This window comes from Rhinolophus sinicus, chromosome 14 (assembly GCF_057876585.1).
Source record: "Rhinolophus sinicus isolate RSI-liver-muscle chromosome 14, RSI-T2T, whole genome shotgun sequence".
NCBI lineage: Eukaryota > Metazoa > Chordata > Mammalia > Chiroptera > Rhinolophidae > Rhinolophus > Rhinolophus sinicus.
Window position 1 is genome coordinate 156,697,811 of NC_142514.1, and position 72,089 is coordinate 156,769,899.

Consider the following 72,089-nt stretch of genomic DNA (forward strand, 5'->3'; position numbering starts at 1 on the left):
AATAAAATACATGATTTAATTGGTACAAACATGAGGTGCTTCCTTCTGTTGGATAGATAATAAAATTCTTTTATTTAAGGCCAATCCTATGAGATGGGTATGGCAAATATTACATCCATTTTATTAAAAAGAAGACTAAAAGTCAGAAAGGTTAGATGACTTAGAAGATTACACAGATGAAAAATGGTGACTCTAGAAAATAGTAGATCCAGAACCCACATTTCCAGCCAAGCGTTTTCTCCATTTTTGTCATCGGACTCTATATTTGGAGGTGTACCAACTCCTAACAATAACCACATTCTAAATATGCATCCCTAATATCTAAATATTTGTTCACTTAGTATATATTCCTATAAAATCACATATACATTTTAAAATAAGAAGAAAACAATTTTAAATGAGATATATAAATAGAAGTTTTCCTCTTTTCTTCCCAAACCAAGTAGGCCTTGTCCTATACACTCTCAGAAAAATGTGCTAGACATTAATTTGCCATTTATAATTGGTATTAGCTCCTATCTGAGACCTTTGAGCATAAAACCAGTGTCGGGTCCCCAAAATCAAGGGAGATATGAAGAACCTAAAGAAAAATGAATGCTCTTTTTGGCCCTATCTCCTCTATAGTTACCATCTCAGAACTATAGGTTGTTGTTTTTTTCTTTCATCCAGAGGTCTAGGGTCCAACACAATTATCTTCCTCTCCCTTGGTTGATGTGCACAAAAGGACATAGATCCCCACATGCCCGTGTACACTGCCTCTGGAGAAGGCGCTTCGTAAAGCTAAAGGCTCCATAGTGTGCTCTGGCTGTGCTGGGACAACTGGTGCTCACACCATCACCAAAGACCTGACTGTGAAAACGAGTTACCCCTTCTTCTGAACTGAACGTGTTTATGTCTGATATTTATCTCCAAGAACTCCCTGAGACATAGGCAAATCAGACAATATTTTCCATTTAACAGACAAGAAAGCTAAGTCGCAAAGTTAAGTGTTATTTGCCTGGTACAGTTTACATATTAGGCGAGTAACACAATTTAATGAATGAATGAGTAAGTCTAAGTGGATAGAAAAGAATTATTTGTAACGTCTACATCTCCTAACTCCTGGTGCTGGCTTTTTGTTTGTTTTTTTTATGTGTGTTTTTTTTTTTTTTAAATATAGTTGCCCCACACAGGTGGATGACAGGGAGGAAAGGCAAGACTAAATTTGGAATAGGAAGACCTGGATCAGGTTCTAAGCTATTTTCCTCACTATCTGACTTGAAAGGGGCACTCAATCTGAGCCACAGATTCCTAAGATTCTGTAAAACTGCTTAGCCCATTTCAGAAAGTTATTCACAGGATCAAAGTGAACAATCCATACATAATTGTCTAAAGCTATTATTATCATTTAACTCCTCGATGATTGAGAGATAGAACTTTCCCCAAAATATCTGGATCAAGAAAGCTACAGATGTGGGACGTATTTATCAGCGATGCTGATAAACATATTTATGAGAACTGACATCTTCATTCTCCATCCAGTTACAAGATGAAATCATAATGAAACTACCTATTTAAGATATAATATTAGCTTAGCACCAGAAATATAACGAAGTACAAGAGTCTGGTGTTCCCTTCGAGGAAATTACACTCCAATTCTAAAGGAAAGTACATTAGTTTGCTAGGCTTGCCATAACAAAGTACCACAGACTGGATGATGGAATAGTTTTGGAGGCTAGCAGTCCAAGATCAAGGTTTGGTTTCTTCTGAGGCCTTTCTCCTTGGCTGCCTTCTCACTTTGTCCTCAATAGTATCTTTCCTCTGCCCATCTGCACCCCGATAGTTCTGTGTGGGTCCCAATTTCCTCTTCTTATAAGGACACCAGTCAGATTGGATTAGAGTTCACCATAATGACCTCATTTCAACTTAATCATCCCTTTAAAGTGCCCATCTCCAAATATAGTCAAATTCTGAAGCACTAGGCATTAAGACTTCCACATACATAGTTTAGGAAGATACCATTTAACCCATAGCAGGAAGAGACTCTAAAAATGTATATAACAAGTAGATGGCAGAACATTATGTTGTATAGATTCTGAGAACATTCACCAAAGCCTGGGAGGTCTATGAAAACCTTGGAGGAAATGCGATTTATGGTGAGCTTTGAAGTGGAAAATAAGTAGGAAGATCGATGTGGGTATTTGATAGGAGATAAGTGACATTCTGGCATTCCACAGTGTATCTGCCCCCCATTGCACCTCACGATCATAATGGCATTCACTACTCTAAGTGATACTCCAGCTTGTAAAATATTTTAATTTACATTCTCTCATTTGATCAGTGTCAACCTCCTAAAACCTATGATACATAGGTATTGCAATGCAGGTGTACTGACTCCAAAGAATATAGTTCCCACTATATGGCTTTGCTCTAGCATTATAACTTTTAAAAGACCACACACTCTCACATTTTCTACTCTTGGGCTATTTGGAGAAGAGATCGGATAATAGAGGTCAGGAAGGAAAGGAACCAGGACAAACCCAAAGAGTGTTAGAGTGGAAGATGCTGTACTCTTCAGATAAATCCTTTTTACTTAGTTGAAAACACAATGGGCCTCCAAATTATTATTGTATGTGTTAAGCTGTAATTAAGGGATTTTTTTTTCTTCATGTTTTTTCCTCTATATATTTAAATCTAGAGAATCCGAGTGATTCCAAAAGTAGTCACTCCTGTCAGCTGCCAGCTGTTCTGGATAATATTTAATCAACTGATTGAGTTGGGTGCATATCTTAAGATATAAAGTCATTTTGTCTGATTTGAGGTTCCATATATTATCTGCGTGCTACATACTGCATTTGTATTCTGCACCATAAAATGCACTTATAAATTCCTTCCTCAGCAACAGCTATGATTCTTCACAAACTCAACATTTAAAATATTTAACTAGCATAAAAAGATGGGGCATGATCAGAGAGCTGGAATAAAATGTTACTTACGGCAATATTAAAAATGTCATAGTGTCAGAATGTCGCATGAGTCTGTAGGCAGGAAAAGCTGCAAAGATGAAATTATACAGAATAACTTCATCAAAGAGTTCATTTGAAAATTCTTGCCAATTTGAGAATATATGCTAAAATGCATACTAAAATGTGTACCTTTGAAAAACCAATTATACTTCCTGTAATATGTCCAAAAATAAATAAATAAAATAACCAGCAGCATAGACAAATATTTATCTATACATAAGTTCATTAGAATGATATTTACAAAAGCCAAAGGGTGCATTTCCAACAATGTGGAATTTATTAACAGAATGATGGCACATTCACAGAATAAAACATTAAGCCTCTGTGGCTAGTTGGCCGTCAGCTATAACCAGTGAGCCATTGGCCACTAATATAACTGCTATGGCTACGCTAGCAGCAAATGGGGGCTAGCAAGAAGATGGTGGCTAGGCTGGCAAGCGCGGATTACAGTTAGGATGGCGGGTTGCGGACAGTGTGGGTCCAGCCTCCAGTGAGACTATAGTAGTATGACTCCCCTACCTATGGCTCCGTGGGTGTGCCTTTTTGGCCTAGCCATATCCTGCGTTCTTGTGTGGGGAGCGGGAACTGAGACCCTGCATGACAGCCTCTATTAAAAATCAGAGGTGTGCACAAGCTGTTAGCTTCAATCTGGATGTCTTTCACCCAGTATGGATCTGGAGCCTTGTTACTCAAAGTGTGATCCATGGACCACCTGAACCAGCATCAGCTGGAAGCTTGTTGGAAGTGGAGAACCTTGGGCCCCACCCAGATCTGCTACTAGGTGGGAATCTGCCGTCTGCATTTGAACCAGCTTCCCAGGTGATTTCCATGCACATGAAAGGTCACGGAGTCATGTCCTAGGAGATATATGAGTGTCACACATCCCTGCTTTGCCAACAATGGCACTGAGGCACAATTTATCCAGGATGAGACAGAAGCTGAGGTGGGGCTACATTCATTCATGTTTTTACGATGATGATTTGACTGAAATTATGCAAAGACATGTGGTGTTTTTGTTTCTGGTAGACTCCTCCTAGGGGTCAGACAATAATTCACCTGCTAAAATAATAAAGTACTCAGTAAAAAACTATTGGTGAAAGCCTTTATCAACTACGCTGTCCTGAGAACAGGCTTTGACCTCCTGTCTCACCCCCCTTTAGAAGGTATTTGAGGTGCCACGAGGAAGTCATGTATAACTCCTTTAGCCATAGCGCAACACTGCAGACAAAAACAAAGAAAGCCAGGTCTGAACACTTGTCAGGTAGAAAAGAAGGTTTCTAGAGATAAGGCTGAGTTTCGAGTTGATGGATCTTGTAACTACACAGAACTCTGAAACACAAAGCCGTTGATTATAAAAGTTAATCCAGAGGCCACTTGAGCACCACACTCCTCTGGATTTTCAAAAAGGTTTCGCAATGCCTCACCTGAGACCTATGTGCATTTACTTTCAAATGTTTAACAACCAGAGGATCAACACCAATATTGTCTCACAGGAAACCTCTAAAAGTATTTTATTTATGTCAGCCACACAATTATTCATTCACTCATTTTTGAGGCCCAACTATGTGCCAGGTACTGTGGATTTATGATTGGACGTTAAATGATCTCCATTCCCCCTGAAAGGCTCACAATCTAGGCAGACAAATGGCAAAGTGACTAAATAAATTAAGTTCAGTGTGGAATGTGCTGTAAACGGGACATGATCCAAATACTTAGTAGGAATATTTACTTCTTTCTGAGATGGGGAGAAGTATAAGGGATCTTAGAGACAGGAACATTCTAATCTGACTTCCACTTTCACCCCCTTGTTAGTACGCTCCTTGTCAAGAATACCAGAGCCATATGATTTACTTTATAATCCACATCAAACATAAAAGGATTACTAGCTACCATTCATTGAATGACTGACATATTTTCCAGATATTCTTCTAGGTGACTTTTTTCTTTCTGTGCCTTTCATCCAGTCTTTTGCATATCAAATGCTGGTTCCAATATCATAGTTGATCAAGCCAAAAATTCAGGAGCCATTCTTGAAACTCCCCCCCACCCAGCACCCCTACAATGAATCCATTAGCAAGTCCTCTCAGTTTAACCCCCAACACATATCCGCAATCCCCACTTCTTCCCTTTCTACTACCTGTTTCTTAGTCTACACCTCCATCATCACTCACTTAACCATTACAGTGGTCTCCTATATGGCTTGTCCATTTCCTCTCTTGCTCTTCACCCAACAATTTTCCCCCTCACAGTAGCCAGAAAGATTGGTGCATTAATACAGATTAAATTAGGCTACTCCCTCACTTGAAACCAATTGATCTCTTCCCACTCACCCTTGGAATAAACAGAAAACTTATCACCACAGCTTATAAGAGCACCCATGATCTGCTTCTGTATCCCTAAAAACTTTACCCCCCAAAATCCTCTCCCCTCATTCCACATTGGCCACATTTCTAATCCTTTGCACATCTTCATCTCAGAGCTTTTGCATGTCTGGGGCTCTCTTCCTTCATCTTGCAACTTGGGTCCCTCATTCCTATCCTTTTTGACTCAGATTAAAAAGTACCATCTCAGGGAGGCTTTTGTACAATTATATCCCCCATAAGCCCCACCGTATACTGATCATACCATCTTGTCTTGATTATTCCTTTTATATAACTTATCATAAAGATATCAAATGCGATGGCTAAGGGAAGAGAATTTATGGCTCCCTATAATCTCCATCAACGCTTTCAAAGCCAAGTCAAGTAACATAAAATCTATGCTATAAATAATATGACTGTCACACAAACACAATTTCAGGATAACATCCCCAGTTACCCCACCATCTTCCAAAAAGTTTGCAGTACTGTCATGTAGGGTCTCTGGTCCCACTCCCCGCATAAGAACACAGGACATGGTGAGGCCAAAAAGGAACACCCACAGAGCCATAGATAGGGGAGTCATACCACTATATTCTCGCTGGAGGCTGGGTTGGAGACACAGGAAACAGGAGCCACACGATCCACAGCCTGCCGTCTGCTTCTCTGCCAACAAACCAACCAACGTAGCCACGGCAGTTATATCAGTGGCTAATGGCTAACTGGTAACAGCTGATGGACAGCTAGTCACAGCTGATGACCATCTACTACCCGAGCCAGCACCTTTCCATGTGAGGCCGAGAGCCTGGAAACTGCTCTCTGGGACTCTGTCCCCACAAGTACTTAACACCTATGTAAAATTTTAGAGAAGTCTCTGATTATCTTCAAATATTATTCTTAACCTCATTTGCTTATTGTCTGTCTGGCACATGAGATGTAAGCTTCCTGGGGTTCCCAACACATAACAGTGCATGGCTCAATAAATATCAGTTTAATAAATATATGAATCAATTCTACAGGCACAGCTAGAACTATAATATCAATAGGATGTCAAGTCCATGATCCTTCCATTGCCTTTTGTCTCCTTACACTTCATCTTATTCATTAATTCCTTGACTCATTTACTCAAGAAATATTTAATGAAGGATTGCATTTCTAAGATCGGGGATACAAAAGTGAACAAAACAAACAAAAAACCCCCTGCCCTCAAGGACCTTATATTTTAGTTGGAGTAGACAAGACAATAAGTATAACAAAGAAGTAATCTCTGGGCTACATTAAATGTGTCATGGGAAGAAATTAAATCAGGGAGAGGGAATAGGGAATACCAAGGGAAGGATGATAAATTGAAACAGGGCCATCATCCTAGGTGACACCTGAACACTGAACACAGGGATGTAAATTCCAAATGCAATTTGTCAGGATAGGGTTTTACTAAAATCGGTAGTTTGCTTGGAACTTAGACTTAGAATGGTGGACCAGTGAGGACTCTTAGAGATCCCTGTGTAGTGGGGGCTCCCAAGTGGAAATCAAGCCACAACTTTCCCAAGGGATTCAAATATAACCGAGAGTCTGGGTGAATCTGAATGTGCCGGAGGTCAATTCACCTGTACTCTGTTTTGTTTTATTAATTTGCTTGATGCACGTTTTACTTCATTTCTATGTGTTTTATTTTGTGTGTGAACATGATACATGGAAACTAGAGGGAAAAGGAGCTATGTTAAAAGAGTAATTTCTTGATCCAAACCCACAAATATGTGTCTTAGTCTCATTAAATGAACTTACACTGTCCCGTCACACATTGATATTTAGAAGTTGTTAATTTTCAATGTCCTTAGTATTACTGTTATCATCATCATCTCATTTAATCCTCACAGCATCATTTTGAGGGAGGTCCTATTATTACTTCTGTTTAACAGATGAGAGAACTGAGGGTGGAGAGATTGGAGCCAGCTAACCTCTCAAGGGAATCTAAACTAAACCAATGTTCAATTAAATATACTGACCCAATCAGTTGCCACTTGAGAGAATCAGAGCTTGGAGAAGACAATGAACTTTATGCTCTATCTCCTCTACCCTCAATTCACATTCTCAACAAGGAGAAACCAACAAATCTACCATCCCCTGCCTCCAGACTTCTTTATAAAGACGGTAAGGTTTTCTCTGTTGCAGTCTATTGTTTCCTCACCTCAGGCAAAGAATCAGAATGGTTTAGAAACGCTTTGCACGTGGCTCAAGTACCTACAAGATATGTGAGTTATTTAAAAGAAACTCCAGAAATTTTGGAAATATTAAAACATTTTAAACAAAGACAAATCAAATTCAAGGATGCAAAGTTACCTCTTTGCTTCCTTGCTTTCAGAACAATATTCAACTGCTGAATTAAATAATAACAGAAGGCTCAGGAGATGATGCTCTAGCAAGCTAAAAGGCAGCCAGCAAATGCACTACATGTACCAATTTGGAATTTCCTACTCTGTCTTCCCCGAAGAGAACTTTAAACATTTACATGTTTTAAAATTCCTAATCTGACTTACCTCAATAATTCTATCCTTCTTATGCTTTTTTGATTTGTAATCATTAGAAGTCAATTTCTTTCCCAAAGGAAAAAATCTGCAGATATGTGTGTGTATATGTGTGTGTGTATATATATGTATATATATATACATATATATTTATATATATACACATATATAAATATATATATAAATATATATACATATATATTAATATATAATATATATATATATATATATATATATATATATATATATATATATTTCATGGCAGCTTACAGCTGGTGTGGTTTTTCTCTATTTTTATATTGCAGAGGGAAAAGCTGCAAATCAGTGTACTGTCTCTTTGCCACCTGTGGGAAAATTAATTTTGCTATTTCTTCCCCATCTCTTATTTTTCGAGACATAATGGAAGTCTGTGGAAACCAAAGCAGAGAAGGAGAAGGCTATGTCTATGCTTTTAGTATAGAATATCAGAAATACAATGAAAGTTCCAAAGACAAGGCTTGTCATTGGTTGGAAGTGCAGGAGTGGTAGTCTCTAAGTGTATTCTGAAGTCTGACATTCTTTGATATCATTATCCTATTATTTTTTCTACATTCATCTTTTAGATTGCATTTTATCAGATTAATACTGTACATAGAATCTTATTCTGAAGAGTATAGCCCTATTAAATTAGTCACATCCAGGGTCGGCCAGATGGCTCAGGTGGTTAGAGCGCGAGCTCCCAACAAGGTTTCTGGTTCAATTCCTGCATGGGATGTTGGGCTGCGACCTCCACAGACACATTGAAGGACAATGACTTGGAGCTCATGGGCCCTGGAGAAACATACTGTTCCTCAATATTCCCCAATAAAAAAATTAAAAAACATCAGTCACATCCAAATTCAGTGTGCCTGTGGACTTCAAAGTTTCTTGAAAGAGAGAAATAAAGGCCTAAGGCTAAAATGTCCAGCTGTTAAAAATTTACATCAGTAATAACAAGCATTTCAATTTAATAAGAGCTTTGATACACAGGATGCAATATGATAATGTATGTGAAATGCTAAGCATGGTAGCTGTCACGTAGTGGGGACCCAATAAATAGCAGTTATTTGGTGCCAAACACTGTATTTATTACCTCACATTTACTACCCTGTTTTATCTTCAGTTATGCCTTCAAAAGAATAATTATTTTTCCCCATTTTGCATATGAGAAATTGAGACTCAAAGTTGCACTGGTAAATGGGGAAGCCAGAATTATGACTCGTGTGTGTCTGGAACTAAAATCTACTTAATTAACTGTACTCTTATTGTCCAAATTAATAAACAAAATAAGAAACCACTTTTTTCTTTTTTTTTTTAGATAATTTTTATTGGGGAATATTGTGTTTCTCCAGAGCCCATCAGGTCCAAGTCATTGTCCTTCAATTTAGCTGTGGAGGGCACAGCTCAGCTCCAAGTCCAGTCTCCATTTTCAATCTTTAGTTGCAGAGGGCACAGCCCACCATCCCAAGTGGGGTTTCAACCAGCATCCTTGTTGTTGAGAGCTCACACTCTAACCAACTGAGCCATCCAGCCACCGCTCAGTGGCAGCTCGTTGTTTTCAATCTAGTTGTGGAGGGAGCAGCTCACTGGCACATGTGGGAATTGAACCAGCAACCCTGTTGTTCAGAGCTCGTGCCCTAACCAACTGAGCCATCTGGCCACCCCAGAAACCCCTTTTAAGTGACAGTTATCCTAAGATATGATTCCATAACTATATATTACCTGCCTTTGACACAGTAATATGTCTTTCTATTTCTATGGGTGCTTGTATATATAAGACCAAGGAGCAATAACACTTATCCTTAAGTGCCAAGGGCTGTGAATGGATCAATAAAGATCTTAATGGTACCCAGTGACCTATAACAGAAATCTCTATTGTTTCAGAGAAACTGCTGATTGACTTGTTACTATTCAAAACAGTGGGTTATCACCATGGTGATCCGGCCACAACGTATAGATGGGTGAAATGTCAACACAGTGGAGGGTAAGTATAGTTTCTTGGCAGGTGAGAGTCCATGTAGAATGGTAATTATGAGCACAGATTATGAAGCCAGACAGCCTCGGTTTGATGATGGCTCTGCTATTTACTAAATCTGTGACTTTATGCAAGCTTCTTAACCCCTATCTATTTCAATTTTTTTCATCTTTAAAAGTAAAGACAAAAACTCATAGACATAGACAATAGGTTAGTGGTTACCAGAGGGTAAAGGTGGGGGGCTGGTAGATGAGGGTAAGGGGGATCAAATATATGGTGATGGAAGGAGAACTGACTCTGGGTGGTGAACACACAATGTGATATATAGATGATGTATTACAGAATTATACACCTGAAATATATGTAACTTTACTAAAAATTGTCACCCCAATAAACTTTAATTTTAAAATAAATAAATAATAAAAAATAAAAATACTACTACTTACCCCATTGGGTTATTGAGAGACTAAATGAATAACTAAACTAAAACCCTCAGAATGATGCCGAGAACATAGTTAAGTGTCAATAAGTCATTAACATCATAATCAATAAGCCTTTTTTTCTGCTCTGTGACTGCTCATATGCAATCTGTTTTCCAATCCCTATGGGAAAACAGCGATAGCTTGCTAGACTCAAAAGGAACTATACCAGTAATGATATGGAGAAAGTTTTAGTTGTAAGAGTTTCTCTCAGGGAGAAAGTTCCATCTTAACCATAAAAATGGGTTGATAGGTGCGTGGTATGAAATTTAGGCCTTTTGGATTCTGAGCCCAATCTATATGGTCAAAGTGTTGGCTGCCACAAGATTGATTCAGAAAAGAGGTAAAATTACTCCGCATAATTGAAGAAGAATGTGAAATTCTCATGGGTAAGGAGCTGTGCATTTGAAGCAGGAAAGAGAGAGGAATCCAAAAGGTACAAGAATGTTGAGAAAAGGGTGAGAGAAACAGGACTCCTTGGAAGTAGCAGCATCAAAGAAAGTTTTATAGAACAAATTGCTTAAGAGGGGTTTTTTACGCTCCCTTAAAAATATCTAAAGTAAATTCTACATTACTCACTAATATTTTTGTGTGAAGATATTCTTTTGGGAAATACAAAGAGGTGTTTATTACTGGGTTCAGGTGGATGCCAAGAAAACAAAATATGTACAAACAAACAACAACAAAAATGCACAAAGACTTGAACCAGAGAAAAGGAGGTTGTGAGAATAGAGGTCCCCAAGTATTAGTAAAAATTGTAAAAAAAATCTTCATACATTCAAAGACAGGGTATTTTTTTAAAGTCTCAGTCAATGGTGCTAAACTTTGCCTTAATTTCAATAGCCATAATGATATTTTCTAGATGGCAACTGATCAAGAAATCATTTATTTCTTATTATTGAATTGTTTTAACTGCAGGACTATAACCAGCATGACATACAGTGTTCTTTTGTAAGACATGTAGCAAAGATATCATATAATATAGGATTCAGATTATAGACAGAGAATATCTTTCAAAGGAGGAAAATAAGAGGCAGCAGTGCAGGCAAAGATTGATGTGACTCGTCATGGTAATGAAGCAAGTTAAAAAGCTGAGTGTATGTGAAAACTCATGTTGACTAATAATAAACATTTAAAAATTTCACAAACATTTTCCCATTTATTATTTCATTTAATCTTTATGGTCAGACTATTATTGGGATAAAGCAGGGAATAGTCTACCCATTCCTTTGAAGCAGACCCAACAACCTTTATAAATTACAGTCTTTGGCCTTCTGCTCAGAGGAGGCCACAGTGCAACTTGCTTCAGTTGACCTGAATCCAGGTTCGTCTCACACCGTGCCACCGAAGTTCCACCCCAACAAGATCAAAGGCATATACCTGAGGTGCATCAGTGGGGAAGTCAGTGCCATGTCTGCCTGGTCCCCAAGTTTGGCTCCTAAAATGCTTGGTGATGACATCGCTAAGGCAATCAGTGAATGGCAGAGGCTGAGGATTACAGTGAAACTGACCATTCAGAACAGGGAGGCCCAGATTGAGGTGGTACCTTCTGCCTCTGCTCTGATCATCAAGGCCCTCAAAGAACTGCCAAGAGAGAAAGAAGCAAAAAAACATTAAGCACAGTGGAAATGTCACTTTTGATGAGATTGTCAACATTGCCAAACCAACGCAGGCAACACTGATCTTTAGCTAGAAAACTCTCTGGAGCCATTGAAGAGATCTTGGGGATAGCCCACTTTGTGGACTGCAATATTGATGGCCAACACCCTCATGACATTATAGGTGACATCAATAGTGGTGCAGTGGAATGCCCAGCTAGTTAAGTACTACAAAGGAAAATATGTCAATTAAAGATCATTTGACGACCAAAAAAAATAAAAATAAATAAATAAATTACATCTTCAGCAGAAGAAAAAACTGGGATGGAAATTCAAGTTGTCTGTACACAGGCCTGGAGTTCATTTGTCCTTTCATTCAACAAGTTTGTATTGAGGGCTAACTAAGTGTCTTGCTTTGTGCTTGGAGTTATAACGAGAGATCTCTTGACTATAAACTCTGCCTTCTTGGGAATAATGGCGAGTAGGGCCAAGAGTTCACAAATACGCTATCTACCTGGGATAGGAAGTGAGTGAGTTATGTCTCTAGCGCTTCTTCCTACTCTGTGAACCTCTAAAGCAAATATATCCAGACAACAGAGGTAGCTTTGTGCCATGACACCTACCAGACTCAGGTCCTGAAGAACGTGCCAGGGGATGCTTGGATATTTGTGGTCAGATATACACTTTAGATACTTCATTATCCAAGCTGTTGTTTTTGTTTTTCTTTCCCACTGTCCCAGAGGCAGCTTGATCTCTAGCCACTGAATAATGCTGCTTAATTTCAAAGTATTGCTTTCTGGTTTAATCAAATACAATTTATGTGTTCCCTATGCAACATGGGACATTGTAAACCAGTTTCCATAGTACTTTCAACAACTCCAATGTAAATAAATCTATATATCTCATCTTCATTTCTATCATCGGTAAAATAGGAAGGATAATAATACTCAAGTCATAAAGGTATGGAACACTGAATAGGTTTTTGTAAAGAAGTACAACTTAAGTGCTTAATAAATGGATTTTTGTTACTATTACTACAATTAATATTCTATTATACAAAGTAGAAGAATTACTTAACCAAGATCACATAGATTGTAAGGAGTAGAGGCTGGCTCTGGAATCTGAGACAGCAATTTTAACCATTCATCTATCCCAAAGCAGAAGTGTAATTATGTCTGGCAACGAGACAGAAGCAGAGGGTCAATGAAAATGAAGTCAGAATGGTGAGCTTCAAAAAGGAAAAAGAAAAAATTGTAAAGACCTTTACAATAACCTGCCTTGATGAAAGCAATGACTAGATTCAGTAAAAAGAAATACAAGCTAAAGAGCCTCAGGGCAAAAAAAGAGTAAGAACAGGGATTACTATCTTAATGGCTCATTTGCTTCTAAGCATTAAACCAGTGAAGGGTGGAGAAGATATTGGGGGCTAATGCATACCAGAAACTGTCCATGCCTATAAGAAATCAGAGAACATTGAAAGGCAATATGGGGAGATATGATAAGCTGACCCAGAAAAAGAAACTTACGACAGATATTGTCACACAAAAGCTAGAAGGAAACTTCTAAATATACAAGAAATGAAGAAAATAAAAATGGTCTTGTAGATCAGGGTTCAGAAAAAAGAAAAAGAAATAATAACATAAAAACACTCCTGCTCAGCAAAACAAAGAAAAAAGAAAAAAAATGGAAGAAATTAAAAGGCAATCTATAGAATGGGAAAAAAATGCTTGCAAATTACATATTCAACAAGGGTTTGATATAAAAAATACACAAGGAACTCCTACAGCTCAATAGCAAAACAACCAAAGAATCCAACTAAAAAATGGACAAAGGACCTGAATAGGCTTTTTTCCCCAAAGAAGACAAACAAATGGCCAACAGGTATATAAAAAGGTACTGAATATTACTATTCATCAAGGAAATGAAAATCAAAACCACAATGAAATATCACCTCACACTTGTTAGGATGGCTATTATAAAGAAGATAAGAGATTACAAATGCCAGCAAGTATGTAAAGAAAAGGGAGCCCTTATAAACCGTTGGTGGAAATATAAGCTGGTGCAGCCACTGTGGAAAACAGTATGGATGTTCCTCAAGAAATTAAAAATAGAACTACCATATGATCCAGCAATCCCACTTCTGGGTATGTACCTATCAAAGGAAACAAAATTATTATCATGAAGAGATGTCTATATCCCCTTGTTTATTGCAGAATTATTCACAAGAGCCAAGATATTGAAAAAAACCTAAGTGGCTATCAATAATGGATAGATATGGATAAAGAAAATATTATACATATATTACTCGGCCATACAAAGGGAAATCCTGCCATTTGTGACATCATGGATGAACCTGGAGGGCATTATGCTAAATGCAATAAGCCAGTAAGCCAGACAGAGAAAGACAAGTACTACATGATATCACTTATACGTGGAAACTAAAAAAAAAAAGGCAGTCAAACTCATAGAAACAGAGTACAAAAGTGGTTGTCAAGGGTTAGGAGATGGGGGAAATAGGGAGAGGCTTGCAAAAGGCTACAAACTTTCAGTTATAAGATGAATTAGGTGTGAGGATCTAATTATAACATAGTGATTGTAGTTGATAACTCTATACTATATAATTGAAATTTGCTAAGAGAGTAGAACATAAATGTTCTCAAACCCCACCCCTCCAAAAAAAACCACAATGTAAATATGTGAGGCGATGGGTGTGTTGATTAACTCGATGGTGGGAATCCTTTCACATGTATATAGAAATCAAATAATCATGCTGTACACTTTAAGTGTGTTACAATATTATTTGTCAAGTATACCTCAATAAAGCTGAAAAAAAGAAAAAGAATGTAATAGAATGCCCTAATGCGTTCCATAAGATTTAGAATTATATGAGGTTTCGGTATCTCTTGGCAATGATTATTTTAATACACTTTTTCAAGTAACGTGATTATTCAGTCAAAAGATAGATCTATCAGAATATATCCATTACCTATTACGTCCCACTTGTAGGTAACAATATACCTTCCAGTTGTCTATATTTTAACTCAATACCCAATAGCTTTAAAGCAACAAGGATTTATTATTTCTCACGATTCTGTGAGTTAATTGAACAATTCTTCTGCTGTTTTGCCTGAGTTCACTTATGTGTTACATTCAGTTGGTGGCTAGAGTGGTGTCAGTTTGGGGATGGACTGAGCTGGTAAAGCGAGGATGGCTACACCTCTATTCCCATGGGACCTTTAATCCTTGGCTTTTCTTTTTTTTTTTTTTTTTTTTTTCATTTTCAGGGCAACTTCAAGACCATCTTTCAAGAGGTCAGAATTATAAGCTGCACTTCCACTTTTCCATTCTGCATGTGAGGAACTTGGAAACCACCACTCCATCCTAACAATAAGCAAAAAGCCAAACAAACTAGAAAATTCACAACTCTTCTAGGATTCATAAGAGAGGTGAGGACATGGCAAACTGCTACCCCCCAGTTTTATAGAGACTAACACGCAAATACAGAGAATAACAATTTACCAGAGCAGAGACTCATGAACAAAAACTGCCATGGGAGCAAATGCTATAGTAATTGATGTTTACTGGAGGCTTAGTGTAAATAAGTCTGAGAGTTATTAGGTTGGTGAAAAAGTAATTATGGTTTTTGCAATTGTTTTGTAACCTTTTAAACTGAAATTACTTTTGCATCAACCTAATAAAAACTCTAGGGGAAATCAGTAATATAAAAACCCCCAACAATTTTGTGAGATTTGCCTCCAGGAGCTAAACCAGGTTCCCACAGTAAACATGAGAGAAAAATCCTTTCATTCTTCTGGCAGAGGGAGGAAAAAGGAACCATTTTGAAAGATACCAGAATCCTCCGTTCCTCTTAACAAAGTCTGTCCTCAGTAGAAACTAATTAAGGAGAGCTTAATCTCTGGAGTATTACCAAGCCTAATGACCTGAGGAAAGAGAAAAACCCAACTGCAAGTCAACTCTAGCCTTCAACGTTGGAGAAAGGAAATACAGTGGTACCTCGGTTTTTGAACACAATCCATTCCGGATGACCGATTGAGTTCTGAAACATTCGAAAACCGAGGCACGGTTTCCCCATAGAAAGTAATGCAAAATGGATTAATCCGTTCCATACCTTTAAAATCAACCCCTAAAACTGCAAATTTAGCATGAATTTTACTATCTAATGATACCATAGATCCATAAAATTTGTGGTGTTCATAAACCAAAATGTTCGTCAATGAAGACTTTCAAAAACCGAGGTACCACTGTACTCAATCCAGCCCATGGCAGTGAAAACAATACTTAGAGAGGAAACATATAGCACTGAACACATACATTACAAAATAAGAAACATCTAAACCAGCAATCTAAGTTCCCATGTTAGGAGACTAGGAAAAAAAAAAAATTAACCCAAAGCAAGCAAAAATAGAGACACGATACGAATTAGAGCAAAAATAAATGAATATGAAAACTGGAAAGTAATACAGAAAATCAATGAAACCAAAAGATTGTTCTTTGAAAAGATCATTAAAATTGATAAGCCTCTGCCCAAGCTAACTGAAGAGTAAGAGAGAGAGAGAGAGAGAGAGAGAGAGAGAGAGAGAGAGCACAAATTCCTAGTATCAACAATGAAAGCAGGGAAATCATGACAGATACCATGAAAATTAAAAAGATAATAAAGGAATACTATGAATAACTTTATGCCCATAAATTTGATAACCTAGATTAAATGGGCCAATTCATTATAGTACACAATCTACCAAAATTCACACAAGAAAAATTAGACAATCTGAATAGGTTTCTATGTACTACAAAAATTAAATAAATAATTAATAACCTTCAAAAATAGAAAGAACCAGATCCAGATGGGTTTACTGGTGAATTCTACCAAACAGTTAAGGAAGACATTACAGTGATAAATCGGTTTTCAAACTTCTCCGTTTATGAACATTTTGGTTTACACACACTGTAAATGTTATGGATCTATGGTATCATTAGATAGTAAAATTCATGCTAACTTTGCAGTTTTAGCTGTTGATTTTAAAGGTCTGGAACTGATTAATCCATTTTGCATTACTTTCTGTGGGAAACTGTGCCTCAGTTTTTGAACATTTCAGAACTCGAACGGTCTTCTGGAATGGATTATTTTTGAAAACCGAGGTACCACTATATACTAATTCTGTACAGTCTTTTTTAGAGGATAGAAGCAGTGGTAATACTTCCTAACTCAGTCTAGGGGGCCAAAATTGCCCTAATACCAAAACCAGGCAAAGATATTCCAAGAAAAGGAAACTACAGATAAATATCTCTCATGAACATAGATGCAAAAATTCTTTACAATATTAGAAAATCAATGAAATTAGAAAATCAACAAAATTAGAAAATTGAATACAACAGTATATAAAAACTATACACCATGATCAAGTGGGCTATATCTCAGATATGCAAGGCTGGATCAACGTTTGAAAATCAATTCATGTAATCAATCACATCAACAGACTAAAAAATAAAAATCACATGATCATAAAAATAAATACAGAAAAAGCATTTGACAAACTCTAATACCATTCATCATAGAAACTATCAGTTAACTAGAAATAGAGGGGAATTTTTTCAATGTGATAAAAACTAGCTTCAAAAAAACTACAGCAAATGTCATACTTGGTGAGAAATTCAAGGCTTTCTCAGTAAGATACACTAAGGTAAACCTGTCAGGGCCTGGTTCTTTCTGTTTTGGAAGGTTATTATTATTAGGTTGGTGCAAAAGTAATTGCAGTTTTTGCAATTATTTTTAACTTTTTAAACTGCAATTACTTTTGCACCAACCTAATAATAATTATTGATTTAAATATTTTAATATATAGAAACCTTCAGTCCCACCCAGTTGGTAGGAATTCCCCACTGTTTTTTACAGCCAGATATTGTGGGGGCTCCTCTACCCACTACCAGTACTCCAGGTTAGGGAGCCTGGTGTGGGGCTGGGGTCCCTCACTCCTCTGGGGGGAACCTCTGTGGCCGAGATATCCCTGCTGATTCTGCACTGCCACATGAAGGTGTGGGGCTGGACTTTTTTGCCTCTCTGCACCTCCTACCAGTCTCAGCTTGGCTTCTTCTCTATATCCTTAGTTATAAAACCTGTTCAGCTAGACTTCAGATGGTTCTTCACCTTGATTGTTTTATAATCTAGTTGTAATTTGAATGTGTTCATGGAAGGAGGCAGGCACAGCATTTATCTACTCTGCCATCTTGGATCTCCCTCAGATTGTTTCCTTATTGTCAAGAGATTTTTTGTATATTATCAGCTATGTCTTTTGCAAATATTTACTCCTACTCTGTGGCTTGTCTTCTAATTTTCTCAACATTATATTTTGCAGAGAAAAAGTTTTTAACTTTAATAAAGTTTAGCTTATCAATTCTTTATTTTATGGATGTTGCTTTGGTGTTATATCTAAAAAAGTATTTATCATGCCCAAGGTCACCTAGATTTTCTCATATGTTATCTACTAGGAGTTTCATAGTTTCATTTGCATGTTACATCTAAATCTGTGATCCAGTTTGAGTTAATTTTTGTAAAGATTGTAAAGTTCTTGTCTAGGTTTATTTTTTTTGCATGTGGATGCTCAGTTGTTCCAGCATCATTTGTTGAAAAGGCTATCTGTGTTCCATTGTATTGCCTTTTCTCTTTTATCAAAAATCAGTTGACTATGTTTAGGTGGGCTCTCTATTTTGTTTTATATATGTATTTGTCTTTTTTTTTAACCAATATTACACCATAGTATTAATTAGTTGATTACTGTAGCTTTGTAGTAAGTCTTGAAGTTAGATAGCATGAGTCCTCCAACTTTAATCTTCTCCTTCATATTGTCTTGGCTATTCTGGGTCTTTTGACACTTCATATAAACATTAGAATCAGTTTGTTGACATCCACAAAATAACTTGCTAGCATTTTGATTGGCATTGCATTGAAAATATAGATGAGTAGAGAAGAACGGACATCTTGGCAATGTTGAGTCTTCCTGTCCATGAATATGGAATACCTCTCCATTTATTTAGTTCTTTTCAGATTTAATTTATTAGAGTTTTATAGTTCCTCATATAGATATTGTACATATTTTTTTGATTTATACCCAAGTATTTTTATTTTGGGGGAAGTAGACATCTCTCCTTAATGGACAGAGCTGCAAAATAATATGGCCAGGGTTTTTAATCTACCTCTGACAATGTCATAGGTTGAAAAATGTCAAAGGGACTCCTCAGTGGTCTTTGTTTCTTCTGTAAATTATGAAATTTAGTGACTGGGATAATCCCTGGAATATTCTAAATCCATGATTGCCATATCTCCCTCAAGGTTAATGACTTCATTTTACATTTTTCTATATACTTTGTTTTATATGATATTATAGAAAAAGAAGCACTGGGGTTACATTTGTGCTTGATTACTGAAAAATCCAGATTTAAAATAATATGAAAGAAATTGTATGGTAAATATCTAAATTTCCCACATTCAAAGAATTAAAGATTAACCACATAGACATGATGTATCATATCTCAGAATCCTTTGCATGTCTTTCTCTCACAGGTATTATTAGGGTTTATTTATGGAAGAATTGCTGCAGAGAGGGTTGAAACTGCTAAGTTCTTTGAGGTAGAAAAAATATGTCAAATTTTCAGGACAAAAATGTTCCTTTTCTTAAACAAGATTTGAGAATCAAGGTTTATATATGTTGGCACAGACTATTATAAACACTTGAAAGAAAGTATGTGAGGGACAGCAACTTACTATATTAATGCCATGTAACTTTGCTCCCTTTCTTTTATCCATTTGAAACCTACAGTGAGGCTGAGGCACTTGTGATGGCAGAAGTGGAAATGTGGCTCATCAGAGACTCAGTTGTACTTTGGCCATTTACCCAAACATGGGGAGGCCTTATCTTGTGTGGAGGCCTCTCTGATGCTTGGAACAGAAAAAAGTGCTATGATAACTGGCACCACCTGTGGGTAGAGTCAAAGACTAGCCAGGAAAAAATAAATAAAAACAATAAATGCTTCTTCCAAATGCCCAACATGGAATAAAATCGCTCTTGCTACTTTCAAAGAGAACTTGTGAATTGATTAGAATAAAGTGCTATTGTGGAACTTCTTTCAATTTAGATCTAATCCCCAAATGTTATTTTGTTCACAATACTAAGTACATCTCCTCAAGTTAAAGAGCCCAAACTGTAGTGTCACAATCCTAATAGCTATTTAACAAGATCTGCACTGATGTGTGTTGCCTACTCCATATTAGCTCCACACCTCACAAACTGTACACTATTGTTAGTAGAAAAACTGTCACCAAGGCACAACTTTAAATTGTTTACTGTCATATGAGTAGTTCTCAGATTTTTTTTTTTTTCCCAGAATGTTCAGAAACGCACTTCAGGTTTCCTGGGGATTTTGCCCACAAATGATCTATTTCCTTAATTTCTACCAATACATTGAAGAATGGTTAAATTAAGAAGTCTCATACCCAGTTGTTGAAAAACTCTTTTAATTTAGTGAAAAATAGCTGGAAGTATTCCATCTATAAAGGCTGCCTCCAAGTATCCAGCATGCACAAGAACATGGAAGGTGAGCAGGAGGCGTCCTGGAGAGGAGTGACATAAGTGGCTGACGTCCACTAGCAGAGAAAGCAGTTACCTTGTTCCTTTGGCAGCTTCATCATCAAAAGTTGGAATCTATGCCTCCTGAGACTTACCTAACGTACGTGGTGCAACATGGACATGAAGCCATCTTCATCTCAGACACAAACAAGTAAGGTCTCCCTGCACATAGGTCAGTCTAAGTTTTGCAAAATTTTGTGATCATATGTGAAAATCTAAGTCCATGCACCAAACTGAAGGGAAACAAGTCAGCATTTCATTTCACTCTTATGTTATTTATTTCTGATCTTCACTGGGAGATTTTTGAGTTGTTAACATAAACTATTTTCTAGTAATAGTTAACATAAACCAGATTTTCTAGATCTACTTATAGTCTAATACTCAAGAAGTACAAAACGAACTAACCCCTTAGCATACTATCCAATGTGCGTCAGACATTAAAGTCCAAATTTCTGGACTGTGCTTTGTAGTTTGTCACCATCCATGGCAATGTAGCAATTCTTTGGGCTCTGTTAGTCATGGTTTAATCTGGAGAGCTATGTGTGTTTGTTTTACTTCCAAATAAAGCAGATAATAATGATGATTACAATTACCCACTAATGTTTTCATATGTTGTTTTAGGTACTCACATATGTCTTAGTAGAGAATTAATCAGATTTGGAAAATCATAAGAAAACTGGCATCAAATATCGCTATTTCCTTTTATATGGACAAAGATGGAAGTCAACCATTATGTAGTTACCTTCAATGTTTGTCATCATTATTTCAACTGGAATTTCGTGGCTCTTTTGTTAGAGTTTGGTCTAACATATTTGTTTTTCAAAAATGATCATCATGGGTATTGCATTTTGGCAGCTTCCGTGCTATTCTAGGTACTAAACACTTCAGGTTTATTGGAAAGTACATTCAAAACTCAACAAAGAAACCAAGGACCATTGTTAAGCTCCACGTCAGTCATTACACAGTGATTCAAATTTAATCACATGGGTGATTAAAGTAGGTTTTCAATTTATGCTTAACTATTTCAACTTGACGCTTTTATTGTCAAAGGTAAAAAAACTACTAAGTCTAAGCTAGACTCAGGCCATATAAGGATGAATAATACACGCATTTCATGTTCATAAGTGTATATGCTATCTCACTACAATTTCAAGCTTTTTGATCTCAAGATCGCTTTTCATGCTTAAAAATTATTGAGGACCCTAAAACACTTATATACATGACTGACATTTATTGATATTGGTATATGAGAAATTTTAACTGAGATATTTTGTAAATATTTTAAAATAACAATAACAAACCCATTATATATGAACACAAACATTTTTTTGTGAAAAAATATCTATATTTTCAAAAAATATTGACAAGGGTGACATTGTTTTATATATTTTTAAAACTAATTAATATCTTGCCTAATTAATACAGGACAGCTGGATTTTCCTGCCCACTTTTGTAGTCAATCTTTTATGACATCACATATCACACAGACTCTGGAAAACTCCCCTGCACAATTATGAGAAAATGAGAGTAAACATTGTAAATAATGTCTTACTACTGTTATGAAAACATTGTTTACCTTGTGCACTTTCTAGACCACACTTTGAGAATCCTTAGGAATATTTTGGAATTTTTTCAAAACAATCTATGGAAATCTCATTCCCTAAATTTCCCTTTTATGTTTTTTGGTTGACCTTTTGTTTGCTCCAACTGGTATTGCTATCTCAGGCAGCTATGGTGTTATGTTAAACTATGGCCAACAACTTTTTTAAAGCAAAAGCATTGGAGATATGGCTTTCATCACTGAGTGAGCTTTGAGTGAGGTCCAATAAAGGCAAGTGTTGTGAATGAGCTTTTCTAGGAAGCTGCAGGACAAATGAAATAATGACAATCTTCTAAAGATGAGGCTGTTTGGGAGCTTCAAATCGATTGCACATCTCCAGTGGCTGCTACACTGCTGGTTTTCACAGCTACCATGATTGCAAGTCTGCTTACTTTTAATGCTATCACAGAGCTGGTAATTGAGGACTGGTAATATGGCAAGTTAAATGCTTCTGAGCTTGCTGTTTTTACAGAAATTTAGTCATTTTCTTTTAATAAACTCTCCTCAGATTAATTTCCATTTTTGAAAATGTTGATTTTAATGTGTTTTTTTGTTTTTTTCTTTTTGCCAGTGTTCTCATTCTTTTATGGAGGAGTAGATTTTCAAAAGTCCTGACTCTACAGTCCTAAAGTGCTTCTTCCTTCCCTCTTATTTTTTATAGACAGCTTTTGGAATCAGAAATTGTGGTAGTATTACTTGTTGTTCTTCTAAGATTTAGTTTATCTTTCTACAATATTTGATTAGTAACGGGGTGTTTGTTTAAATACTTCTTTTAATTTGGTGTTTTATCTATGTTAATAATGCCTAGGTTCTGAAGCTAACCAAATAATCAGCTATACTGATGAAAGCTTAAACCAACAAGAATTTAATGAATACATTTTCTAAGAGATTCAGTATAAAATGCCATAGGTTGACTCACCCTATTGTGGAGGCTTTTGCTAGTCACAGACAATGAACTAGACTTTGTAACTCAAGCTAGAGCAAAATAATTCTATTATTGAAGTGAATTTTGTACAATGCATTACTGAAAGAGTAATAACTATCAAGTTTTGATGTGAATAAAAGAAATGATAAATTTCTTAAGCTAACCTGAAGAGAGATCAGATGGGAGATAGTAGCTATATTCCAAGCAAAAGACAATAATGTCTGGATAAAGGTAGCTGTGGGAGGAATTGAGGAAAATTGATAAAGATTTTGGAATATTGATGTTCAGAGGCAGTCCCTTGTGAATGCTGAATGCCAGATAGCTTTCAGTCTCTGAAGTTTCAACAGGCATGTGTAATTCAGAATACATTTTGTTAAAATACTCTACTTTATATAATTATTTCTGATTTTGATTTAGCAGCATCATTTTATTCTTCCAAAGCCTTATGATATACATATATATATTGTCTAACAATTACGTTTGCCTAGAAAAAGTGCTGCATACCTCATTGCTGAATATCACTATGGTCACCTTCAAAGTACTCCTCTTGGGAAGCTATGCACTAATGCCAGTACCTACCCCACCCTTCAAAGCAATTTTGGAACTCTTTTTCTGGAATGAAAAGAGCTGTTGTTGTATTAATTTTAATGTCCTGAATGTCATCAAAATGCCTTCCTTTCAATATTTCCTTTATCTTTGGGTAAAGAATGAAGTAATTGGGGGCCAGCTCAGGTGAGTAAGGAGGGTGTTCCAATACAGTTATTTGTTTACTGGCTAAAAGTTCCCTCACAGACAGTGCTGTGTGAGCTGGTGCATTGTCGTGATGCAAGAGCCATGAATTGTTTGTGAAAATTTCAGATAGTCTAACTTTTTCACGCAGTCTTTTCAGCACTTCCAAATAGTGAACTTGGTTAACTGTTTGTCCAGTTGGTACAAATTCATAATGAATAATCCCTCTGATATCAAAAAAAGGTTAGCAACATTGTTATAACAAATTCACGAACTTAATTGTCAGACCTCGTGTGTGTGTGTGTGTGTGTGTGTGTGTGTGTGTGTGTATCTATCCATCTATCTATCGATATAGATAGATAGATATAGATCGATAGATAGATAGATGGATAGATACACACACACACACACACACACACACAGAGCATTGTATTTTTTCGATTTTAGGTTAAATAAAAACATGAAGCTAGGTTAAATAAAAACATGAAAAAATTCAACCTAGTTAATGTGTTCTATAAATAAATTATAAATTATTTCTTTACAGATGATCTAGAACATAGAAAAATCATAATAGCTTAGAGTTTATCAGTTCCATACTATCACCCAATGGTTGAAGCTCCTTAACAATAGGCCTAGTTGATATTTGCCCAGCCTGAAATTGGATACTTAAAGTGATGGGAAATTCAGTCTTCCACCAAGCCTGTTTCACATTGGGATAAATTAGATTGTGGGAAAGATTTTTGTAAGTTAACTCTAAATCTGTTTCACTATAGCATTTGGTACGATTCTGTACTCTAGAGCAGGATTTCTCCATTTCAGCATTAGTAATATTTTCGGTTTGATAATTATTTACTATGGGAGCTATTGTGTGATGTAGAGTTTTTAGCAGCATCCCTGGCCTATATTCACTAGATACCAGTATCGCATTTTCCCCCTCATTTATGACAATCAAAAATGTTTTTAGATGTTGCCAACTGTCCCATGAGGTATAACATCACCCCAACTGAGAAACACTGCTCTAGCGTAATCCAAAAGAACTAAGATTTTGTACTAATAATGACCTAGTCTCAAAATATTACTCTGCCAACTAGTGTGGCTTTGGGCAATTTACTTCCTCTGAGACCCAATTTCCTTATTTCTAAAGTGGGGTTAATAATATCTTCCTCCCAATGATGATGTCAGATGCAGTGAAAGCGGATGAGAACCATGTAACATGCTTCCTAGTACTTAGTAAATCATCAGTAAATGCTCGTTTCTTTCACGGCCTCAGAAAGTTCTTGCAAACTGATTGGTTATGGTATAAAGCTACATACCAAACCACATACAATTAAAAGAAAAACTTCAGCGGTATATGACTAGAGGCTTAACACAAACAGAAATAATCACTCCTGAATTCTGAAGCAGCCATGGCAGTGTGGGTGTACACTCCCCCTAAAAATACTCAAAGTGAAAATGGATTTCAGCCCACAGAAATACGTTATACTTTTACAGCCTAAGGCATTGTCAACTGTGTTGGCATTATTATGCTTTCCCTGCAATCCATTCGCAATAAATATTATGTTTGCAATTAAACAAAGAGAGAACATTTTAGAAAGAATGGGAAGAATGCATTTATGTGACTAAAAAAGCTCCCAAAATTTTCAAAGGAAGGCACATTGCTAAAGCAATACCAGAATTAATTACATTCAAATGGCACAGAAGATTTCAATGCAATTTAGTTTGAATTGCGTACAGTCCCACGGTTTAAGAAAGGATTTGCTGTATTCAGAGGTAAAGTTAGACCAAAGACCAAGTTTGTAAACTCTTTTCTTCTTTGTCTTAATATTAGAGTTACCAGATAACATATAGCACATCCAGTTGAATTTGAATATTATGTAAACAAATAAATTTCTAATATATCTAAAATGTTGCATGTGACATACTCATATTAAAAGATCATTTGTTGTTTACCTGAAGTTCAGACTTAATTGGGCTTTTTGGTTTTGTGTGTTTGTGTGATTGATTTTTCTAAATCTGGCAAACCTACCAAATATGTGATACATTCAGTTTAATCCAGATTCTTATCATCTTTGCCCAGGAATACTACACGCTTCTAGTCTTTCCTCCCATTCAAACTCCCCTCTCCAAACTGCACAGAATGATGAGTTAGTTGCTCTCCATGGAAAGAGGATAATGCCAATACATTGCACCCTTCAAAACAATGTACCTTCAACCTGCTTTTACTGCTTTAACTGCCCTCTTTTCCTCCCAAACTCACAAACAAACACATCTCTTTTCCTGGCAGGATGTGCTCCAGTCACATCATTGCTTTTGTATAATGTTCCCTCCTCTTGTGAAAGGCTTTCTGTTCTGTACCCTCCTGTCTTCTACCTACTGCACACCTACTCAAGTCCAAATTCAGCTGCAGTCCCCTTTCTACAGGTTTCCACTCCTCCAGACAAAGTTAGGGAGGCTCTGCCTATGGAATTGTGCTCTTGCTTTACTGTGTATTTCCTACTGCACTATTTATTCTAAATTTGAATTAAAATTCAATATATATTTCCCCACATTAAGAAATTGGATATTACTTGGTTGGTAATTAGCTACTTCAACTACCCTCCATTCTTACAGTGGAACAGGAAGTAAACTAACATTTAATCTTGGCATGGGGAAAAGAATGGAGATTGGGAAGAGATACTACAGGCAACCCCTTCGGGAAGCAGTGCAGGGGATAGTCAGTGGATACCCAATTTTCTAGTGTTCCCTGGGCCCAGCTGCCTCTGATTTATAAGTAGAATGAGTTCCTAACCCAAGCTAACTAGGAGCCTTTTGAATCACTTGACAGGGTCCAGGAATTGTATGACACCAATGTGGTCTCCATCCTTATTTAAGTGGAACAGAAAAGCACCACTAGTTTCCTTCAAATTTCAACTGTGATGGAAAAAATATAGGCTGAATCTTAGCATGCAAGGAAGGGTAGCTCTGTGCAGACCTTCATTCAGTAAGTTTTCAATAATACTACCTTATTTTTTATGAGTTGATGTTTGAAGGAACCTACTTATCAAGTTAAGGCAGGGTATTCTGTGTTATTTTTTCCCTCAAATGGTAGCTTTATTCGACACTGAGCTTCATATGTGTGATGATCATGGTTTATTCATCTGTGCAATCTAGAACCTGACACAGTGCCAGACTCAAAATGAGCAACTCATAAGATTACAGGCATTTGTTGAGTAGTTAAATGAAACATGGTATATCACTTGCTTTATCAAAAGTGAGATAATATTTAATCTCTTTTCAGTAGATTCACCCCACTTGCCCAAACATGCCATTATCATCACTCATTTTCAACACCATTTATTTCTCCAATAAAAAGGTATGTCTAACATTCATTATGCTAGTTAATAAACCTTGCGTAGATTTTGATAAAGCTATTGCTGTGTACTATAAACATCACATATGAGAGTGTCTAATCATGAGTAAGGTGCTATCTGTACCAATTAAACACACCTTCAGTGGGTTTTTCAAACCTTAACTAGCAACTACTGAGGTGTAGATTGGAGTTAACTTGTAAATACATAAACTGCATTGTTTGTCCTGACGTATTTTAAAATAATAATTAAAAGAAATAATTTCCAACATAAACACACCATCCTATGTCCTATTCAGGGATGGTGGTATGCATCTGTATTAAAATGTGTAAATAAAACTAAAGAAACTTGTACTCGACCTCACTCAGTTCACAAATGTTACCTTTCATTTTAATGTGACTGTGCATCTCAGGATTTTTTTGTAAAAGACCTCATTTCAAGGATTCTAAATGTTTCAAGGATTCTAAATATTTATTGAGCAATAGTTATGTATTTATTAAATGTTTTTCTACCCTGTTCTTCTGTTCAGTGAAACAATATCATACAACTAAATATGATTTAATTTACATATCATTTAAAGAGTTTTCACATTTCAAAAAAAAAAAAAAAAAATCTGCTTAAAACCAGGTTAACTGCTTTGTTTTATTTCAGGAGTACGGTAAGCATAAACCAGCTCCAGTCCAGCCAACATTAGCCAAATACCGATGCATTATTTCATATCATTAGTTACTTTGGGTTCAACAATTCTTTGCAATGTATGAATAGTTCTGCCCAAATATTTTTACTATACTCTTTTGTGTCCTTATTCATAGTATATCTCCTTCTTACCCCCTTGGTCTTTCTTTCATTCTAGTCTCTTTCTTCTTTTCCTTATTGGGTTAGCCTAGCTTCTACAGGCTGCATAAAAGTGCAAGGAAAAGCCTGTCCTTCCTCCTCACAAAAAGTGATGTTTGACTTGCTCTTCAGAACAATGCTAGATATTACAATGCTATGGATTATAAGAAAAATGGAGCTCTGTTTTTATTATGATGAATTTGAGAATGATAAATGGCTTCAAATAAAGTTTATCCAAAACATACTTCTGAGATTTCCATCTCATCCTTAGATGCTTTATATAGCCTTGTTTCATGGTGTCATTATCTTTTGTGGTATATAAACCAAAAACAACAAAATAACAAGACAAACAAATGAGAAACAAAAACTCATAGACACAGACAATAGTTTAGTGGTTACCAGAGGGTAAGAGTGGAGGGGGGTGGTAGATGAGGGTGAAGGGGAACAAGCATATGGTGATGGAAGGAGAACTGACTCTGGGTGGTGAACACACAATGGGATTTATAGATGATGTAATACAGAATTGTATACCTGAAATCTATGTAACTCCACTAACAATTGTCACCCCAATAAACTTCAATTTAAAAAAAAAAGATAACTAACAGTTTAGAGACTCTGTCACATATACTTTACATATGGGTGCTACAATCTATCCAACTTAGGAGACATTTCCCTGTTACGGCACTATTCAGTTAGTACTTAATCTATTTGCCATTGAGTTTAGGGGAATTTCAAATTTCTAAAGATGATTTGCAATGTAATGGAGAGAGTACCAAACCAGGAGTCAGCTGATCTGAGTTCTAGTTTCAGTCCTGTATTCATTACCTATTTCTGCTGTAATAAATTAACACAAACTTAATGGCTTAAGAGAACACTAATTTATCGTATTATAATTCTATAGATTACAAGTCTAACACAGGTCTCACTGGGCTAAAATCAAGATGTCGGCAGGGCTGTGTTCCTTTTGGAGGTTCCAGGGAAGAATGCATGTCCTTGACTTTCCAGACCTACAGACTGCCCCCATTTTGTCTTGTGGCTGCTTTCCTCCATTCTCAAAGCCACCAATGTCTTCACATCTTCCACCATTCTTTCACAGTCACATTCCCTTTGACCTTGATTGCAGCCAGGAAAGTTCTTAAGGACTCGTGAAATTAGATTGAGCCTACACAGATTTTGGCAGTGGCAACATTATTTTGCCTACCACATGCCTCTTCACCACCAGTTTGTGATCTTAGTAAATCATTTAACTCCTTCAACAATTAATTCCTTCTTCAGCATAATAGAGATAATTAATAACTCTGCCAACAAAGGTGGTCTGTGTTCATTTTATTCTCTTTGATCTTTTCCCTAAGGAGTGTGTCCTGTGACACGGCCTGCAGGGTCTCAGCTCCCACTCCCCACATAAGAACGCAGGATATGGTGAGGCCAAAAAGGAGCACCCATGGGGCCATAGATAGGGGAGTCGTACCACTCCCCTATCTCTCTGGCGGCTGGGCAAGACACAGGCAGTAGTAGCCACATGATCCGCAGTCCGCCATTCACTTCTCTGCCTGCCAACCAACCAACCAATCATCACATCCCCTAGTTACATCAGTAGCCAGTAGCCAGTTACAGCTGATGGCCAACCAATCACAGTTGATGATCATTCACTACCTGAGCCAGCTCCTCCCCACACGAGGCCAAGAGCCTGGAAACTGCTCTCTGGGACTCTGTCCCCACAGAGTGTCATAAGGACTAAATAAAATAATAAATGTACGAAATTATTTGCACATTAGAAATCAAGTTATCATTAGTTCTAGATTCGTATAGCAATTTGCTAAGTTAATTAATTTGTGTATTGAGTGAGTAACTATGGAGTACTTACTGTGTATTTAACATTATTCTATATTTTACAGCTACAGTAGTGAACAAGTAGGGTGCCTACTGTCATCAAGTTGAAATATAAAGACAGAAAAATTGTATAATTGAAAAAATATTAGGTGGCGACTCCAGTCAGGGTTAATGAACAAAGACAACATTTCTGAAGAGGTAAGCTGAAAGCTGAATAATGAGACCAGAAATAAAATCAGGTGGGCATTGCAAGACAGGGGAGAGAGTATTCCAGGCAGAGAGATAGGTATAAGATGAGTTGAAGTTTGGTATGTTCCAGGAATAGCTGGAAGTCCACGCAACTGAGCATAATGAGCAAAAAGAAAAATGTAAGGAGGTGAGATTGGAGACGGAAGCAAGTAATTGAGTCAAATAATTAAGCAGTGAGAACTGGTGAGGACTGGAATATGTGTTCAATGATGAAGTCCATTTAAGTTTTCCTTTTTCTATTTTATTGGTCCTAAAAGGTTGCTGCTAAATTTCTTGCCTGGAGGGAACTTATTAAAGTCAATAGAGCTTTTTAATGAATCTGGATAATAAAATAATATAATTAAATAATTCAGTAGAAAATTTGGAGAAAAACAAGAAAACATTAAAACCAATACTTCAGTACTATCGGTCCAACAACTAATAAGAGAGTCCTGGGATATCCTTGGTCTGTCGGTTCTGGTCTGAGAATGAGAAAAATATTGTCTTCATCTAAATATATCTTTATCACCATTACTCTTAAATAGGAAGTTTAGCGGAGTATCATATTCTAGGTGAGTAATTTCCTATTAATATGTAAAAATACTGTTTCACTATCTTCTGGCATCAATTTTTACTGAAGAAAATAAAATTTTACTCCTTAGTAGGTAATTGGCCTTTCCTTTCCTGCTTTTTAAAATTATGGTTTTCTCATTGCCTTTGGTTTCTGAAGTTTCACTATGAAGTGCCTATACTGGATTTTTTTTCATCCTCCTAAAATTTCAATATGATTTGCAAATTGAGGATATATATCTTTTTTTTTTACATCTCTCAACTATTATCTCTTCAAATATTTCCTATTCCACGTTCTCTACTTCTGAAACTTCTGTTAGGGGTATATTGGCCTCTATTCCATATCTCTTAGTTTTACTTACATATTGTTTACTTTACATATTATAAGATTGGCAACTTCTATTCTACCTGCAAGTCTAGTAAGTCTTCAATTAATAATAAGTAGCAAACTAATAATTAATAGCAAACACTTTAAACAGTTTACTAAGTGCCAAACACTCTTTGAAGTCCTTTTTATACGTTAATTCATTTAACCCTCATAACAACCTTATGAGATTTGTTACTATTATTTCTTTCATTTATGAGGAAACTGTTTAATTTGCTGTTATAAAAACACACCGAGTTTTTTTCATTTCAATGACTATTTTCTTTCAAGTTCTCTTTTATCACGAATTTCTAGCCAGAGCCACCTTTTGTTCATAGTCATCATACTGTCTTCAGTGAATGCTCTTTCTGAAAAAAATATATAGTGTTGTTACGTGTAGTTTTGAATTTCAATAAATTATACTTTTCATAGCTCTCATAGTTTCATACTTGTAGCAACTCATACAGTTTCAAACGTCTATCTTTCGTTCATTATTACGTGTCTAAGATCAACTTCTGTTTTTCATATTTAAACCGTGTTTCCCCAAAATTAAGACCTAGCCGGACAACCAGCTCTAATAAGACCCAGTCTTATTTTACTATTATATATATATATATATGCACCCCAGTATACAATGTCTTTTGTTTCTTAGAGTTTTTGCTATCCTAAGCTTTGCTTTTATTTCTACTTCTATTCTCTATAAACTTTTCCGCACATGAGTATTATACATGCTAACATTCACATTTCACAAGTGGTTTGCCTGTTCCCTGGATGAATTTTTCTTTATTCCTGGGACTCATAACTTTAAATCCACTCTGCCCCATATAGACTTTCTTCAGCCTTTATCAAACTAAGTTTTATCTTTAGTTTTCTAAGAGGTCTTTTCCATCATAAGTAACAGGGGAATATTTCAAATGCTTTTTTCAGAATCTGTGGTATTGGTCATTTGTTCTCTTGAAGAATATTAATATAAATTGTAATAAATTCTATCATAGTTTTTCCCCTCATGGCTAGTCTTTTTCAAATTGTTTTTAAGAAAAATTTCTCACCCAGATTTGTCATAAATTTTTCTTATTATTTATTCTATTGACTGTATCATTTTACTTTCCATGTTTTGGGCTTGATAGATTTTCTAAAGCTGAGCCATCTTTATATACTTATTTGATAAGTATATTTATTTTAACCCAGTTGGTTTGGTTTTGTAATATTTTGTTTAAGATATTTGCAGGTAAGTTTAAGGGTGATTCTAGTCTTTTTTTTTTTTTGTTGTTTTTTGTTTTTTTCATATTGTCCTATGCAATTTTAGGATCAAGACTGTATCAGCCTCATAAAATGGGTTAAGTAATACTCCTATTTTTTATTTTCTACAACTCATATTAGATACATATTTACTCCCTAATATTTGTGTGTGAAGGTTGTTGTGAGAAAGGTAGCATTTCCTCTTCATTGTTACATTGTTCTATTTTTCACTTTTTCTTGTGTCAATTATTTGTAATTGTCATTTTCATTTCTCAAATGTATTGAGTAATACTTTGTAATATTCTTTGATAGTGATTAATCACTTGACATAGATGTAATTATTCCCCCCTTTGTCAATCTGTATTCTTTTAAACAGAGGCAGTTTCTATCTTACATTCTCTTGTTCCCCTCCTCCTCCCTTCCCATATGGGTTGTTTATCAATATTTTTGGATTTTCCAAAGAACCATGCTTTGGTTTTATTAATTTTACCTGTTTTTATTCCACATTTCCTTGACTCTTGTCCTTAACTTTACTCTTTCTTTCCTGATTCTTTGTGTTTATTCCAATTTTTCTGGTTTCTTTTGTTGAACTCTTTGCTCACTTGTTTTCAGTCACTGCTGTTTCCTCATAAACATAGTCAAAGTTTCAATTTTTTTTTTTTAACAAGGACTGCTCCAGATTCGTCTCACAAATTTCCACATGTGGTGCTTTATTGTCATTCGGTTCTAAGTATTTTATCATGTTATCTTCATGATTTCCTCTTTAAACAAGAGATAATTTCACAGTTTGTTTTGTTTTAACTTTCAAGGCATATGGGATTTTAAGCTTTTCTTTGGTTACTGATTTCTAATTTTAATGCATTATTGTCTTGTTACTGGAAAATACAGTCTTTATAACACTAATTCTTTTGAATGTACTGAGGCTTTTGTGATCTGGTTGTAATGGATACTGTGGTGCTCTGTCCAGATGGTTTCTTCAGGGCTGACTCACCTATCCTCCAGCTGCTGGTAATATCAGCTGCTAATGGCTCCCAGCATGTCCTTTACTGGAAATCACCCTCAGAAACAGGGAAATGCCGCTAGCAAGGTTGTGTCCCTTCCTTGGCTCATCTTGCAGCCAGTGACATACAATATCCCCTTATCTCAGTTTGGAAAAACTCTGAAGGTCCTTCCCAACCTCAAAGCTCCCATTAGGGTTGGTTGAGCTTCACTGGCAAACACTGTGGGTCATCCTCTCTGCCTAGTCCTGCCATTCTCATATATGTACAGGCATATAGGCATATCTCCTAAGAGCAGATCCCAATAAATATTTTGCACACAACTCTGTACCTCAGATTCTATTTCCAGGGGACCTAATTTAAGACATTAGTACAAATTTAATGTTTGTGATTGTGGCATGTGTGTTAAAGAGAATGTGTAGCCTGTGTTTGTTGGTGTAAAATTCTATAGGCATATGGAGTTGATTAATTTGTATTATTATTTGTCTCTTGATCTATCATTTTTTGAGAGGAGTTTGTTAAAATCTTTCAACTACAATTGGTATTTTATCTATATCTCCCCACTATTAATCTAAATTGTAACTTTATATATTTTGAGAATATATTATTAACTGCATATGTTTTCAGGAACTTTAAATATTCTTGATCATTATCAGTATATAGTAATTTTCATTGATCCTTGGCAATTTTTGCCTCAGGTCCTTTTTTTTATCTGATATTACAATTGTACCCAACTTTCATTTAGCTGCCATTTGCCTGCTCCACCTTGCCTTCTATCTTTTCATTTTCAATCGTTCTGTATACTGTGACTCTAAATGTGAGAGAAGGTTAATGGATCACAAAGACGTACTCAATAGTTAAAAGACTTGCCCTGCTATGAAGGGAAAGAGTGAGTCAGAATGGAAGACAGCCAGGGCTAGCTATCCACTTTCTCTCCTCCATGTATGTCAGCAACATGCCCCTTCTTTGCCCTGCATGTGTCATTTCCCACCCTATTGCTGTAATGAAGCAGAAAGGGAGCTGCATCACCTACGAATTATAGGGTAATACCCAGCCTGGGGTAAGCAGCCAATAGCATTGAAAACAATCCAAACTGGACACTTTTGAGAGAGAATATTAATATTTTAATTAACACTTACACTGAACAACTGACATAAGCCAAGACTGACCTAGACAAATTGGCATGTACGGTCACCCTACTTCTCCCCTCGCCTTCCACCTCCACCACATGGGTCAGGTAATTGGAACAGTGCCTTTGAGGAAGAAATACAAAAAGATGGAACGAAAGTTCTATAATTCTCTTCACAACCAAAGAGAATATTCTTCAGCTTGAAAAAACAAAGTGAAACCTACGTGTACAGAACTCAATATAGTGCAGGAGAAATTACTAAAGCATAATACATATCTAGACGTTGCCCCCCCAAAAAAGTCTGAATTGGATGAATAAAGAAAAAAATCCTTCAAGTATTAATATCTCTGCAGAAAAAATGAGTTAAACTCAGATCCCATCTTAAGATACTTAAAGACAGAAAACGAGTAATTTATAAAGAATATGAGAAGGGAAATGATGCGATTTTTTTAGAGACTATAGTCAGTCAACTTATCTCTTACACATTAATAACAACAAAAAAGACACTCTCCAATACACAAGCGCTAAGAATATGCTACTCACTTAACTTAGGGAACACGGAAGTCAAAATAGAAGAGCACACGTGAAGGACTCATAAAGAAAAGAAAAAAAAGTCTAGAAGATGTTTCTATGGGACTCTAAAGAAACGTAAATCCAAATCACCAGAATAGTGATGATACCTGTGAGTACTATACAAATTAAGCCGAATGCAGCATTAAACCTGCAAGAAAGTGGAAGTATTTAGAATTCCTTTCACAATGACATCAAAATGAAGCTTAAACATAAGCAATCTCAGTAAAAATTATTATACTGTTCAGTGGAAATAATACTGTGAAATTGCACAAAAAGTTTCCCCATAAGAACAATTTTCTCAAGTAAGTTTACCAACAAATTCAAAAGTCCAATAAGTATGACTGAAGCTTCTTTATTGAAGAACTTAGGTCATTCTTGACAAAAAAGCCTACAAAGAAATATGCCAGATTGTTGATGGGACTTTCCTTGCTTATTTGAATAAGATTGACTTTTGTTTCAGGATACTTCTATAATTTAATATAGTAGTGAACAATATTACTCTATAAATAAGAAAATAAGCTTCATGTGAAAAGGAAGCAAATGCCAAAATCTAGATTTTCCAGAGCAGCATGTATTATTAATTGTAAGCTCCAGTCACCATTCCCTTTATCCTCATCTTATCCTCCTGAACTATCATCCTAGGAATCATTTTTATCTTTAAAGAAACTTTTTCTCCAGGCCACAGAAGATGACAGAATATACAAACAAACGGCTGGGAACTGAGAGACATTTTAATGCAGTGGTTCAAAACCAGGTGTGATTTTGCCCCCAGGGTAATAATGCCTGGAGCCTTTTTCATCACAATAGGGAAGGGGTGGGCTACTGGCATCCAGTGGATAGAGACTGGAGAGGTTGTTAAACAGCCTACAATGCATAGGACTGCCCCTCACAACAAAGACTTATCCAGCTCACAACATCAATAATACCAAGGTTGATACAGTCTGATTAAATTCAATCCTCTGATTTTATATGTATTAAAACATAGGCTCAAAGAGATTCCAATCCTTGTCCAAGGTTGAACGATGATTGTGTGACAAAGAGAGTAAGCAACAAGTGACAGTTAGTATATGGTCAAAAAGAGAAAATTACAAGTGATTATATGAGAATGAGATTATTTTTACCATAAAAGCAGAAAAATGGCTGAGGTAAGGCTCCAAATTACTCACATGGACAATTTGCTTTTCTTCCTTGAACAAGGTCCCTATGCATTCCCCAAGCTGGGCAGAGGCAGATTTTTTTCCTACTAGCCATCTGTCAGCCAGCCCACCAGTAGGCCCCTGAAATCCATCAAGGTGGTTGTTCCTGCTTAAATTTATGAAAGAGAAGATTGCTTTTCCTCCATCGTTAATGAAGACCTAAAAAAGGGTGAAGTTTTTTAAAGTCTCTGCCAGATGTTGTTTAATAATATCATCATTCAGTCTTTGAGGATACTGAATTCTATTTGCAGTCTGCCAGGTCATATGCCCTAAAAGTTTATAGTTTCATTAATTTTCTTTATGTGGATACAGACAAGGCTCAATTCTCAACTCCCTACTTGTTCTTTATAAGAACATTTTCCTCAGGCCATTAGATATAGGCCGACGTAACTGAGTTGAAGCTCTTTTGGGCCAGGGTGGTATTTGAATTTGAATTTTCTTGGTGTTAAAGTCAAAGAATTATACATAGTCTCTCAATTAGAACCATTAATGTCGAATACTGTTGCATTTGCTCAGGGATTATTGGGTCTGTGAAGCTAGAACACATTGTATTAATGTGTTACCCACAGAGTGACACCAATTTATAGGGGATTCCAGGAGAAAAATACAACCAAGGGGAAGCCTCAGTCATAACCAGGAAACTCATACCAATCCCAACAAAAGCAAAGCAAGAAATAGGAGATGTAGCAATGAAGTGAGACATCAGATGTTTCAAGAGTAGAATAAAGTTAAGTTCAGGTATCAAATGATGAATAGTTTAAGAATTCTTTTGTTTTCTTTTTATGGTGCTTTTTCCATGTCATTGGTGGGGAGGAAGGAATTTTCTTCCAGGGGCCGTACAGAGCTCAGTAATTAGGATTCAATTTTAGTTTTAACAAAAATTTTAAGTGCAAAAGTTTGAGAAGGAGCCTTAGATTTCTTTGGTCCAGAGCCCCAAACAAGGAAGCTCAGTAGTGGAACAAGGGCCTGATAGCAAGCCAGACTCTACCAGAAAGTAGAGATTTCAATAAATGACCTCAAGATGGAGTTAGTTTGAAACAGGCATAGATTCTCAAGGAGTGACCCCTTCCCCCGCCATAGAGTCAAGTGACTCAACTGCTTTGAATCCAAGCCTGAGTCAGTATAAAGGTCAAATTTGAGAGGGAGGATAAAAATACTGGGATAAACAGCTCAGGGTTGCTCTTAAGTCATAAAGTGTAAGCAGTCTAGTTCCACATAAAAGGAAAATGGTGGTCAGAGAGGAATAGTAGAAAGCACCTTTGTTTGGGAGTGACACAGATCTGGGTTTCATTCCAGTTTTTTCCTCTAATAGTTTCTTACCCCTCCTTTATTTCCATATTTTTCATCTGTGTCATGGAGAGATTAAGGCAAATCTCACCCAGTAGCTGTGCTGATTCGATACCTACTGGAGTGCCTATCCCATGTAGCATCTTAACAAATAAGTTATTTAGTTACTGGTATTGTTAAAACTTATTCTATCCTACTTCACGCTGAGGGTTCACGTACTTAGCTTCCAATTGTACATATATGCTTGCCACATACTCTTCACTCTGTGTTCTGAGCCTTTCCCTAAGTTGGATAATGATCCCGTACTTTGTCAGCCTTTCTATAGCTTGATGCATGCTCTACTCACTTACATAGTCCACCCATTCCTCCCCTTAGCTGTGCTTTACTCTGTCCTCCTTGGTTCAGTATATTCCCAGGTAACGGTTAAAGTGATATCCTTCCCCGCTTGACCTAGGCCCTCAAACTAGACTAACCATACATCTCAGTTTACCTGAAACAGTCCCCATTGAGGTGTCTGACTTCCTATCCAGTTAAGCATTTGTTCCATACTTTTCCTTTTTTATGAAGATTCATTGTTAGTTTTTGTAAGAAAGTGTATTGGAATGGATTTGGCAAATCTCCCTCCACTTTGTACTCCCAGTTTCTTCTGTGTATGAGCCACATGGGCAATTAACAGAATATTCACTATAGTAGCAAGATAAATATGAAATATGACCAGCGACAATCCCGCTCTCACTTCATGATCGTTTCCAGGAGCTCCATTTCAGGGACAGCATATAGGACAGCCATTCATAAAACAAAGTGACCTCAGAATCAAGCAGCCAGGGACAGCTAACTCTTCTGTTTTGAGGTACTAGTAGCGGACAGTCATTTGATTCTGGGACACCTTCCAACTACTGGACACCTTAGCCAATTTTACTGTGCTATGGCATACAACGTATACAAATTCACCAGACCACCAGTTGGTGGGATTAGTGGAAATCAAGAGATATTACAGTTGACTTGTACATGCAGTACATGTGGGATATAAAGGCTGAGCAATCCTGCCTTAGACCAGATAGCGTATTCAGAATACTCTTGCTACAATGGTTTTATGTGGTTTAAATCTAAAACTATTTCTTTTATTGTTTAAAAATACTTTTATTTATTTTACAATAAATCCTTTGGCAGCAATGAGTTAAAAAAATGAAAAAGAGTCTGTAAAAAACATTTTAAGAACTGAATTTTCTTTTCTCACAAAAGTTCATTATGCGTACGTGACTTGTGAAAATATTTGTTAGCATTTACAATCTACCATGGAAGCCAGAGTGACACCACTGACAACATAAAGACATAAATCTGTGGAGAGAAACATCAGTGTCTATTGCAAAAGTGATTCGTTCAAAAGAATGTGCCTGAAAATGATAACTTAACATTGGCAACCACTTTATATATTGTTCTGTGAAGCATGACTAATTAGATCAAATGACTATTCTTCAGAAACAAATTTGCTCATTTTCAAGTCCAAGTATTCTTGGGCATATACAAAAAATAAGGGGCAGATGATATGTTGGCTCCATTAGCAAAAGAACTCTGCAGTTTTAAATAATGGCAGTTTTATATCCATGTCATCAGACACTTTAAGTAAAAAAGTCATTTAAGTTCAATAATATTTCAATTATTTCAACCAATTTATGGAATCAAAATAAAGCTATTTGGAAGATGAAACATCTAACATAACTTTCAATAGTACTACAAATTCAATTTAAAAGTTAAACATTTAAGAGAAATAATTGTTATGATAATATGAATAGATATTTTGGTGGACCACATGTTATGATTGAAAACAATGTTCTTAGAAATCTCTGGAAGAGAAACATACTTATAGAATTAGTTGTACTAAAAAGTATAATTCACTTTGTATTAAACCGGTATTGTACCCATTCAAATAAAAGTTGCAATTGTCAAGACTCACAATTTCTATATATCTGTGTGTATCTGAGTGTGTATAATTTCACACATATAGATAGATAGAAACACACATACACAGTAATTAAAATATAACATGTTTGAGACAAATTTGATATTAAATACAAAAACAGTGCTGCAAGATCTCAGGTCATGCTTGCTCTCTATATTGCTCTTCATCAACGGGCTTTTAGAAACAAATGAGCCTTTTAAGAACTATTTTGTAAATAAACATAAAATTCTTAATATTATTTAACTTTCTTGTTTAAAAAAGTCTTGTAAATGTTGGTACATCGTTTTTTATTTTCAAAATCAGTTTGAAACTTTGATGAAAATATTCAATAAATGGAGCACAAATCAACAAAATGATAACACTGAAAAACAAAGGAGGAACTGAACAAAGTAAATAATAAGAACTCAAATGGTGCACAGATATAGTTTTGAAATTCAATAATTGCACTTTAATGTATCTTGACTTTTAGAAAGTCTTTTGATGATGCTCTTATTTTTATTATATATATTTTTATTCTGTACCAAATTGGAATGAAACTGAGAAGGCCTACCATGTTAAATCTCTGCTTTTGATGAAACTTGCAAAAATAATCATAATAGCAATAACTTAATTGGACAACTTGGTCTTGTACAAATACATGAGGAGGGGATATACTATGAATAAAGATGCAAAAGAATACAGTAAAAATATTTGGGCAGAACTATTCATACATTACAGTACAAAACAAAGATATGAATTGAGAATCTACCTTATTTAGAATCATTTGCTGAGCCTAACAAGCTTCTCTACACAATAGAGATTTTTTCCTATTAAAATTAAAGTATGATCCATCAAAGAAGAGTCAACTGAAGACATCAGCAAATTCAAATGTATTAACAAGAAGATTGTGGGCAGTTTTATCAATCCTTTAATAAGACTATATTAAAATACATTTTTCAGAAAAAATATCAGTGACACAATATTAAAGATAAGTATTGTCAAGAATCTTATTAAAGTATCTGAAACTGTACTAAGAATAATTATTATGCTTATCTTATTTTTTAATGTTCAGTCAACATAATAAAGGGTTAGATGACATTTATTTATTTGCGTTAGCATTCAGGAATATCTGTTATTTTTTTCTTTAATTTAATTTTGAAAAGTTTTAAGCGTACTAAGAACAATTTGGGGAGGAATAAGTGAATATTTCAAAAATATATAATTGTTTTGAGACATTCCTTACATTCTCAGATATGTCTTGCTCTGGGCGATACTTTATATGGTTAACCTGCCTAGGATGACTGTCTTTAGGTCACCCTCTTCTCATAAATTTCATTCAGCCAATGGACAAAAAAACTCACCTATGTAAGCATCTAATAAAAAGCGGGAGGAGAAGGGAAATTGGGAAGAAAAAGGGAGAGGAAAGTGGAGAGGGAGAGGGGAGAGAGAGGGCAAAGTTTTCAGCCTTTGGGTGAGGAGGAGAAGCCAAAGGCTACCTTGATCTCTTTTATACCATTTCAAATTTTCCATGTGATTATTTCTCTTTTTATTTTTTAAATAGAGATATAAGGTACATGTAGTCTAATGAAAAAATCTGTTCAATGTTCTGCTTTGTATGCTGTTCTATGAATTTTTATCTTTGTATGTACTATATGACCACTCCCCAGACCCAGATTTGTATGCCATGTCCATCTCCAGAATGTTCCCTCCTGCTCATCCCGGTCCATACCACTACTACCAAAACAGCAGAGGGAGTCACTGCTCTAATTTCTTTACCGTAGATTAATTTGGCCTGTTCTAGAAATCCCCATAAACATGCAGTATGTACTTTTTTATGTCTGACTTGCGTTGCTCAAAATAATGTTTTTGATATTCATATTGCGGCTTGTTCTTTTTTTGTGACTGCATAGTAACACCTTGTCCCTATTCCTTCATTCTCTTGTTAATAAGCATTAAGGTTGCTTTCATCCTAGGATTCCTACAATGAAAGACACTAGAAACATTTTGCACAAGTCGGTTCTCTTAGACAGTAACCGAGGAGAGGAATGACTGGTTCATAGGATGAGTGTACATGTAACTTTACTAGAAACTGTTAGAGACTTTTCCAAAATAGTAAAGCTATTTTATCATTTCAAGAGCAACGTATAAAAGTTTCAGTTGCTCCCACATTTGGTATCATTCAGTTTTGTTTTTGTTTTGTTTTGTGTTTTGTGTTTAGCCATTTTGATGGCAGTACAAGTGATACTGTGGTTTGAATTTACATTTTCCCTGTGAGTAATAGTATCAAACACTTTCTTCATATGCTTATGGTCCATTTGGATGTCTTCTTTTTTAAGGGTCTGTTCAAGTCTTCTGCAGTGGGGTGTAGAGATGGTGTCTTTTTCTTATTGATCTCTAGTTCTATATATTTTCTGGATATGTGTCTTTTGTCAGATACATGTACCGTGTTTCCCCAAATATAAGACCGGGTCTTATATTAAGTTTTGCTCCAAAAGATGCATTAGGGCTTCTGTTCAGGGGATGTCACCCTGAAAAATCATGCTACGGCTTATTTTCTGGTTAGATCTTATTTGCAGGGAAACATGGTATTATAAATTATATTATGAGTATTCTCCCACCTTCTATTGTTTGCCTTTTCTTTTTCTTACTGGTGCTTTTTGATGAGCAGTAGTTTTTAATTATGATGATGTCCAATTTATCTTTTTTTGTTTAATGCTTAGTATCTTCACCTACACTAAGGTTACAGAAACATGGTCCAATGTTTTTCTCCCATGCTCTATAACCACAATCCAGTGTTTTCCTCTAGCCCTCATATTTAGATATATGATATATCTCATATTAATTTTTATACAGAGTGTAAGGTGAGTGTCAAAGTTTATTTCTTTTTCCATTGGATATCTAGCCATAAGAATGGCATTAATTTTTTAAACAGGTCTTTCTCTCCTCTGTTGAATTTCATTAATATTTCTTTGTTGAAATTACTTTTCCTTTACACCAAAACAGAGAGAGTGAATCATTTTGCTCAACAGTAATTGTACAATTCTGCGCCTAATGTCCTTCACAGAGAAAAAAGAGAAGAAACAATTGAGGTCATCTCAGGGATATATGCATGCTGGACCTTGCATTGTCCTTTACAATCAAAAGCTCCCCTCATCACTCTCCCTCATTGCTTTGTGACCATTTCTCATTCACAACAGCTACAAGGACTGCTCGGCTGCTATTTTAATTATGTGGATTCCTTGATCAAAACAGTTGTTTCTAGATGAACTTGACCTTAAAATCCCTTGTTTGTTCCTTGGGTAACACACACACCCTTCAGCTGTAATGGTGTGTGCCTGAGAAAGTTCTAATTTGGGAAACTGGACACATATTTTTTTCCCCTTCTTAGTGCAGTGGGTAGCCTTCAGCATGTCAGTTATCAGTCCTCTTCTTAGTGTCTTCATCTATCTAATGATGGTGTTACAGTTATCTAAAAACCCTATGGCTCTGACATTCCAGGATTCGGTGAGGAAACTGGATGTTCTACCGTAATTAACTGCCGGCGCTCCATCATCCATTAACGTGTTTGACAGGAGAGAAAAGAGGAAAGGCTTTTCTCCCTCTACTTCTTTCATACAAATACCAAATCCAATTAATTCCAATTAAAATTTGTGGTTTTAATTAGTTTGTCTGATAGGTTTTTGAAAAAGCTCATAAATGTAAATCTTTGCCCTCCCTTGTTTAGGCTTGACGACTGTCTTGCTTTTTTCTAATTTGAGCTCTTCTCACTCACTTGTGCCACTTCGGATTCATGATTCTTTGTTCCTGTTTATTGATTGTCTTTTTTTCCCTCCCTTTCCTCCTTATAGTGATAACACATTTCTTAAAAAGAATTTTAGAAGGAGAGGCATAAAGATTTTAGATTACCTAGAAACGACTTCATTTATGGGAGAATAAAGTATTGTTAGAGGACTTTGAGCCCAGCTGAAATATGTCAGCATCCCAGACCCATGTTTTAACCACTCCCCAGACTGTGCAGCATGCGTCATCCTCTCATGACCTGCTTAATCATATGTTCTGGGGAGTGCCAAGGAAACCCCCACACCCAAATGTATTTCTCATAACAGCACATGTCCATTGATGCTTGGTTTTTGTCAATTTTGTGGTTATTTATTTCCACTTTATTGTACTTATGTACATCAAAATAAATGTACTAAGACTCTCAGTTTCAGGAGGGCAAAGGTTTTGTGTGCTTTTTTAACTTCCAAATTCCTAGCACCTAAAACAATACTAGGAAATAATAGATGCCTAATAAATAGTTGTTGAAGAAATGGATGAATAAATTCATAAATTTTAAAATGAATGAATTAAATAAATTAGTTTAATTGTACTGTGTAATTTGTAATTTTACCTCGAAACTTTTATCCTCTGTTATTAATAATTTGTTATAGCAACATACCTTGAGCATTTGCTATGTATCAGCTATGATGCTTAAGATTTTCTTCATTTACTGTTCAAAACAATTTTATAAGAAAGTTACTATTGTGATTTTTAAATTATTATATTCAGGTGTAGAAAGAATAAATGACTTACTGAAAATATCAGAGTTGACATGTGGTAGAATCAGAATTATGACTCAAATATTAAAAAACATGTATCAGAAAAATTTAGAAATCAAGAAAAGAAATAATATTATACCACTATAATACAACTACTATGAAATTGTATCACAATTCTGCCTGACTTTTATTCTCATGAATTTTTGGTTTCATATAATAAACCAGAAGATGCATTTTCTAAAAATTATGTTCTAACTGTTAGGCCTGGTGGTAACTTATCTTTATATCTATCACTTTAATGGTTGCATCTGCCATTAAGTAGTTATCTATCAGAGCTCCACTTCCTTGCAGGACATTTTGTCCTGTCCAAAATGTCCATACAGACATTTAGAAAATACCAAAGAAGTCCTTGATATTTGGTCCTGTCAAAAATATCCATGCTTGGAAAATATCCCTGGGTTCAAATAGCCCATAGCATTTATTTATATTTTTGGTTTACAGAATTAATATACTAAAAATACTATCATGTTTTATTGGTCCAATGATGGAGTAGTGGCTGTATGCCAATAATAATCCTTCTTGCCTCGGGAGCAAGAAATATCAAGGACTTTTTTGGGAGCCTAGCTAGTAATGACACATGGGGTGAGGCAGATGGGTTGGTATACACAGACCAAATGTCTCTGGATGTTTTGGACAGGACCAAATATCAAGGACCTTTGGGGCATGAGACAAATGTCTTCATGGACATTTTGGACACGACCAAATGTCCACAAGGTAGACCAAATATCTCTACCTTGAGAAACAATCCCTTCTCTGGTAAGGCTAAAATCATTCTCACATAAAAGGTAATATAGCATAATAATATGTAATTATTATTTAGCTAATACAATCAATTATAAAGAGATATCAGAGGATCTATTTGGAATTTATTTCCCTTCATTTTATAAAGCCCGAACCCATGTGGTGATTCTTCATCATTCAATTTGTGTGTGTGAGGGGTGGGGAAGGCGGCAGGTGGGTATGAGGGTGTGTGCTCACACTTGTGCTTAACATTCAGGTGTTCTTAACAAGAACTAGATTCATCTTCTTCCTTAAGAAAAAGAAAAAAAATAAAATCCACAGAAGCCATCCAGTGTTTTAGTCCCTAAATTCCAGCCAGACAAGCAGATTAGCTACACTTCTTAACCAATAATTAACCTTCTATCCATATTCTCCATTCCTCTCACTCTTGTTATCCATCCTATATTTTTCTGTTATGAAAATAAAGATTTGATTTTACAAAAGTTATATTTAACGGAAGAGATGTGACAAGCAAGATGTAAGTGCAAAAATGATAAATAGGAGGAAAGAAGAAGGACCTCTGTTTTATTTCCATAGCATTTTTCCCAACCTTCTAGTCTATTGTATACCATAGGAGTCATAAATACAATGCAATCACTTGCCCACCAGTGTTTGATAAATGGTGAATGAACAAATGATGTATTATGGATCTTAGTGAGCATGGAAAATTTCCTAATGGCACAAGAAACTGAACTCAGTGCTGAAGAATTTGTTAAGAATCGGATAATCCAGATGCAGAGAAGAACCTGAATAAAGATACAGAAGAGGGAATGAGTTTGATTCACTAGTGGGAGAGTGCTGTGTGGCAGTATCAGCCTGTCAATAACTAATGATGTGGCTGGACCAACCCTTGTGGTTCTTATTATAATTGCAAGATGCGTCCAGCAATAACCATCAGGAAACTTTGGGGGGAAAAGATCTTTATTATTATTATTACTACTACTACTACTACTACTACTACTACTACTACTACTACCACTTACAGATACTAGAGGTCACAGGTAGAGAGAGTGAGCAGGCCTGGGGTTCTGCTTTTACTGGGCTCAAGGGTAGGTGCAGGCTCACTCTTAATTGGTGAATTTAAAACACAAGAGAAAGAATTTAAAGTATAGGAACAAGAAAAAAGTAAAAATAAAAAACCCAAGTGACCCAAATGGTCAGTTGTTGAAATCAACCAAGATCTCTAAAACAAACGGGGGTGGGGACTCTGCCCACTCTTTATCTAGTTTTGTGGCTGGCAATGTGTTTATTTGAGCTAGCCATCTTTGAAGCAAGCGCATGCCTTGGCAATCAAAGCTGAAATCAGGCACTTGCATTACAAAAATTAAACAAAAAACAACTGTCAGGGATTACACCACAATTACATAGCACAGGTACAGAAATAGGAATGGTCTTAAAAATCACTCTTCTCTAACCAACTTAATCTCAGTGGTACATTTTTTTCTAAGAAAAAATAACAACAATCTTTTCTACTTTTATTTTTCCGCCCCAGTACTTCCAGTGAATGACTCAGGTCCTTCGGGCTCTTGGTGACTATCAATTATATTAATATATAGATTACAAAGCAATGTGAATAAATAAAAGGAAAGGCTAGAAGAACACATTTATCATAGCTCAATTAAAAATCCTATTTCTTAGGAAATAAACTATTTCATTAAAACAGCTTCATTAATTATTACAAAAAAATGTGAATGACTTGGGAAAGCATTATCTGGATAAATTGGGAGATACTTAGTGATTAGTTACACTTTCTGGTGGCAAGAAACTTTCTCATAGGAAAATGTCATCTAAAATGTTATCATTTAAAACTCAGTAATAAAAACAAAGAACTAACAGAAACTTTAATGTAATGCTAAAGAGTCAGGGAAATAAATGTCACCAATCTACAGGAAACAAGATCTCTCCTGGTACCTATCATTTAGTTTGGTTTTGCTTCAATCCTAAGACTTTAAAAACGAAACGCCTCTAGTCACAATCTTTAAGTCTATTTAGGAATCCACTGTCTTTAGTAATTTCCTATTATTCAACAGGTGCTGTTAGTGTTTCAAAGAAGTCATAGCTTCCAGAGAAACTTTGTGACACATTCATTTCCTTAATCATTTTGCCTCCACTTACAGTCATACCTGGTTTTACTGCATTTCACTTTATTGTGCTCTGCAAATATTGTGTTTTTTACAAATTGAAGGTTTTTGGCAACCCTGCATTCAACAAGTCTATGGGCATCATTTTTCCAACAGTGTTTGTTCACTTTGTGTCTCTTCGTCACATTTTGATAATTCTCACAATATTTCAAACTTTTTCATTATTATTATTATATTTGTTATGGTGACTTGTGATCTTTGGTGTTACTATTGTAATTGTTTTGGGGAACCACAAACTGTGCCCATATAAGATTGCAAATTTAATTGATAAATATTGTTTTCTGACTGTTCCACTGACCAGCCATTCCCTCTCTCTTTCCCTCTTCTCAGGCCTCCCTAATTCAAGACACAACAGTATTGAAATTAGGCCAATGAATGACCCTACAATGGCTACTAAATGTTCAACTGAAAGGAAGATTAGCCCATCTCTTACTTTAAATCAAAAGCTAGAAATGATTAAGTTTAGTGAGGAAGATATGTCAAAATCCATGATAGTTCAGATGACTGGATTAAGAAACTGTGGTACATTTATACAATGGAGTATTACTCAGCCATAAATAAGAGTAAAATCTTACCATTTGCAATGATATGGATGGACCTAGAGAACATTATGCTAAGTGAAGTAAGTCAGACGGAAAAAGACAAATACCATATGATCTCACTTATATGTGGAATCTAAAAAATAGAATAAATGAGCAAATGAATCAGAAACAGTCTCAGAGATATAGAGAAAAAACGGGGTTGCTAGGTGGGAGGGGGGTGCAGATGAGGGAGAAGGTGAGGGGATTAGAAAGCACAAATTGGTAATCACACAATTGCCATGGTGACACAAAGACAGTTTGGGGAATATAATCAATAATGTAAAGATTTTGTAGGGTGTCAGATGGGCACTTGTCTTATTAGGGAGAACACTGCAGGGATGGTGTAGATGCCTGACCATTGCAGTGTACACCTGAAGCTAAAGCTGAATACTAATGAATGTCAACTATAATTTAATATATATATAGCCACAGGATGTGGAGTACAGCATAGGGAATAGAGTCAATGGAATTGTGACAGCTATATACAATGTCAGAGGGGTAGTAGATTGGGGGAGGAGGGTGTAAATGTCTAACTATTGCATTGTTTTGTACATCTAAAACTAATTTTAAAAAATCATGATAGTTCAAAAGCTAGGCCACATGTGCCAGACAGTTAGCCAAGTTGTGAATACAAAGGAAAAGTTCTTGAAGGAAATTAAAAATGCTACTGTAATGAACACAGGAATGATAAGAAAGTGAAACAGCCTGATTGCTGATGTGGAGAAAGTTTTTAGTGGTCTGAATAGAATATCAAAACATGTACAACATTCTCTTAAGCCAAAGCCTAATCCAGAGCAAGAACCTAACTCTCTTCAAATCTACGAAAGCTGATGGAGGTGAGGAAAGTACAGAAGAAAAGTTGGAAGCTAGCAGAAGTTTGCTCATGAGATTTAAGGAAGGAAGCTGTCTCCATACCATAAAAGTGGAAGGTGAAGCAGTAAGCACTGATGTAGAAGCTGCAGCAAGTTCTCCAGAAGATTTAGCTAAGATAATTAATGAAGGTGGCTATACTAAACAACAGACTTTCAATGTAGAAGAAACAGACTTATATTGGAAGAAGATGCCATCAAGGACTTTCATAGTTAGAGAGAAGTCAATGCCTGGCTTCAAAGCTTCAAAGGACAGGCTGACTCTCTTGTTAGGGGCTAATGCAGCTGATGACTCAAAGTTGAAGCCAGTGATCATTTACCATTCCAAAACTCCTAGGGCCCTTAAAAATTATGCTAAATCTACTCTGCCTGTGCTCAGTAAATGGAACAACAAAGCTTGGATGACAGCACCTTTGTTTACAACATGATTTTTTTTTTAATATTTTAAGCCCAATGCGGAGCTCCATTGCTCAGAAAAAAAGATTCCTTTCAAAATATTTCTGACCAATGGAAATGCACCTGGTCACCCAAGAGGTCTTAAGGAGATATACAATGAGATTAAGTTTGTTTTCATGCTTGCTAACAAAACATCCATGCTGCAGCCCATGGATCAAGGAGAAATTTTGACTTTCAAATCTTGTTATTTAAGAAATATATTTTGTGAGGCTATAGCTTGCCATCAATGAAACTGAGGGTCCTCCTAATTCTGTTTTGATTTGTGACTGTAACTTTAGAAATCTTTTTTTCTCCTCTTTTCTACACATTTCACAGAACATAAGGGTTCCCCTTGATAATCACTAACCCCTGAAGCAGCCAAAGACAATAGCCTGGTCCTGACTAACAGTCACAAAGTTTGAGACTCTGGCAAGCCAAAGATAACATCCTGACCTAAGTTATGTTTCAGCTCCTTGAGCCAAAAGACAAAACATCCCCCTCTTCTACATCTCCACGAAACAAGACAGAGGGATGCTGGAGCTGAGCCCAGAACTCTCCTCAAATTATTTACTATCCTTACCTCACCTTCAAAGAATCAGCTCCTAATACAACCTCAAAACCCCTAATCCATAATGTCTTGTGATTATGCCCTATACCATGTTTCCCCGAAAATAAGACTGTGTCTTATATTCATCTTTGCTCCATTAGGGCTTATTTTCAGAGGATGTCTTATTTCTTCATGTACAACAATCTACATTTATTCAAATACATTCATGTCATCTTTTTCCGGAACATCGTCATAATGTACTAAACGTGTCCGTCTGGCTGAGATCTTAACTGCGGCTTATTTTCGGGGTAGGTCTTATTTTCAGGGAAACACGGTATAACCTGGTAGTTACCTGTCCTTGTAAAGCCAGGTCTTTTAGAGCATGAGCTCACACAAACTCTGGATTGACATCAATCCTAACAAATGCCTTTCTTCACTATAAATTGCTCACTCATCTTCTTTCAGCCAGTGTGTGCAGGTGGATGGATTCATACGTTGGGGTTCAATAACATCGATAGTGAGTCCTCTGATGGATCTGGGTAAATTATAAACCTTCTGGAAAGGATTCACTATTCTAGATGCCATTGAGAACACTTGTGATTCACAGGAAGAGGTCAAAATATCAATATTAACAGGAATTTGGAAGAAGCCAATTCCAATCCTCATGGATGACTTTGAGGGGTTCCAGACTTCAGTGGAGAAAGTAATTGCAGACGTGGTAAAAATAGAAAAGAACCAGAATGAGAACCAGAGACTGAATATGTGACTAAATTGCTGTTATCTCATGACAAAACTTAAATGGATAAGGAGTTGCTTCTTATGAATGAGCAAAGAAAGTGTTTTCTTGAGATGGAAACTACTCCTGGTTAAGAGGATGTGAAGATTGTTGAAATGACAAGAAAGGATTTAGAATATTACATAAACTTAACTGATAAAGCAGTGGCAGGGCTTGAGAAGACTGACTCCAATTCTGAAATAAGGTTTACTATGTATAAAATGCTATCAAACAGCATGAAAGGAAAAGCCAATCAATATGACAAACTTCATTATTATCATATTTCAAGAAATTGCCACAGCCACCCCAACCTTTAGCAACCACCCCAACCTTTAGCAACCACCACCCTGAGCAGTCAGCGGCTGTCAGCATTGAGGCAAGACCCTTTACCAGCAAAAAGATTTTGACTCGCTGAAGGTTCAGATGAGGGTTAGCATTTTTCAGCAATAAAGTACTTTTGATTAAGGTATGTACATTTTTAGACATAATGCTATTGCCCACTTAATATACTACAATATTGTATGAATGTAACTTTTATATACACTGGGGAACCAAAAACTTTATGTGACTTGCCTTGTTGTGATGGTATGGAAGTGAACCTGCAATATCTTCAAGGTATGTGCGTGCTATGTTCTGAACATAGGCTCTGCGGGGCTGAGGAATGGCAACAGTGACAAGTAGGCCAAGTACGACTCAGCTGTCCATGCTCTGGACTGTTGTCTGAGACTGAGTTTAGAAAAGTATTCATTTTTCAAACCAGTTCAAGATATTTTATGCTTATTGTCAAGACATGAATCTGTGTCCCAGGGTATCTACTGGATTCCTTGGAGTCACGCTAGACTGACCCTCCTTTCTCATATCTGCCCTTATAACACACATTTCATGGGTAAACAAATGTTTTCAAGCTTTCTTCAGAAGACACGAGTACATCAGTGCTTGCGTTCTGTTCCACTTTCACATCCTTGGCTCATGCCTTTGTTTTCTCTGACCTGAACTATAATTATCTTTCTTCCTAATGGGTCTCTCTAGCCTCAGCACCTTCTCCTGGGAAAAACATTTTGTGTGTGTGTGTGTGTGTGTGTGTGTGTGTGTGTGTGTGTGTGTGTAGAACATTAATTTTACAATAAATAAATTAGCAATATTGCCAATTCTCTCTGATCCTACCACTCATTTATTTATTTGTTCAATAAATTCAATGTTTAATTCCTATGCGAGGCACTAAGGCTATACTAATGAGCAAGATAGACATGATCCTTGCCAATATAAAACTTAAGATCCCACCTATATTTAAATATGTAACATCAAAGACTCTCTTTTCACTCAGAAACCTACAAAATATATTTCCTTTTACTGGAACAGAATCGTTAAATAAATTTACTCTAAATCTGCCTGACACTCTACTGACACCTAGTAAATTCCTTGATTATTCCTGAGTTTCGAGTTTACATACCTAGAGGCCACAAAGGTTAAATAACCTCACAACATGACTTTAGGTTATTGGAATTAATAATAAGAATATATTAATTAATTATGATTATTATATCTTATTATTAATGGGATAAAGTTGTTTATTTCATAGAGCTCTTGGTGTGAAGAGTAAATTATGTATTCATATAAAATATTCAGCATGTAGTAGATGCTCAGAAATGTTGACATGAGTAAATAGTACCCAAGAACACGCTATCCTCTGCAACCCATTCCGATCTCCCCTACATCTTATAATAAAATAAGGAAGCTCTCGAGCTATATACATGAGTGCACTTGTCTGAGCTTCAAATGACTAGAACTAATGCTTCAGGAAAACATCTTCCAATGGTTTCAGACACAAGGGTGAGATTTATGATCCTTCACTTTTTTTTTTTTTTTTTTTTTTTTTTGCTATGATAAAGGCCAGTGAGTTCATTACGCAGACTTCTCTTGACCTAGTTAGATTCTGCTTCTGACAAGTGACCCGTATTGGAGAAGGTCCACTGGAGAAGGTTCACAGGAAAACCAGCTATTCCGTGGTCTGTGTTTGCCTGAGGTGCTGAGTTTATCCCTCAGCACCCTTTGCTCTCCTGACCATTTCTCGTGCCCTCTACCATAGACCTGTTCTCCCATTAAAGATATGCGGGATTTTGACACCAAGGTTCACATGTGGTGAAGCCTGTCTTCATGGCGGCTTCTCTTAATCCCATTCTCAAATAGTTACGTTGTCTGGCAGATGACATTCAACAGGTGTGCATCATGTCTTACAAGGTCTGTGACTCTGAGAGATTGAGCTGGAAAAGCTCTAACACTTCTGTGGATCTGCAGCTGTCTGTCATGGTCTGGCAGCCACGGCCACAGGCAAGAATCTAAATACAGAACATGATGGCATGTTGCCATCTTAGCAGATGGACACGAAGAAAAGTAGCCAAGAGCTCTTATAACAAGCAACATGGATGCAGGGGGAAGACAGGATATGCAGCCAATAACATTCAATTGATTCTTTATCCGTTGCTTAGAAACCTCGGGTTCAGGAGTAATGTCCTTTCTAATTATGACTTGAGTCAAGAACATTTCCATCGTAAGGATCTGGATCTGTGACTGCCGCGGATTAGTGTTGGGAAGCAGAAGGTCCTCTAGATCTTTGACACCAATAGAGCCAGCAGTGAAATCTGCACTTGGGATGAGAATTGCCTCTTGGAGCTATGTCAGTGAATGCAGTCTGGTTGCCCGAGTTGAGAGGTAAGAGATAAAGATGGATCATGACACGCTTGTGCTCTTTTCCCCTGCTTTCACTCTGAGTAAGCAGAAAAACTAGGTGAGGCAAAAAATGGTCAAAAATAAATCCTTCCTGTAATGTCAGACCAGGTTGTGCTGACTGGAGACAGGGCTAGAAAAAATAGAAAAACAGACGAGAGAAAACTGGACTCTGAATCAGTGTGTTACAATCCTGTAGGATTACTATAAAGAACCATGAGGCTTAAACTCAGAAGTCAGATCACCTACTTCCTATCCCAGCACCCTACTTACTAGCTTTGTAACTATGATCAAGTTACTAGGCCTCATTTTCCTCAACCAGAAGATGTGAATAATAGCACATTACCTTATGGGGCAGATGCAAGTATTAAAAGAGTTAATGTGCATAAAATACCTAGAACAGTATGTAGGGTTGGATAAAATTTCCTCTCGTTCCCCTCTTAGGTCTTCTGGCTGGTGAAATAATTTAAATGGCATATGACAGATTAACAGGAGAAAATAATCAAGTTTAATTATGTATGTATTAATCTGTAAAAGGGTTCCCTAAGACTAGGGCCTAAGGACAAGTTAAGCAGTTGAGGTTTGAATGCCATACTGAGCAAAGCAGAAAAGGGGATTTGGAACTTCAAAGGGCAGGAAGACAATGCACATGGAGATGGAAAAGTAAACGTTTAATAAACAAATGTTGGCTGGGCCATCTTTAACAATGGGATACAGAGAGGACTTTGATCAAACAAGCCTTGCTAGGTTCCTTCCTGTTTTTCACACCTAGTTGATATTAAACTATAGTTATCTAGGATGATGGCTGCCTTCCTGGATCAGTTCCTCTACCTAAATTATTTTAGGAAGTTAGGAGGAAGGTCAAGGTTTTTCCTGAGTTGTGTATGTCTTAAAAACAACAAACTTAAAATAATCGATATCCTAAAGAGGCATATTTTGGGGTAGCAAACTATGGTTCCCTTCAAGTGCTTGGCATAAGCACCACATCAATTTTAGGTGTCATTATCACATGTGAAACTTAGGCTCTCTCTGGAGAGCATAAGCTGAATTGCGTTTGAACTTCATGAAAAAATACATCCTTTGTACCATGCTGGTTCAATTGCATCACCTCTACCTAGCTTCTTACAAGTTATTATACTGAATTTCCTTAATAGAACTGCTACTATCTGGTGGAAATTGTCACTATGCAGCACAAAACATCCCCTCACCTCACCACACCCCATACACATATTCCCAGCTTCAGTAAACCAAGACATAAAAAAATAACAAGAATCAGTCCTCAATCCATTAGTTGTTTCATTTTATAAACTTTTTTCGGTCTACATCCATGGCTTCAGCAACTTCCTGTGAAACAATTTAAAGTCCAAACCATTCATCAGAGTCTAGACCTATTTATCCAATGGTATATTAGCTATCTATCCTTGGATATCATACAATCCCTTTCAAACTGTGTATCCATAACCGAAATTGTCATGTCCACTCCCAACCCCCACCCCTGGAAATCTGATGTTGTTCCTATTCCTGTACCCCTTGATTATCCCTATGTCCTGAGTTGCCCCTTTATTCTTAAAAGTGTCCCAGTTTAAGTGGAAAGTCACATGATTGCCCTGTGTATCTCTCATCTCAGTGAGCCATCCACACAGTTAGTTGCTCAAGACAGAATTCCTACACTTTACCCCCACCTAACATCTCCGAAATCTAATCTGTCACCTAGCCTGGTGAATTACACTTCCCAATTATATCTCAGATTTACACCATTTTCTTCAACCACATTGCCAATGCCTTTGTATAAGTCCTCATCTTCCCCCTTTTTTTAAATTGGAAAAAACTTCTTAAAAGCTATTTCTACATTCTTTTTTATCCCCAAATATATTTCATGTGACTATCATAGCAGGTATTTTTCAAAAAGCAAATATGACTGTCATTTCCCAGCTTAAAACTTTCTCCAATAACTATATTATATAAAAGGAAAAAATATAAGCTTCTGACAGGCAAACTATCTTAATCTAATTAATACCTCTTAATGAATGACTTCCAAATGTGTACCTTCAGCACCAGTCTTCCTCTGGATGAGAGACTTAAACGTCTAACTTGAATATGCATCTCAACATAAAATATCCAAATTTCAACTTATAAACTTACCTCACAAACTTGTCCTTCTCCCAATGTTACTGATATCAGTAAAAGGCAGCTCTATTCACCATTGGCTTTAACTGAAAAACCTGGGCGACATTTTGACTCCTCTCAGTCTCACATCTAACATCCACTCCTTTAACAAATCACACTGACTCCACTTTATACTGTATCCTAAACCCTATGACATCTCACAACATCCAGTACAACTACCACAATCCAAGAAATTATCTCTCTCCTAGACTATTGGAATAGTCTTTCCCCTTCTTTTCCTACGATTTTTTCTTTTTAAATTAACTTAATATTTTTGTTTCTATTTTATCTCCTTTATTGGCTCATTAGCCTTAATTCTTTTCGTTATTTTTTCAATCATCTCTAGGGTTTACAATACACATCTTCAACTTATCACAGTCTATCTTCATATCATATTATAACACTTCATGCATAGTATAAGAACCTTGGAACAATATACCTCCATTTCCTCCCTCATCTCCTTTGTGTTATTATTATTTCACATCTACATAGTTATAAATCTCATGTGTTATCATTTTTGCCTTAACCTGCAACCGTTTTTAAAGAGACTGAAAATTAGAAAATTGTGTTTTATTATTTCCCATTTCCCGTGCTCTTCATTCTTTTTGTAGATATGAATTTCCACCATGAATTATTTTCCTTTGCCTAAAAAACTTCCTTTAAAATTTATTGAGTGCAGATGTACTGATGAGGAATTTTCTCAGCTTTATTTGTCTTTAAAAATGTCTTTATTTCACTTTTATTTTTTAAATTTTATTTTGCAGGTTATGGAACTCTAGGTTAAGAGTGCTTTTCTTTTAGTCATTAAAAATGTCATTCTACCTTGTCTTCTGTTTGACTCTTATCATGTCCATCTGTATATAATGCATTAATTAATTTTAGAGGCTGCTTTTAAGATTTTTTTTCATCATTAGTTTTCAGCGGGTTGATTGTGGGTTGCCTTGGTATTATTTACTTTATGTATACTTAGTCTGGACATCATTCGATTCTTGGATATATGTGTTTATAGTGTGAGGACTAAGAAAAAAAAAAAGCTAAAAAAATACTTTTCCTCTCACCTTCTAATATTTTTCTAACTGGGTTAATAATCAAATTAACAGAGAAAGATTAACAGGGTAAAATCAAAATTTTAATATGTGCTCATGGAGAATTCACATAAACATGAAAATTCCCAAGACTGTGAGACAAAATTGGGTATATACGATATTTTGGATGAAGGAGAAGTGGGGGTTGGGGGGAGGGCAAGGGTCTGAAATTTCAAGGAAATAGGTAATTTACAGGTCATTGAAGAGGAGTAGAACACACAGCAGGTAAATTCTTACTTCAGTGGGACACAGGGGGTCATCTAACTCTAGCGACTAGGCCCCTACCTGGAGCCTTCCTATCTACGATACTTAATTCAAATTAGGCTAAGGTGAATAAACTAAGATTTCCTTCCTGGAGCAGGTTAGAAACCCATTGTCTTCCAAACTTATTAGACACATTTTTTTTTTTTTAATCAGCAGTCCTCCTTGTATCCCTCGAGATACTAAATTTAGGAGTCATCAGCCAACATTTAGATAAAAGGCAAAGCCTGGACATGGACAATATTCTCCAGGGAAATTGTGAGAAGTGAGATGGTATGATAGAATTCAAAAGATTTTCCACATGGACAGATCTTGATATTATTATGCTAAGTGAAATAAGTCAGAAAAAGTTGAGAACCATATGACTTCACTGATATGTGGGATATAAAACTGAAAGCAACAAAGGAACAAGGCAAACAAATGAAGAAACAAAAACTCATAGACAGACAATAGTTCAGTGGTTACCGGAGGGTAAGCGTTGAGGGGGGATTGTAGAAGAGGGAAAGGGGATCCAATATATGGTGATGGAAAGAGAACTGACTCTGGGTAGTGAACACAACATGTGATATATAGATGATGTATTACAGAATTGTACACTTGAAATCTATGTAACTTTGCTAACAATTTTCCGCCCCAATAAACTTTAATTAAAAAATAGAGCTCAGACTCCCATTGTGTGACTTAAGCAAGTTTCTTAAATTCTTTAAGGTTCAATCTCCTCATCTGTAAAATGAGCATAAAAATAGTCCCTAAGTTTTAGAGTTACAGTCAGAAATAAATGAGACAATGACTGTAAAGCACTTTGCATAGATTTTTCCATGTAGTAAATGCTCATTAAGTATTAGCTCCTACTAGTTTTCTACAAAGAAATACTAAATACGCAGGAAATAAATGTATGGCTTTGGAGTAAAAAAGGTTTACTAGCAAAGAAAGTACAAGAATAATATAGAATAATAACAAAATAAAAACAAGGAGCATAGAAACAGAGGTTTTGTCCTGGAACTTTCCATGTTATTCTAAGGCTTGTAGAGAAGTCACCTCACTTCTGTAGTTATTAGTTTTTTTCTCTTAAAAGTTGGAATAAAAATACTCTCCTGGCTGGGATGGTGAAAAGCTTAAATGGCATAACAGATGTGCAAAGTGTTTGGAAAGGTACGTATATTAAGAACTATTAAATGATGATATTTGTGTTATTCAGGGTTTTCCAGAGAAAGAGAACCGATAGCATATATGGGTAATATATAGAGATGAGATAGAGCTAGAGAGATAGAAATAGAGATAGGTATAGATGATATAGATATAGATATAGATATAGATATAGATATAGATATAGATATAGATATAGATATAATTATATACTATAGATATAGTTATATTAAGTTGATGCAAAAGTAATTGCAGTTTTTGCAATTATTTTTAACCTTTTAAACCACAATTACTTTTGCATCAACCTAATAGATATATAGACATAGATATAGACAAGAAGATATTTATTATAGAATAGGCTCACATAGTTATGGAGGCCAAGAACTCCCATGATCTGCCATCTGCAAGCTAGACAAACAGGAAAGTCAGTGGTATAATTCAGCCAGAACCTGAAGGCCTAAGAACTGGGGGACTGATTGTGTAAATCCTGGACTTGACCTAAAGGCCTAAGACCAGGAGCAGGATGTCAGAGGGCAGATGATGGGTGTCTCAGCTCCAGCAGAGAAAGTATTCGCCCTTCCTTCACCTTTTTGTTCAACTCAGAGCCTCAACAGATTGGATGATGCCCACATGTGTTGGTGAGGAAGATCTTTACTCAGTCTACTTATTCAAATACTAACATCTCCTGGAGACACTTTCATAGATAAGATAAAAAATAATGTTTTGCAGCTATCTGGACATCCCTTAGCCCAATCAAATTAATATGTAACACTAACCATCATAATATTGTTAATGGAAACCTTATAGCAATGTCTAGTCCAGACCCCATGACAACTACTATCATCATATTTATATCAAATAAAGAAGGAAATGATACAGACATAGGTCCAGTGGTTAAGCAAGAACCGTCAGAGATGCACAGAAAGAGCCAGGGCTAGAATTTCAGATTTTTGGCTTTATGTCTAGTTCTCTCTGTACGGGCTTGGAACTGTTACAGTCCTTCCTAAGTCTGGATCAATGATGACACTTTACATTCTGGTCGTGAGAAAAACCCTGTCTGCTGCTGTTTTGATGCTTTGGTACCGGCTGAAGAGCCCAAAGCTACATTGTACAAAAACTACATATTTCCCTTAAGGTCAATGATATTGACATTTTCTGCCTGATTTCAAGATACTTTATCCACAAGCTACAGTAAATCTGATTTAGTCTCATTCTCCATTATCACTGATAATTCTGACTTTGGCAGGAGCATGTGTCATGCCAGAGAAACAAAATGAGGAAGAGGAACTTGATTCTGAGATATGAGTATGATATATGATGAAGGATTCCACTGTTCAACTCTTTTTTTCCACCTAGAATGAGGTTACCTCCAAGGAAACTTGGAAATAATTTTTTAAACACACCAATGAAATCCCACCCAAACAGGTATTTGTTACCGTCTTCTCTGGCTTAGTAAATAGCTTATTCAACCCTGTGTAAGCTTAGTCACAAAAACCCTTTTCTATGTGGTGACATAGAATGGAGAGGAGGTGGTGGGAGGAGAAAAAAAAACAAAATAAGTCTTAATCAGAAAATCCATACAGTATCTATAAAAACAAGGTGAAAATCTAGTTGAGCGATATGGAAATAGGCATTGTCTTTTCTTACATGGTGCTCTGGGTATTATGGGTCTTTAATCATAGTGTGTGGACCATCATAAACGTGGACAGAGCCCAAAAAAACAGATTTAGAAAACACACACACACACACACACACAAAGAGAGCCTTGGTCTACCCTCTTGTTCCCATTTGGAGGGAAATCTGTTTTGTTGTTGCTGCCCTTTTTCATTTTCCTGTTAACAAAAAAACTGCTTTTTCTGTTAGAAATAAATGTTTGTACATTCTCTATGGTCCTGGTGGAATCAATTATAGCTGAGCATGTGATTAAGGCCAGCCAATCAGAGTGCTCCATTTCTCTGGTTACAGTGATTGGGTTAATCATGGACATATGACCCAAGAAAGTGTAAGCCTTCCAGATCGATATTTGGAAACTGAGAGGAAAAAAAGAAAAAAAGAGTCCTTTTTTTTATTTTTTTAATCACAGGCCATAAGAATATAAGCTTGGTCATCTCTCCCATGACAGAAAGTTGGAGAATTGAACCTATTACATGCAGAAGGAAGAGCTAAAAAATATAGACAGAAGAGACAAATAGACAACAAAGATAACTCCAGTAATATCATTTATGTCACTGAATCTTGACATGCACAATCAAGCTTCTTCCAGATATGTAAGCCCATAATATATTTTCCTTTTAGCTCCAGAATTTCAAATTAGGTTTCTGTGGCTTTGGGCTAAAAGAGTGCTACTACAGTATATATTTGAGTCTTTGATAATCATAATCTCTAGGACCATGTTTTACCAGTGCAAAATAAATATAAACCAATTTGCTTGTGGCACTTTTTTTTTTTTTTTTTTTTTTTTTTTTTTTGACTTAGGACATGATTTAGATTCAAACCATCTAAGAATATGAGATGGAGGAAATCTTTAAACCTTGGTGACCTGAATCATTCAAAAAAGTTTCTCTTTAAAAGCACATTGAGGAAATAAACTCAGGAGACACATTAGAGATATAGCAATGAAAACCGACCCTCTCACTGCTTAAGGAGTGACTATCCTCCTCTCTCCACACTTATGACCAGCTTTGACTAAAGTTGATAAAAGGTATTTCATTCATTGCATTTTTTGCTACATAAATTATGGTCATGCCAAAATTATTTTGCTGTAGAAGTGAGGCAAAGTAATATTTTGAACCATTAATCAATGCTTTTATCCCAAGATGTTTCTCATTACCCAATCTCTTCTCCTAATTAGAGCAACTGAGCACCATTTCGTTACTATTACAGGAAGAGGATGAACCAGCAGAATGCCTAATGCAGTTTGTAGCCTTTGAGCAATAAAGGTTCAATGGAAGAAAATCAGAGGGAATTAAAGAGAGCTGAGAAGTGGGTGACAATACTGGGAAGGAGCCCCCAGAAATACTAAAATGGAAGTGGCTGTGTGGTCCATGCCTGAAACAGCTCACTGTTCCTTCCATCCCTCATTTTCCATAGTTTCAGAATAAGCAGGGAGAACAGTCAATGGTTTTTCATGCTCCCAAAATGGGCTCTGAGGCAGCAGAGAGAGTCAGAACTGGAACAAAGGATAGCACAACAGCAATCTGCAGGAATCCATGACCCAGGACCAGACCAGATGACTGATATCATAGGAGTCGTCTGCATAGACAAACGATAGTCAGGAACCAGACATCGCTGTACCCTGAAACATGAACTACGGAATTTAGCTACTATCCTGGGGGGAAAGGGGCGGGACCTTATAATGATGGAGATTTTAGCTCCTGTCATCAGGAAAATGAGGTCTTGAAATAGAATTCTAATTAGTTATAGAAAAACAAAGGTTACATTCCTTAAGCACTAGAGTTCGTGAATAGACAGAGATTCATACTCACTACTGAAGTGTTAAAAATACTTTTTCAGAGTAAACTAACAAAACTTTTTTTCAATCATTTATTTAATATTTGGCTTTTAAATGATGGTTCACTAAGCTTAAGATTTTGCGTGAAATAAACAAATAAATTTTGTTGCAGACATTCAGCCCGTAATTCCACATTAGGGGTGGTCTCCACACTCTCTGCATCTCTTGGTCTTGGGCCTGGGGATATTCCCTCTTCACCTTATCAAAGCATCCTAGGCCAGCATCCTAATTAGAGGTGAACTGTAAACCATAAGGAAGGCTAGGCTAAAGAAGGTGGCCCACTCAGCATTCCTGCTGTACGACTGTCAAGTGCAAAGCCATTCACCCCCTCTAATAGAGGCTTAGAATCCTTTAACAGAATCCTTCTTACATGAAGCAAGACAGTGAGAAGTAGAGGAGTAAATTCCCTGGGGTTCAGGTTAGTGTTGTCTACTACAAACGAAAGACATCTTTGTCTTATTTAGCTATGACACATTTTCCTTTTCCTTATTTTAAGAGGGAATAATATTTATTGAACACAAAATACACATCAGGAGACATGCTAGCTTTATGTGTGTTATGTCTTTTAATCCTCGCAACAGCACTGTCTGGTAGGTTTTATTGTCCCCATTTTCAAATAAGGAGCACTCAGTGAAGTTTAGTGATTGATCTCAAGTCGTACAACTGATAAGGGGAACACTGTGAAATGCAGTCAGATTAGCCTGGCTCTGAAGCCTACGCACTTCAACTATAGCATATACCTCCCAAACTTCAACTATATTAAAAGGCCCAAATTTTGGCTTGATGGGTTAGTGTTAGCTGCAAAGTCAATTCCGTGCTACCTGTGTGGTTTTCTGAGTAATGCTCATCCTTGGTATTCTTTGGCCAAGAATCCTCTGCCCCTACATAGTCATACAACTGGTTTTTTTCATCTTTAGCTGTAATCTAAAATGCTACTTCCTGAGAAAGAATGACCCTAATGAGCTTACCTAAGTGGAAAAAGTAGTCCCCAGCTCCTAGCCTCTATCCCGTCAGTGTTGTTCTGTGTTTGCTACTTCCTTATATGATCTTTTGCATCTGTTTTTCATCTCCTCCAAAAAGATGCCCCCCCGCCCCGCCCCAGGCCCTTTAGCAGGTTTTTGACTTCCCATTCTTGTGTCGCTACCCTGATATCCCAGTAGCCAGAATGATCCTTTTAAAACATAAGTCAGTTATTACAATCCTCTACTCAAACTCCTCAGTTTTCCTACCTCACTCACCGTGAAATACCACGTCCTTCCCCAGTTTGGAGGCTGAGAGCTTCTCCCTCTACTCTCCCCAACTCACTGCCCCATCACTGCTTCTTGAACAAGCTTCAAGGTCTGTGCCTTTGCAATCCATCTGCCTGGAACAGTATTTACCCAGATATCCTCACTCCTCACTCTCTCACTTCCCTCAGGTCACTGCTCAGTATACTTGGCTGCTTAAAACAAGAAAGAGTAACATAATAAATCTCTACTTTTATATTGAACCAAATTCACTTACAGGCATCCTCACAAGACTAATTAATTGTTTGATTCTACTGACCTTGAAGGATATAGGTTTCTAAAGGAAGAATTAAAAATATGCTCATTTTTCTATTTCTAGGGAGAATAAAAGTAGATTTAATTTATCCCTTACTGGTCAGTAATTTAAATAATCTCATTTGTTGTTGTTTTTTTGTTTTTCACCATTCTATTTTTTTTTTCATTTCTATAAGCTGATATTTATTTATTTATTTATTGGTTCATTTGTTCATTCATTTGCTCTTTTATTCGATGCATATTTTTGAGTGGTGAAGATACAAAAAGGAGCAAGACCCAGGTCCCTTATTCAAAAGCTCACACATGTAGTGAAAGACAGTCCTGCAAACTATTTTTTTATTGAAGTTTACTGGGGTGGCAATTATTAGTAAAGTTACGTAGATTTCAGGTGTACAATTCTGTAATACATCATTTATGTATCATATCGTGTGTTCACCACCCAGAGTCAGTTCTCTTTCCATCACCATTTGATCCTGCAAGCTAAGGAAGGATGGTATCACATGTGCCACCTGCTGTTTCCATGGGAAAGTTTTCCATTAAACTATTCCAGAAACTCATTCTCAGCATTACAAAAGTAAAAACAGCACTCTGAAATCTCATTTTTCGAGGGTCCAGTGTAACAAAAGACATGGTACACTGATGAAATTTAGGATTCATACCAAAAAACATTTGTATAGTTGAGTCTTAATAATAGAAAGAGATTTGACTGTGGCTCCATACTTTTTTTAATTCAGTGTTCAATGTTAACCCAACCTATTGTATCTTTGAAACTGATGAACTCAAAGGGAAAGAATATGAGAGGGTTAAGAGCAAAATTTGGTATTAAACTGTTTTATACTAGTAACTGAAGAGCAACTCTCTTCTCCTGATTCCTTCTCCTGCATTCCACCTACTGCAACAGTTGTTCTTGATTAAAAGGAATTAAGAGATAGTAGAAGAAGTAAAGTATGAATCACAGGAATCACTAGCACATAGTTTTCTTTCAATTATAATTGACTGTGGCCAAACTTTGCATTCAGTATCAGTGGTGAAAGACTGCAAGTAGAGTACATTCAGGAACCCAGATGATTCCTGAGTGCCTGGGTTATGGATATATAGAGGAGGCACCATTTGGTTCTGTTGGCAGTAGAGAAGATAATTGTAAAGAATTCTAGACTATGGAGGTTCCGAAGTACAGTTTGGTTTTATGGCCTTGTTATAATTTCTGTGTGGCAATTTAAAATATTTCCATTAAATAATAGTATATTGTGTGTTTATGGGTGTGTGCCCTGTGTGTGTTTATGTGTCTAAATTAACTTTAATTTGCACCCTAGGGATAGCTACCGTGTTTCCCCGAAAATAAGACCTAGCCAGGCAATCAGCTCTAATGCGTCCTTTGGAGGAAAAATTAATATAAGAGCTGGTCTTATTTTACTATAAGACCAGGTCTAATATATTATGATATGATATGATATGATATGATATGATATGATATGATATGATACTGAGTCTTATATTAATTTTTGCTCCAAAAGACGCATTAGAGCTGATTGTCCAGCTAGGTCTTATTTTCGGGGAAACAGGGTAGCTAGTATTGAAGTACTGCAATTAAGAATCCACTTTCCAAAATGACTATGCCAGCATGTCAAATATTTATTCTAAATATATCCTAATAACACATGGTGTCAACTTACAAAAGGAATGTTGGGTTTTTTTTCCCCCCTTGGTAAAAATATTCATAAGTGGCATTCAAAATCTATCATTGGCCTGAAATATTTTATGAGCTGCAGTGCCATTGCGTGAACCACATACAAATCTGCCAAGTGCATTTGTTCAACACTTTCAAAGCATAACTTTAAGTCTAGAACTTGTTTGGGACCTGAATCCCCCTGGTCTAATGATTGTTCCTATCACCTTATTCAATTAGAAGGGGGCTGACCTGGAGTCCATTTCAGAAAGAACCATTCAAGCATGGTACATTTTGGAGTGCCTGAGGTCATGGAGTAGGGTGTCACACATTACAGGAATGACCCTTTGTTGTGTCTGCTCAGTAGTAAATATACAACCAACATAAAATTTGGTAGGAGACTTGTAACAACTCACTAATGGTCAGGTTGTGAGCAAGGAAATATACAATACCTACCGCCTCTAAACTCAGGGTCTTTGCTGCAGACTTCCTTACTGACTTAGGTCAGCTAACAACAGGCCTCCATCAGGGACCTACTTTAATCTACTCTGAATCATAACTCTGGAGTAGTGGAGCTATAACAATCAACCCTCCAAATTACAGAATGTTTTATAGTTTTGCAAATCATTTTAAACCACACAGAGGAATACTGATGCACAAAATGCACTGACCACCTGGGACAGCTCTGAGACACTTCTTCCTTGAACAGAGTTTGGGGCATAGTGGAAGTAACTTTATCTAGTTAAATATCTCTCAATTGCTGTGCCAGAAAAACCTAGTGTAAAAGCCTCATTACACAAAGAAATACCCTGTTCATGGTCTGCTAAAAGAAGTACAGACCAACCCACAGTTATTTAAATAGGAACTCTCAGAGAAGTATATTTTTTGGTTAAAAGTTTCCATAGAATAAGCATTATCTATTAGTTCTCCCAATTTTCCTAAGCTCAATTAGTGGAGCTTAATAGGAAAAAAATAAACAAACAGAATGGTATTTTGAAGTACATTAAATCTTCATAAAGTTTATAAGCTTCTAAAATGAGATAATTAAAGGAGCTAAGGGCAGACAAGAGAAGAATGAGATTGCTCCCTTAAGGTAATTGGTGTGTGATTATTACTTAATAAGAAATTGTGTGTTGCATAATTTTCTTATTGTTCATTGCTACCACTTTATTATTATCTGAAGAGTTAAGCAAATCAAAAAATAAACAACAAATTCCCTAATATGCTAAATTATCTTAATGGTGGTAAAATCTTGAGATGTTTTGATAATCAGTAAAAAATATTTTGAGGTTTGAAGGTTGGAGTTATACAAGTAGTAAACATTATCTCCTTTGACCACTTCATGGATGGTGTAGATGCCTGACCACTGTGCTGTACTTCTGAAGCTGAAGCTGAATATTGTATGTCAACTATAATTATATATATATATATATATATATATATATATATATATATATATATATATATATATATATATAGTCACGGGATATGGAGTACACCATAGGGAATAGAGTCAATGGAATTGTAATAGATTTATATGATGTCAGAGGGGCAATAGATTAGGGGAGGGGTTTATCACTTTGTGAGGGGTGAAATGTCTATTACATTGTTTTGTACACCTGAAACTAATTTAAAAAACAACAACACTGCACGCATGAAGAGCACAGTTGGTGATTAGCTTGTTTGTAAGTCAGTATAGAATGGCAAATAGAATTCCATTCTGGGAACTGAATTATCACGTTTATCTAACAATGCTCAAATCAACTACATAATAACTAAATCTTAACTTTACTGTGAAGCTGTGTATTACTCAGACCTCTCCAGAGAAATAGAACAAATAGAATACTGTGTTTCTCCCAAAATAAGACCGGGTCTTATATTTAGGTTTGCTCCAAAAGATGCATTAGGGCTTATGTTCAGGGGATGTCATCCTGAAAAATCATGCCAGGGCTTATTTTCCGGTTAGGTCTTATTTTCAGAGAAACATGGTATGTATAAATATATATAAGAGGATATTTGTTATAGGAATTGATTTATGCTATCATGGAGGCCAAGCAGCCCCACAATCCACCATCTGCAAACTTGAGAACCAGAAAAGTCATTGGTGTAATTTAGTATGAGTCTGAAGCCCTGAGTACCCAGGAGCTCTGACATCTAAGGACAGAAGATGGATGTCACCACTCAAGCAAAGAACAAATTTACCCTTTCTCAACTTTTTTGTCCTATTTGGGTCCTTAACAAATTGGGGGATGCCCACCCACATTGGTGAGGGTGATCTCTACTTAGCCTACTGAGTCAAATGCTAATCTTTTCTGGAAACATTCTCACAGATACACATAGATTATTATATTACCTGCACTGTGTTGCCAGCAGTTTTTGGACATTGTGTTTTGTGTTTCTGCATCCCACCCACCATGTCTACAAAATGCCCAGCTGTGTCTCCTGCTTCAGGTGAGAAGAAGAGGATAGTGATTACCCTTGAGGTGAAACTCAAGATAATTTCTCAACCTTACACTAATGTAAGTGTCCTAAGCACGTTTACGGCAGGCTAGGCTAAGCTATGATGTTCAGTAGGTTACTTAATGTATATTACATGCATTTTTGAGTTTCAATATTATCAATTTAGATTGTGTTTATTGAGACCCACGAAGGAGCATCTGTATTCTGGTATAGTGACCCATGTAGACATTCAAAAAACAGCTATACCTCCGTTCACATGTAGACAGAGTTCCCTAATTTTATTATCTTTCAGACTTGGGACATCTGCTTTCAATCTTAAAAATTTGATTTGGGTAGTTTTAGGATGTTGAAACTTTTTCCTCTGTCCATGTTAACTTTGTTTCTAAATCGATTGAATCCTGTGATTAAAGGTGAACAATGAGAAGAGCTTTCTGGTCCTTTTTGTTATGTTTGTTTGGGTTGTTGTTTTTGTTGTGGACAGGAATATAGCCACCTTGGGAGTAGATTTAGTGTTTTATATTGGCTTTCCAATGGATATTGGTAAATAGCGTATTGAATATCCTGTCTTAACTACACAGTATCTCCCAACCCACTTTTCACACATGTCAGGGAAAAGCAACCGTTTGTTCTTTGAATTGCACCAGTAGAACTACAATGCTTTCATGTTGCTCCACTTCTGCTTCAGCTTCTTGTTCCAGGGGAAGGACTGGGCACATACTGAGCCAATCAAAGCCTTGACCTGGGATTTTGGGGATTCAGAGCAAATGGTAGCTGCTGATGGCTGAAACTTAAAAACATGCAACTCAGAAGCTGTCAGAGGCCACGTCAATTGCCTTTCAGTGGAAATGAATGGAGTTAACCCAGTGGTAGGTAGAGAAGAGAAAAGGAGAGAGTCCGGTTAGTAATTGAGACTTAGCTCTGTTCCTTCCTTTATTCCAGTTTTGTTTTGAACCACTCCTGTGATTCTTGTAACCAATAAATTTCTACTTTAGCTCAACCGTGAGTCGGGCTTTGCTAATTTGTAATTAAGTGAATACAAATTGACATATAATATCTGATTATTTTATCAATACCAGCATAAACCAATCAAGAATAACACATTTATTATAGCGTGGAAATAAATTTTCTAAATCAGATTTTAATCTAGTCTAAAGCTGGCATATAAATAATATAAATCTTACTCATCCTCCTTCACCCCACCCCCCAAAAAAATTGACTGTTTAGCACTCTGCCTCTGAGTTCATCCAAATTTCAAATATATAATTAGAATTTTCAAACTATTGTTAATTTGGATTTAATTCCACATCGATTTAAATATTTATAGGTTTAAAATTTTGAATGCCAAACTTGTTTCCACTGCAGGGCATTTTCATGAGGTATTTCCTCTCTCTGGAATACTGTTGCCCAGATATTTTTATAGCTCATTCTTCCTCATTAAAGTTTTATTCAACTATCACTGTCTTTGAGAGGCTTTCTATTATCATCTATACAAAGGAGATTATTCCCACCTCGTAACATTCTGTTATGCTACCCTGTTTTGTTTTCATTATAGCCCTTTCTGAAATTCTTGTTGGTCTCTTGTTTCTTTTATCTCTACTTTAACTAGAATATAAACTCCAAGAGTAAAGAAACGTATCTGCCTTGTCCACCAAGCACCTAAAACAGTGCCTTACATGGTAAGGAATATATATATATGAAGGAAGGAAGGAAGGAAGGAAGGAAGGAAGGAAGGAAGGAAGGAAGGAAGGAAGGAAGGAAGGAAGGAAGGAAGGAAAGAAAGAAGGCAGGCAGACCAGAATGCATTCTTCCTACCTAGTCATTGAAACCAGAACACCACAAAGTTAAACTCAGTTGATGAGATGTCTTTGTTTGTTTGCATATTTCTGTGAAAGACAACTGATTTCAATGCTGGGAATGCATAATGGGAGCGTTATTCAGGATGACCTCTGAGGGGCAGCAACTCTGGGGACACCACATTTTTAGAGTATTCATTTGCATCTTAAATTCCAAAAGCTGCATTTTCTTATTTATCCCGATATAATCCAATGTTCAGTGGTAGCCAAATACTAAATTAATCACACGAGACCATTCTATCAACCAAAATGCTCCTGTATTGTTTTATAATAGATGCACATAATGTTTGTATTCTACCCCAAGGTCCTATCCTCCCTCCACTCTATACCTAACCTTATTCCCTACCAGAATAATGGTGTCGGGCAAACCAATTGATTAATGAAGCTATTTTTGATAAGCACAAAATCCAAAGGTGAGTAACATCTTGGTGTTATGAAGCTATTAAGACCTCAGTAAATGCAATATATCAAACTTATCTACAACTGAGATTAGTTCACAAGACAGATGCTACCTTGGGTTCACTTAATCTAATACCTTCCTTTCCTGGGCAATATTGAATACACACTTGTAAACTTAACTTTCTTGTCTATGTAAGGCAATTTCTCATGTTAATACATTCTTTACCTTTATATGCATTCATACTATATTCCTATTTTCCACAGGCTGTCTTGCAGGGTTGAATTAATTTAGCTAACTCGCATGGTCCAAAGCACCCTGTGACTTCAGCCTACAGAAGCTAATTTTAATATTCACACTACAAAAGCCGAATGAAGTACGTATGACCTTAGATATACATGGAACATGAGAAAAAATAAATAAATAAAAAACACAAGAAAACACTATAAAACCAAAAGTCTCACACTTGAAATATTTGCAACTTTGTAGGTAACTTTTCAATAACTGAGAAGAGGGCAATCATAGTTAGAACTCAGAAATCATTGAGTTGAGGTCTCAGTTTGTGTGTGTGTTTGTAAAATTCTTTCTTCAAAGGGATATTTACAGGGGAATGTAATGGGTAAAACAATTAAAAATGGGTCAGAGGTAATATCAGTGCAAATGTACAGTAAGGACGTTCAAAAAGTTGTCCCTTTATAAAAGCAACAAAATAACTGGCAAAGAAAGGAAAAGGAAAGGAAAAGAAAAGGAAAAGAAAAAGTCAAAATCAACTTTTACAGAACACTGTAAATTAAGCAAAGGTTTGCAGCAACCCAGAAAGCATTTCTTCAAGAAAGACAAGTGAATCCTGATTTTAAAAAACAACAAAAACAAAAGATAGTGAGCTTTATGGTATTTTAACTTGCTCTAGCCCCATCCCCTCGCAGCCTTGACAAACAGCAGTGAGCATTCCTAATACCAGATGGAGCAAAATAAAGCTAGAGCTCTTTCAAAGCCTCATTCCCCCAAAAGTTATCATTATTTTACTTGTCAGTGATTCCGTGAAAGATCCCACATGAAAGACTTTCTGTGTTTGACCTGATTCAGAGTCTACCCAAGTGCTAAAACCTCATCCTAGGGGCATTTAAGTGTTTTAACATTGCAGCTCCTTAGGGTGATGCATAAGAATTAGGGTACACAATATATTAGTCCAAGACTTAAAAGGAAAAGCTGAGGTATGAGAAACCCTAGGACTAGGCCTTGAAAACTGTTTAATCTATTTAGTTCATTAGGTAAAGAAGGCATTTCAGAGCTGAGAAAATGTAAAGATGGGGAGGAGCAGGCTGATGTGAACAGAGTAACCCTAGCGGAGGTACTAAACTGATAGAACCAGCTTGTGGTGGGGCCCTGTATGTCTTTTTAAAGAGCTAAGATTTCAAATATTATATCATCTCACTTATATGTGGAATCTAAAGAACAAAATAAATGAGCAGGCAAAACAGAAACAGACTCACAGATACAGAGAGCAAACTGATGGTTGCCAGAGGAGAGGTGGGTTGGGGAGCTGGGTGAAAAAGGTAGATAAAGAAATACAAATTGGTAGTTACGAAACAGTCACAGGGATGGAAAGTACAACAAAGGGAATGTAGTCAATAATGTTGCAACAACTATGCATAGTGCTGGGGTGTACTCGATTACTCTGGGGGATCACTGCGTATATTATATAAATGTCTAAGCACTATGCTGTACAGCTGAAACTAATACAAAATAATATTGAATGTGAACTGTAACTATAAACAACAATTTTTCAAAGAATAAATACAGAGTTTAGATTTAATTTGGTAGCAGTTTATCCTAAGAAATATAAGCAGTATTTAAATAAAAGGAAAATGGAAGGTCAAGCGCAGCCCCTGATAGTTCTGTATACATATTGCTAAACTCAGATTTACCAATTTCTCAGTAAGAAGGTTGTTAGTATTTTATAGGATTCCTTGCAAAATCTCCATGGGTCTAAGACCTGATCTTCTCAATGTCAAATATTCTCTCCTATTCATTTATTCATGGTTGATCAGATTCTAGGGGGCTAACTGATGCTAATCAAACTCACTAGAGATTGATTGGTAACTGGGAAGCTAATTTCTTGATTTATAGTGAGAAACATTACTGCTTCATGGACCAATTGTCAAGCTAAATGAATAGTGTGTTCTTTTCTAGCAGGCATGTTTTCAGGGAACTGAATTAATATGAAAAAGTTGCTTGGTAAGTACAGAGATAAAGGAAAGTAAATATGGTGATCTTAATGAATTCACAATTAATTGCTCTCTTCTGTGTGTTTACAGGACTGGACTTATTTGTTCATTCCACAAACATTTACTCAGCATTTCTCTATGTGCCTTGCCTCACCTTAGTTGCTGAGGCATGTGAAAATGACTGAAACCTAGTCTTTGTCATTAGTGGGAGGACAAATGTGGACTCAACATTACTCAAGGTCTTAGTATGTGCCAGATCATATACTAGATGATTTTTATCCATATCTCATTGAGTCTCTACAATTTTTCTATGAGGAATTGAAATTTTATTCTTTCCTTCAAAGATGAGAAAACTTTTAAAACAAAATTTTCTTAGGGAAAAAAGAAGAGGTAGGTGGAGAAGGCAACATGTCCACTGTCCTAGAGTTGACGGGCTTTTTCATACATCAAGCTGGGGGAAGTAAGATGTAAGTTGTGTTGAAAGAATTTACATTGGCTATAGATAAAGGTGGTAGGAGAAGATGAAGCAGGACTAGTTCTGGGATAGGTGCAGAGTCCGTAAGGTAGGAATGTTTACTCCTTTGGATTGGTTGTGGGCAACTGTCTGGAAAGTCCATGACAAGTAGGATGCAGTTGCATCTGGTGGTTGGTGGTGCCTGGCTATTCCCTTTCGATAATCGATAATCGCGGAAATAGCCACATGGAAGTTAATTCAAAGTTTCAACATACATTCGGGAATATAAGCAGTCCTGTTGGTTTTTCCCTGCAGTTGTTAACTGATTAACCTCTCCTGTCTCTTCCTTTCACACTGAAGATTGCTATAATTTAATTTAGGACATCTCAGAATGTTCTACCAGCAATGTCAAAGTAACTGCTGAAGAAAAGTCCCTAGAATTGAGAAAGTTCCAATAAACCTATGAAAGCACATTGCTGAATTCAGT

General features: G+C 36.3%; 1 pseudogene; it reads left to right on the forward strand.

Moving 5' to 3' along the window:
* Nucleotides 1-3,602: 3,602 nt before the first annotated feature.
* LOC141572339 (large ribosomal subunit protein uL11 pseudogene) lies at nucleotides 3,603-12,182 on the forward strand (annotated as a pseudogene).
* Nucleotides 12,183-72,089: the final 59,907 nt, after the last annotated feature.